This window comes from Rhipicephalus microplus, chromosome X (assembly GCF_043290135.1).
Source record: "Rhipicephalus microplus isolate Deutch F79 chromosome X, USDA_Rmic, whole genome shotgun sequence".
Classification (NCBI taxonomy): Eukaryota; Metazoa; Arthropoda; class Arachnida; order Ixodida; family Ixodidae; genus Rhipicephalus; species Rhipicephalus microplus.
The window spans coordinates 179,917,467-179,989,555 of NC_134710.1; the positions used below are offsets into that span (position 1 = coordinate 179,917,467).

Consider the following 72,089-nt stretch of genomic DNA (forward strand, 5'->3'; position numbering starts at 1 on the left):
GCTCGGGTGCAGAAGCGTTTATATTGTCACGGGGTCGTGACGTGGCCGAAGACAGGAGACTTCGTGTTGGGATTTAACTGTTTATTTGGGCGAACTTGTGCCCGGTAAACGGAAAGCCCAATTACAGCACCAGTCTCGCACAGATAGCAGTCTCGGACTGATAGCGGCGAACGGAGCGTCGGCCTTCGATCAACAACTGACAAGCGGCGAAGCGCGTCGGCATTTATACTCCCGCCGTCGAATGTTCTAGCGCTACCGCTGGCGGCGGCGTACGTTCCAGAACAATCTGTACCATTCGCACAGTGGGCGTGATCTTATCGAAATGATCTACTACAGTCTGGAACCCTCTCGAAAACTGCTGGCGCGGTTTGCCCTGAGAATCGTGTGGTGTTTTGGGACGATAAAAAAAGCTTGGGAAATGGAACGTGGCATTGCCCCCCTTTGAAAAAGGCATCGTCTCGATGCTTTAACTAAAGATGAAGGTACAATAATAATGCAAGAAAGTACAATGAATAAATTACAATACAACAATAATACAAAAAAACACTGTTTCAGTTTGTTAACGCGCATGAAACGGCTTTAGGCGTGCGACATGGACGACTTCAGGTCGCGATCGGCGTCGTTGAGAGTTCGTGATGCCGTCGGGGACAACCTCGTAATCAAGATGGCCGAGACGTCAAACCACCCTGTACGGTCCGAAGTACCGTCGCAGAAGCTTTTCACTTAGTCCACGTCGGCCTATCGGCGTCCACACCCAAATGCGTTCACCGGGCTGGTACTCCACGAAGCGTCGTTGAAGGTTGTAACGGTGGCTGTCGGTCGTCTGTTGATTCTTGATACGGAGCCGCGCAAGTTGTCGGGCTTCTTCGGCGCGATGAAGGTACTCGCGCACATCGATGTTTTCTTCGTCGGTGACGTTGGGTAACATGGCATCGAGCGTCGTTGTCGGGCTCCTTCCGTAGACCAATTTGTATGGAGATATCTGCGTCGTCTCCTGCACCGCCGTGTTGTATGCGAAGGTCACATACGAAAGAATGGCGTCCCACGTCTTGTGTTGGACATCGACGTACATTGACAGCATATCGGCGATCCTCTTGTTAAGCCGCTCGGTGAGGCCGTTGGTCTGTGTGTGGTACGCTGTCGTCCGGTGGTGGTTTGTTTGGCTGTATGCCAAGATCGCTTGAGTTAAGTCGGCAGTGAATGCCGTTCCTCTGTCGGTGATAAGGACCTCCCGGGCGCCGTGACGTAGGACGATATTTTCGACGAAGAATTTAGCTACCTCAGATGCACTGCCTTTTGGCAGGGCTTTTGTCTCGGCGTAGCGGGTGAGGTAGTCGGTAGCTACCACGATCCACTTGTTTCCGAAAGCCGACGTCGGGAACGGCCCCAGTAGGTCCATACCAATCTGCTGGAAAGGTCGGCAAGGTGGATCTATTGGCTGCAGAAGTCCCGCTGGCCTTGTCGGCGGTGTCTTGCGTCGCTGACCGTCCCGGCATGTCCTCACATAACGAGTGACGTCGGTGGTAAGACGCGGCCAGTAGTACCTTTCTTGTATCCTCGCGAGCGTGCGAGAAACACCGAGGTGCCCTGCCGTCGGATCGTCGTGCAGGGCCTGCAGGAGTTCTGGTCGCAGAGCTGAAGACACCACAAGGAGGTACTTAGCCCGAAGCGGTGAAAAGTTTTTCTTTTGTAGAAGACCGTTTCGTAGAAAAAACGACGCAAGTGCGCGCTTGAATACCTTCGGGACTTCGGCGGTCCTGCCTTCGAGGTATTCTATTAGGGCCTTAAGTTCCGGGTCGGCCCGCTGTCGTTCAGCGAAGTCGTCGGTAGTGATCGTTCCCAAGAAGAAGTCGTCATCCGGGTCGTCGGGTAGCGGTTGGTCGACAGGCGCACGAGAGAGACAGTCGGCGTCGGAGTGTTTTTTTGCCGGACTTGTAAATGACAGTAATGTCATATTCTTGAAGTCTCAGGCTCCATCGTGCAAGGCGACCTGAAGGGTCCTTCAAAGTGGCTAGCCAACACAAGGCGTGGTGGTCGCTCACAACTTTGAAAGGCCTGCCGTAGAGGTATGGGTGAAATTTCGACGTAGCCCAGATGATGGCGAGGCACTCCTTTTCTGTTGTGGAATAATTTGTTTCTGCTTTGGATAGCGATCGGCTGGCGTAACTAATAACCCTTTCAAGTCCGTCAGCCCTCTGCACAAGAACGGCGCAAAGACCTACGCTGCTTGCGTCAGTATGTATTTCTGTCTCGGCGAATTCGTCGAAATGGGCAAGTAACGGAGGCGTCTGGAGGCGATGTTTGAGCTCCTGCAAAGCGTGTTCCTGTGGCGTTTCCCACTTGAACTCCACGTCGGCCTTGGTAAGGTCAGTGAGAGGATCGGCGATGCGGGCGAAGTTTTTCACGAACCGCCTATAATAGGCGCACAGGCCCAGAAATCGGCGCACGGCTTTCTTGTCAGTGGGTGGCGGGAAGTCGGCGATGGCGGCTGTTTTCCGTGGATCAGGACGAACTCCAGACTTGCTGATAACGTGCCCCAGAAACAAGAGCTCTTCATACGAAAATCTGCACTTTTCTGGCTTCAGTGTGAGTCCGGAAGTCTTGATGGCTTGAAGTACAGCTTCAAGGCGCCGAAGATGCTCGTCGAAACTCGAGGAAAACACGACGACGTCGTCCAAGTACACAAGGCAAGTCTGCCACTTCAATCCTGCCAGTACTGTGTCCATAACGCGTTGAAAAGTTGCAGGCGCTGAGCAAAGGCCGAAGGGCATCACCTTAAACTCGAAGAGGCCGTCCGGTGTTATAAACGCCGTCTTCTCTCGGTCTCTTTCGTCGACTTCGATTTGCCAATCGCCAGTCTTGAGGTCCATTGACGAAAAGTACTTGGCGTTATGGAGCCGATCAAGTGCGTCGTCTATTCGTGGGAGAGGATACACGTCCTTTCTTGCGATTTTGTTCAGGCGGCGATGATCGACGCAGAAACGTAGGGTCCCATCCTTTTTCTTCACTAACACCACGGGGGATGCCCATGGGCTCTTGGACGGCTGGATAATGTCATCCCGCAGCATTTCATCAACTTGTCTCTTCATGGCCTCACGTTCTCGCGTCGAAACCCTGTACGGACTCTGACGGAGTGGTCTGGCATTTTCTTCGGTTATGATGCGATGTTTCGTGATTGGGGTCTGCCGAATTTTCAATGACGACGAAAAGCAATCTTCGTATTGCAGGAGCAGGGCCTTGAGCTGTTCTTGCTTATCGTTCGGAAGTCTGGGATTGACGTCGAAAGCTATGGGAGGGGCTTGGTTCCTCTGAGCAGGTTCCGCAAAATTGGCGAGGGCGAAAGCACTGGTGGCTTCGACAATTTCTTCGATGTATGCGACCGTTGTTCCTTTGTTCACATGTTTGTACTCATTGCTGAAATTCGTGAGCATAACCGTTGCTTTGCCTCCCCGCAGCTCTGCAATTCCTCTTGCGACGCAAATATTTCGGGTGACCAACAGATGCTGACTGCCTTCAACGACGCCTTTGAAGTCAGGTTATTCAGGAGCGCCGACTGAAATAATGACGCTTGAGCGAGGCGGAATGGTGACTTGTTCTTCCAGCACATTCAAGGCATGGTGTCCAGACGGCGTGCGCGGCGGTAGTGCTTCTTCTCTGGATAACGTTATCGACTTTGTTTTTAGGTTGATGACAGCACCATGAAGGCATAAGAAGTCCATGCCAAGGATGACATCTCTCGAGCAACGCTGTAGGACTATGAAGTCTGTAGGATAAATACGGCCGCTAATGGTGACTCTTGCTGTGTAGATTCCTGCAGGCGTTACGAGATGACCTCCGGCTGTGCGGATTTCAGGGCCTTTCCAAGCTGTCCTAACTTTCTTTAACTTCGCGGCGAACGACCCACTGATGACAGAATAGTCGGCTCCAGTATCGACGAGAGCGGTCACACTGTGGCCGTCGATAAGAACGTCGAGGTCGCTAGTTCGCCGTCTCGCATTACATAGGGCGTGGCGTCGGGTCACGGCTGCGTTGGCTTGTTCCGCTGCTTCCATGTTGCGTCGTCAGGCCACCTTCAGTAAGTGAGCTTTCACCGTCAGGGCTTTGCCTGGTTGGCGTTGTGTTCGGAAAGCTCCGTCGCGTCGTCGTCGTCGTCGGAGGATCTTCGGTAGTTCGTCGCACAGCAACCGCACCTCCACCGGTTGCTGCCCTTAGTTTCCTGTATACGGGCTAGGAGACCGGCCCCGCGTTGGGCCAGAGTACTGTCGGTGGTGCGGTGACGTGCGGCGGCTGGGCGACGGCAAACGCGAAGGGCTTCGTGGTGTCCACCGAGTTCCTGTCAGGTAGTCGGCGATGTCACGTGGCCGTTCCCCTGGCTGCGGACGTGGTGCATCGACGGCGAAGCAACGCAGTCCCATCTGTCGGTACTGGCAACGGCGGTAAGTGTGCCCGGCCTCGCCGCAGTGATAGCACAGTGGGCGGTGGTCAGGGGTGCGCCGAACGTCGGTTTTCCTCGGCGCACTGCGCTGGCCCGCTGGTGAACGGTAGGTCGTCGGTGGGGGTGGTGGCGGCGGTGGTGTCCGGCGACGGAAGTGCGACGGGGTGGCGTTTTGGCGTGGACGGGGAGGAGCGTTATGGCGCACTGCAGCGGCGTAGCTCATAGTTTCTGGCTCGGGCAGCGGTGTTTGGGGAATTCGAAGTGATTGCCGAACTTCTTCTCGCACAATGTCGGTGATCGAATCCACTTGAGGGTGCGCCGAAGGCAACAGTTTGCGCAGCTCTTCCCGCACGATCGCTCGGATCGTTTCACGCAGGTTGTCGGAGTCACTGGTTTGAGCAGCAGCGCATTCTGGAGTCAGGCGACGATTATACTGTCTGGTGCGCATGTCAAGGGTTTTTTCGATGGTGGTCGCCTCGGATACAAATTCTTGGACGGTGTTCGGTGGATTCCTCAATAGTCCGGCGAAGAGCTCCTGTTTGACCCCTCGCATGAGCAAACGAACTTTCTTCTCCTCAGGCATGTCTGGGTCAGCGTGACGAAATAGGCGGGTCATCTCCTCTGTGAAAATTCCAACCTTCTCATTTGGTAGCTGAAGCCGGGTCTCTAGTTGAGCAGCGGCCCTTTCTTTGCGAGCGACGCTCGCGAACGTTTGCAGAAATGCGCCGCAGAAGACATCCCACGTTCGGAGCGTGGACTCACGATTCTCTAGCCAGGTTCTTGCGGTGTCTTCCAGGTAGAAGTACACACGCCGGAGCTTTTCTTCGTTGTCCCAGTGGTTGAGGGCGGCCACACGGTCGTATGTTTCTAACGAGGACTCCGGGTCTTCGAACGATGACCCATGAAAAATTGGTGGTTCCCTGGGTTGATGCATGACCGTCGTGGGCAGGGATGCGGCGGTTGTCATTGTCGCTGCAGTCGCGGTCATGGCCTTGGTCTTCCGCGCCTTGTATTCTAGAATCCCGTACTCCGGTGGTAGCCCTTGCTGTCGGCGGCTTGTTCGCTGCTCCTGGTTGGCGTCGGTGTCTTCTCCGCGACGTGGGCTGGGTTCACGGCTTGACGGGGGCGTGCGGTACATGAACGAAGCAGCACCTCCACCAGATGTCACGGGGTCGTGACGTGGCCGAAGACAGGAGACTTCGTGTTGGGATTTAACTGTTTATTTGGGCGAACCTGTGCCCGGTAAACGGAAAGTCCAATTACAGCACCAGTCTCGCACAGATAGCAGTCTCGGACTGATAGCGGCGAACGGAGCGTCGGCCTTCGATCAACAACTGACAAGCGGCGAAGCGCGTCGGCATTTATACTCCCGCCGTCGAATGTTCTAGCGCTACCGCTGGCGGCGGCGTACGTTCCAGAACAATCTGTACCATTCGCACAGTGGGCGTGATCTTATCGAAATGATCTACTACAGTCCGGAACCCTCTCGAAAACTGCTGGCGCGGTTTGCGCTGAGAATCGTGTGGTGTTTTGGGACGATAACAAAAGCTTGGGAAATGGAACGTGGCAATATTGGTCATACGGGGTAGTATCTAAACTCGAGATTGAGGGAGCACTGAAATTCCCTCCAGGATACAGTGCCCTTGACACACTTGGCCATGCAATGCCGGGACTGCTGGTGCACTGCATATTTTCGTGAACGAGGATTCTTCTCCGCCACCATGACCAACTCGTGAGGGAAATACTCGAAGCCCACGGAATTCAAAAGGCAGGGCAAACGGCTCCAGTAAACCATCAGTTGCTCTCCACGATAATGAAATATCCTTTTTAGATTATTCCCCCTAACGTTGGTAGGATAGATTATGTCTAAGCAAGAGGGTTTTCAGTTTTCTTACCTTGTGAAGTCAAGGGCAAAAATGTTTATGTTTGGTGTTTCTTCATTAAATTTCTCAGTTGAAAGTCAGTGCTCGCCTTAGTCCTTGCTTTACTCTGTCTTCGGTTTTGGCGCTGTTTTTTTTTGACCAGCAATGAATCGCTACCAACTTGCCCAGTTTTCAATGCTAATCAGCAGCCCCCAGCAAACATCGTTGCTCCCGGCAAGCGATGAAGATTACAGTCTATAACCACAGGTACAACTCTGAAGAGTTAAAAAAATTGGGCACTGCTTTCATCGCCTTCAGCCACTATGACCTCTCAGGGCGACATAATAGCATGGTTTCTGTCATCATCGGTGCATAATCTATGCGAGCCAGAGTGACCGTGATTGATTTTGTCTGGGTTTTGTGGCGAGGACATTCACAAAATATGTGCTGTGATGTCTTCTTGCTACTAAATTTGTTATAAAAAGCACTGTCATTCATTTAAATTTGAAAGGGAGTGACTCAAAAGCCACTCAGTCATAAACGGTAAAAAAGAGTGGCATCTCGTCAGCGCAGCCCAGTAGATGTCTAAAGACATAAAGTGTTCGAGCAGTGGTGGTGCTCATTATGTATTCTGGTTGCTATATTCTATGTTAAGAAAGCGATTTTTTCGAAGAGCTACTCGAAGTTGGGTAGCAGCATTAGCCTTTAAAATTAGTATAGTCTCGAGCCTATCACCTCAAATAATCGATCGAGCAGCCCTGCAGGCGTGTTCATTGCCTGTGATACCATGGTGACTTGGCCGCCACAGAAGTGTCACTTGGTGTTCTTCTTTGAATGAAGTATAGTGGAGATACCTAATCTTGAAGACCAAATGTTGGTGTGGTCCGTGCCACATGGCTTATAGTAAAGATGGCAGGGCTGCCTTGAATCGCTAACGAATTACCATCGTAGAGGCTGTTCGAAATCGACCATCCGAACTGCCACTAGAATAGTGGCAAGTGCTGCAGCCATCGATGTCATTGGGTGGTCAGTGTTGAAACTGAGGCTGATAGCTTTTTCGCTGTGACAACCACTTCTCTGGACCAACAGTGATCTTTGAAAATCTCAAAGTGACAACGTGCTTTTCGCAGAAGGGGATCTAATATTTTAATATCGCCCGACCGCTTCTTCCCAATTATTCATGTGATTTATTAATAGCTGCAGGAAGTTATATCTCTAGCCATCTTCAGATTTTTACCACTTCAGAAAAAGTGCTTACGAAAGCAATGAGTAAATAGTTCATTTTACTTATTGTTGGCAGTTTTAGCACGTCATTTTTGAGACACCTTATATACCTTAAAATGCCGAGCAAGTGCCCCCACTCAAACAAGCACACCCTTCCTTTTTCGGGAGATCTGATATAAGCGCCAAATAAGCACCGATGACCGGTACGAAACCAAGCAAGCGCTCTCCCCCATGATCTGGTGAGATTATCATTCACCTTAGGAGGGGTGGTCTTTGCTTGAATCTTCACGGTATGTGGAACCTCGTGGTGATGAACAGAATACATTTGGAAGGACAATATTATCACCAGCTCAATAATAACTGCCTGAGACTTTGTCGTTACGTTGGTTATATCCAGGTAAAGAGCTCCTGCTGGCACAGACACGCACATACGGTAAAGATAATTCACTTAAACTGAAGGGTAAAAAATAACAAAGTGCTGTACATGTCATGAGTTTTTCTGAAGTCAACAGCTAAAAAATCAAGTTCACTCAAATGTGTGAAAGCGATTGAACGTTTTAATTGCATTGCGGGGAAGAAACTGCTCTCATCGAAAATGTTTCATGTGAATACTTTCGCTTATTCGTGCGTCAACTATTCATTTGTATCTCAAGTACAACTTTCTGTCTTCCCTTTCCAAATTGCGTAACTTATAGGCAATTGGCCCTGAATCCACGCTTGCCACCGGAGCAATGCTTGAATCAAAGGGGCACTACTGTTTTTAATTTGTTTTTGTGGAGATGCCACATCCGCTTCCTGCCCTTCAAAACCTGCTCTTATTTGGTGAAATCACACTCCTTCATAATACCGGTGATCCATATGATGCCGTACGTCACCAAAAATATAGGATGCTACAATTATCCTGCTGCCTATGATAATTTCTACAAGGATAATTAGTATGATTTTTGTAGTAATAATATATAAGCAACGTAATTGGGAGTAATTCCAAAAATGTGTGCCGTTTAGTAATATTGCTATCATGTTTCTGAAACTGATGACACAACAATCATTATTCTGAAGTTTTTATGCGGTACACTGTGACTTCTGCTTTCACGACCTCCGCACTAATTTCACCTTGTTTTAGTCCCCTCACTGTTTTTTTCTGAGAAAAACAATAGAAAAGAATTTTTTGGGTTGTCAAAATGCAAGGTAAGCTAAAGCTCACAAGGTCCCTTGTGGATCTACCTCGGTCGATTCAACGGTTTGATTCGATTTGTGGAGTTTATTGTCCCAAAACCATCATATGATTATAAGAGACGCCGAAGTGGAGGGCTCCGGAAATTTTGGACCCCCTTGAGGTTCTTTAACGTGCACCCAAATCTGAGTACACGGGCTTACAACATTACCGCCTTCATCAGAAATGCAGCCGCCACAGCCGGGATTTGATCCCGCGACCTGCGGGTCAGCAGCCGAGTACCTTAGCCACTAGACCACCGTGGTGGGGCGTATTCAACGGTGAAAGCCATCTTCAGAGGAGTCATTGCATTGAACCTCCCGAGCCCCATTCGTGGTTTTGCAATGTCTCCAGGAGCCTCGCCGCAGTGGTTTATTGGCTAAAGTAATCGGCTGCTGATCCGCAGGTCACGGAATGGAATCCCGGCTATGGCGGCTGGATTTTAAATGGAGGCGAAGATTCTGTAGGCCCGTGTGCTCAGATTTGGATGCACTTTAAAGAACTCCAGGTGGTTTAAAACTCCTGAGGCCTCCACTACAGCGTCTCTAATAGTCATATGGTGGTTTTGGAACATTAAACCCCACGTAATCGTCAATCAAATCAATGCATCCAGGAAAATGAGGAGGCATTGTAAGCTCTTTGTACCTCACCTTGTTTCACACTGCCTCCGGTATCGGCCCCTCTTCCACCATGCAAAGATTCATGCTATGCGATTTCACAGTGACGTCATGAAGACGTCACGAACTTTTGCGATTTGTGAGGCCATGGTTACATCATGATGACGTCATCGCATGATTATAATTTTTTGCATCACTCGTGGTAATGTTGGCATTGGGGAATTAAGACGCGGGAGGCAGTTCATTTTTTTTTTTTTGTTTGGTGAGACATCACCTTACAAAACGGAAAGCCTTACGTGATGCCTAAGGCTTTCGCTTTGAAAAGGTAAGGAAAGGTAAAAGTGGCGCCTTCAGGAAACGAGTGATTTAAGTATTCGCTGTTCTTGAGTGATTTTTTTAGACAAAATAAAATTGAGTGATTGACTGATTGTTCGATTGATTGATTGACTGACCGAAATGATGAGTGCGCTATGCGCTTTGTTTGTTTTTACTCCCTGTAAATGAGATGGGCTGCCGACCTGCGCGGGGTGGTGTTTTCTGAAACAAAAATGATGGATGCAGTGTTCAGTGGAATTCCATATGAACAACACTTTCCCTTGCAAGACGTTCGATGCGTGTTGTCAGAAAATGTTCAAGATCATAACGCGTGAAACGGCGTAACTGCTGCTTTTGTTCCTGGAAAGAGTACTCTGTTGCAATAATGGTGTTATTGAGGTAGAGCCATACTTGCAGGAGTCTTTTCGCCACTGTTTCTTGCCGACACTACCAGCTGGGGAATTCCTGGCTATGTAGAGATAGATAGTACGCCGAGGCTTAGAAAAAACGCGTGTGTTGTCGAACACGCACTAGTGAAACTATTGGAAGAGCGCCGTGAGCCTAGCCGTGCCACTGCTGTATCTCCAGAGGACAGAGCGAGGCTTTTTAAATGACTCGAATCCGCTGGGAGAGGATCGACTGAGTGGTTGGCGCAGCTCCACCTCTGCTTGCCAAGCTCGTTCTGTTCCGGTGGGACACGCGGGGAAATGAGCGTTCTTGCCTTTTTCGTGGGACCAAAGTGGTGCTGTGGGATGACGACGCGCGCGTTCTCTGTAGCGCTTCCACAGTGTGCCGTTGCAACGACATTTGTCTAAGAGAACGGGACAAGGGGAAAAACCAGCCTCGACTGATTGTTCCCCTCTAAGCCAAGCTCTGTTTCGTGGGCACTGAGGCCTTACTTGGAACTACTTCACGCAACACTGACGCTGACAGTGTTTGCTGGCACGTGCGAGCAGAACGTCATTCACATGAGACACTCTGGCTTGGATAGAATTATTGAAAAGAGGGATAAATAAAAGTTGCTAAAGAGAAATTTCTGGAAACCTACCCCTTGAGTGGCATTGGTTTTAAACTAGGTCATCCGATTTAATGAAGTGCCCCACATAATAAAAGAAAAGGCCAGGTATTGCGAATCGCTTCCCCATTCATGTTTGTAAGTGAGCACGTCATCACCAAGCGGACGAAGGAGAACTTAGCCTTTGTAACTGTAGAAATGTACCCTCAAAATGTAGGAGCTTTGCAACAAGTATGATGATGGGTCCTGCTAGTTATACGCTTGTGTGTTGTTTTTTGCGCGATCTAATGAATTGCTGATGATTGAGTATCCCACAGTGTGTTTCTTACGGTGTCCCTAAATACGATCAGTTACTATAAGCAGTGCACGTTAAATACACAAGCAAACACCGCAAATTCACTATATTTACACTTGGTACCACCCGATTAGTGGCCAATCTGCCAGAGTGAGTTCTTAGCACTGCATATCATCAGTATACGCATCGTTTTCTGCGTAAGAAAACCTCAGTGCTATATAGCCAAGTGGCTGAATCGTGAAATCCTGTATTTATCTCGGTTGGTAGTAACTTCAAACCAAATTGGATTGTTCATTTCCTTGTAACTATATCAGAAATTACTGACATTGATGCTATGGACTGCGCCACACACTGGCTTAACCAAAGGCTATCAAAACAACGGAGGGTTGTTTTATTATAAGGATGCGCTAGTAAAAACTGCACGTTTGTTCGTTTTTTAGAGATGCGAAACCCGCATTCTTCATTTATTGACAATCGGCATTCGCTGTATTTGTGGCTAAACTACCACGTACCATCACCTTCACTTCACATTAGAATTGCATGTTAACTCTTTCTTTACCGCGCAAAAATGGTTATTTTTCAGATGTCTCGAGTAGATTCTTTTTGCAAGTTCGTACAGTACTCTATCACGCATTGCAGCATACCAAATTTTGCGCAATGAAATGCTCTTTCCAAAAAATAGTGTTGTAGAGCAACAAACATACTTTCTAATGAATAAAAATGTGAAAAGTGTGTAATGTTTTGTCAGCTGGTAAACAGTGCAATAAAAACACTATATGTGAAAAAATTTTCAAAACAAAGAAAAATTAGAATATAAGTTTTGAACAAAACTGACCCAGGAACTATGCACAAAATTAAAAATGTACAGAAATTTTATATTAACATAGACAAGAAAAATCTAAACCGAGGTGCTTCATTGATTCTCGAGCCATGCGGTGAAGCATTGCTGGTTTTTCGTGAGACACAAGATTTGATTGATTGATATGTGGAGTTTAACGTCCCAAAACCACCGTATCATTATGAGAGACGCCGTAGTGGAGGGCTTCGACAATTTAGACCACCTGGGGTTCTTTAACGTGCCCCCAAATTTGAGCACACGGGCCTACAACATTTCCGCCTCCATCGGAAATGCAGCCACCACAGCCGGAATTCGATCCCGTGGCCTGCGGTTCAGCATCAGAGTACCTTAGCCACTAGACCACCACGGCGGGGCCGTGACACACAAGTGAACTTGTACACATTTTTCAGCAACTTTTTGTTTCTTTGGTATAAAAGCGTCCGCGTGTTTTAATATAGATTGATAACCGTAATGTGAATAATCTAAATCAAATGTCTAATAAACTTCGTTATTTGTCGAGCGTTACCTCTTTCTATGAGCCGCCTCACTCCGCTGACGTGGCGATTCTTACATATGCATTCAAACATATTTCTTAGCACTTTTCACATTGCTTTAAAAAAAGAACGATATAGCGTCAAGTTCTAAAAGGTTTTGCGCTGTTCTGTAGTGAGGGCCAAGATGTGATTTGGAATCTTTCTCGTCGTTAGGAGAAGCTCTGCAGCCGGTGCCAGCACACCGCGCTCCAGTGAAGTGTGGACTTCGCACGTAACCAGAGTAGCTATAAGATTGTGCACAAAGGTTAGCAGGTACCCACTTGCAGTGAAGCAGACAACTTGAGGCCGTAAAGAAAAACCCATGAAAGGCTGACGGCTAATGTGCCAGGCTGACGCAAAACATTGTCTCCTTAAAATAAAGAAAGCGAGCCCTTAAATATTTGTACTTTCGTTCATTCATAGCTAGAGTCTTGTCCTGGTAGACTTCCTGCCTTGAGGTGGTATCTGAGGGATTATTGATCAGATCCTATCTCGCATAATAAGATCACATCCTACGTGACGCCACAACAGGCAAAAAAAAAAATGGCCCCGTATCTGCATTTTACACTGCAAAAGTCGTCGAAAGACGATAGCCTTTCATCTAAAGAGAGTGAACGAAACGTTTATTAGATGTTGTGTGCCTGAAAATCGGTGAATGGTATTCTGAAGGCGCTGCGTCAGAGTGCCTCGAGCGTGCAGCAGAGGCGAACGCGTGCATCGAGTAACGTCACACGTGAGACACGAGCGCTATCTGGCAGTTATCTTGGAAAACGAAGCGCGCGGTGTGCGCACCCGTTTTGAAGGTGATAAGGTGTACAACGCAAGGCAACAAATTGGTGCTACCACCAGTATCTTAGCAAAGCGTTAGAAATTCTTGCCTTGTCGTACAAGTGTTGAATTATCCGCGTAGCGTGATAAACGCTATGGTCCTTAGAATTACTTGTGTATGTATTTTCTAGTATAGAGGCACACATACAGAATATTGACGTGTTGTTATGGTGCCTCATACATGTGCAATAATTGCATTTTATTAACAATCGCACAAGTAAGAACGCTAAAACTTGAGCAATATTGGTGGGCGCTGCGGATCAGGTCCACCGTTTGACGTATTGTTTGGTGTCGTTTGAGGTACCGTTAAGGGTGGACAGTTAAATGTACATACATACAGATAGACAGACAGACATACACAAATTTTCGTGTTGTAGGTCCCCAAGAAAGATTATTGTATTTAAAAAAGTGTGCCACACTCACCGCCATGGCAACAGGTGGCGCTGACTGAAGCTCCCACGTTTTAATGCTCATCCCATAAAGTGGACAGAGGAATGGCCGCCGCCATAGCTCAGTGGTAGAGCATCGGATGCGTTATGCGAAGGTCGCAGGTTTGGATCCTGCCGGTGGCAAGTAATCTTTTGACCCACTTTTCTTTCTTCACATTTACATTACAATTACTTCTAATAGCAGCCCTAATACTTTATCTGATATTATTCTCTGTTACTTCTCTATAAATCTAAAGCAAGTTGTTCCACCACTTGAAAACATATCGGCCAAACAGCCCATCTAAAATTATAAATGCCCGCATACAAAGGATATATTTTCTCGAACTTGCTGTGTCAGTGGTTTGGGACTATTTCTACAAAAAAGGCATTAGAAAACTTAAGATGACCCAAACACGCGCTGTACGTTTTACTTTTTCTAAGTTTAAATTGAATGGGGTGATTCTCCTACAAACATCAGAGGAGAAAATGACATACGTGTGCTCAATGATCGTCCCAGAATCACATGCATAAATTTTTGCACTAAATTTACATTTTTAGGTGGAATACTCTTGCAAATAAATACATACACTCATTTTCTTTTCGTGCTTTCCGACATCGCCATATGCATAACGTGCTTCCATACACCCCTCGAACTAATACTTTTTAATTATTTTTTTTCATGGACAGTAATCTCTCTATCTATCTATCTATCTATCTATCTATCTATCTATCTATCTATCTATCTATCTATCTATCTATCTATCTATCTATCTATCTATCTATCTATCTATCTATCTATCTATCTATCTATCTATCTATCTATCTATCTATCTATCTATCTATCTATCTATCTATCTATCTATCTATCTATCTATCTATCTATCTATCTATCTGCGTGGCAGCTTCTTATAGCGCGTCGGCAACGAAATGACCTGGTGGTCATCCCATGGATAATGTAACATTTGTCTAACTCTTTCCTCCATGCGTGTGGCACACACCCACGGAGAGGGGGGGGTGAGTAGGTGCCACAGTTATGTGAGTATGGGCCACAGGTGACTGGATGTGCTCCTCCAAGTGTGCTTGTGATTCTGTCGATCCCTCTTCTATTCCTATGTGTCTCTTTTCGCCCATTGATCTCTTCTTGCAGTGAAGGGTAGCAAACCGTTTGTGTGTCTCCTTAACGTCCTTGTCTCTCCTTGCTTCTTTTTTCTCTATCTGTTTGTGCGCGTAATACTTCGTGAAAACGCATCAAGCCCATAGCCAGATACTTGTCCTGTTTATTCTCGCACATTCCCTTTCTCGCATTGTTTCACCATATGTATGTATGAGTGTGTACGCGTTTGCCTTTATGAGCAACTAACTTGACAAAAGATTCATTTGTTAGGCACAAGTGCTGTGCAAAATCTGAAGGTTGCCATCACTTACAAGCTCCACTAAATTACGAAACAACTAGTTGTTGGGCTTGATAGTCGGGCAAAACTGGCGGCGATATATTGAAAAATAGCCCGTGTAAGCGCTCATTTAAAACGGTTTCTTTTTCATCGATGAGTTTCATCACACTAAGCTCATATTTAGTCCCATTAAATTTGCATTGACAAAGCATACAGAATAGTTTAAAGTACGAGTACAAAAGCTATGCGTTATAGTTATTTTTTTACAAGCTGGTGTTATCATTTGATGCGTCGACAGAGCAGGCGATTGTTTGCTGGTTGACTCGATGCTCTTAAGAAATACTACATCACGTGGAATAATGGAAATGGGATTTGATTTATTGATATGTGGGGTTTAACGTTCCCAAACCACCATATAAATATGGGAGACGCCGTAGTGGAGGGCTTCGGAAATTTTGACCACCTGAGGTTCTTCAACATGCAGCTAAATTTGAGCACACGGGCCTACATCATTTTTGCCCCCATCGAAAATGCAACCGTCGCAGCCGGAATTCGATCGCGTAACCTGCGCGCCAGCAACCGAGTACCTTAGTCACTAGCCCACCGCGGCGGGGTTTATGGAAATCGGGATATTATGGTGAAACAGTAGGAACTATGCGACGTGTGAAAGAACGGACGGGGCATAACCCTGACACAGACATGCGGGCGCTCTTGGGCGAGTACACAGCTACAGCGAAAAATATTAGCACGGATGATTGCTTACGCGAACAGTGTAAACATTAGCCGTGAGCAATGATCGCGGCCGCAAGCTTTCGAAATATGGCACTTTAAAAGACGCTACACTTTTCTGGCAACTCTTGTAAACATCGCGCTTGCCACGCTTGTTGCGCATTGCTAGACAACCACTAGCGTGTCAAGATTGGCCCTTAGAGTTCCTCGGCACTTGTGCTATCATTTTTTGTTCTGTTGCTGCTTACCTGTATATGAGCTCGTGTGGTGGAAAGATCAGATGCGTGTGTCTATGCAAAATTAGTATACAAACAAAAAAGGTAAACGTCTTCGTAATTGAAAAAAAAATTGCAGTGTGCAACTCACGCATGTCGGCATAGTATGCCAATCACTGCTACATCAAGAGACCATCGCGTCAGCCGCCCCTTCAGTAGGTTCTGCGCACGACGCGAAGACCGAACGACCGACTGCGCAGCGCGGTACAACGAAGCGGAGGCGCTGCCGTTCCCCCAGGCCGCCGAGCACCGCCTTCCGGCTGCCCGAGCGGGACGTGCGAAGTTTTGTGCGCCAAAGCGAGGTGCGCTCCCCGCGTCGATGAAGCGGCCACCGCGAAGGGCCTTCGGAGCACGTGCTGCCGCCGCCTCGACGAGCGGCGCCTGTCCGCTGTTCATCGCATTGTAGCGCCGTGTGTGTACCGCACAAAGAGTGTCGTTTGGTGCGCGCGCACTGGATAGAGCCATTGTTTTGATTCCAGAGACATTTCCGGCTTTTCTTTTTTTCGTGGCTTTTTTCGGAGTTCTACAAAAAGGTGCTCTGACTACTAGGCCTGCGGGCCTGTTTTTTTCGTTTGATACGAGCGGCGTTCTACCTGCAACGTGCCAAGCTGCGACAAGACAAGTGGTGGCTCTGCTGTGCGACGCAAAGGTGTCATTGTCTAGAGTGGTCTTCAAGTAATTGTGCTGACGTTGACTTGACAAATGTCACTGTGAAACTTGTCGCGCAGCGCAGATTTTTAGTGGCGAAAAACTGCGTTGACGGCATCGTGGGACCTAAAATCGTAGCCCGTTAGAAAATAGGATTTTCTTTGTGCTCGAAATTTCTACACATTGCACCTGCGCATCTTAGAGGCACTTTAATATCTCTTCCCCACTGAAATGTCGTGAGTGAGATGCCGACCCACCTGATTAATATTTTCGCTTTGCCTCATAGTTATTAACCGACTACGCTGTTCCTTTGACGAAAGGAGCTTTACCGACGTGCTTGACATGGTGTGGCAGACACACGCTCCTGCTGCCAGGGCAAATAAAATATAAGTGGCCTGACGATCCCTTTGAACTTTTGCGTCGAAGGAGCAGCAATAAGTAGTTTAAAGTACCACGTCTATGGAACAGTAGTCTACAACTTCGAACTCTAGTGGCCTGAGATTTTGTGACGCAGCAACAGCGTTGATTTGACATGGAACAAGAGAGCAACATTGTGATCCTCGAGGGAGAAGTGAAGCACCGAGACATGCGCAAGGTAAGGGAGTAGAAGAGCTGCGTGCCATAATATTTCACGTGGTTTTATATTGTTTTATTCACGAAGCCTCGTTTATAACAGCAAGTCAATTCGTGTTAGTGTAAAAGAAAGTGAACACGTTTTTCTTCTGTGGGAATACCAAAGTTCGTTAAGAGAACTTATCCTGCGACAAGTGTCAAAGTCGCGCGTCGTTTTGCGAAAAAATTGTCGGGGCTTGAGAGGATTCTTTCACCTGTAGTGTCGAGTCATTCATGGCTGTGAATGAATTAAAATACCTACACTTAAGGAGTTTTCTAATATGGGTTGTCAGTGGTAAGCGCGCTTTCGGTGTAGAAATAGATAAAAAAATATACATGCAACTGACTCATCGTTGAGTTACAAAGATAAAAAGACTTAATGATCTGCAATTGATAAGGACAATTCGAATTGTTCTTGTTATTGTGCTTATAGATTCATTTCGGCAAATTAGATTTGTAAAAAAAAAAGCCACCTTCAGCTTCATTTCGGAACAACGCTATCAATTTAACCCCATAAAATTCGTATGCAGGGTGGAGAACAGGGCTAGAGAAGAGGCAATACCGTGGAAAGCATTTCATTAATGGGAGAGTAAAAGAGCCACTACATCGTGCAAAAAAAAAAAAACAATCGTAAACTACACTGCATGCCCAGAGCTAATAAATACCGCAAAAGCCTTCACTTTTTCTTCCTCTCTCTGTGCTCGCATAATCTTTAGTAATCTGCGCCGAAAAAAGAAAATCTGTTTCACTAGGGAAGGACGCGACACTCTTTCAGATTACGACCGTTTAGAGGTAATCGGCAAGACATCAAGCGGCCCCGCGCTATGCCGCTAATTAAGATAAAGCATTCAGCTAATGTGAGACCTTCTGCTGTTAATGGCATTGCTGCAATGAATTTAGCATATACTTGGGCTATGTGGCAGCGTGAACGTCCGGTGGTTCAATTCTATAGTACTCAATATGGCATTTATTTTCGCATAATACTTTATGCAGTGACACTTGTTTTACATTTGCGGATTTTGTTATTCCGATGCTATACCTTTAAAGTTTTCCATTCAATATACCATGATTACCATGATCTTTTCTAAAACACCTGGTTCACTTGATTTCGCAACTGCGAAGAAAAATATACACCTAAACTGTCATAAGGATTCGTTCCGCTTACTTCTACTCATTTAGAAATAAACTACACAGATTCCACCCCATATTTCAAGTGAGGTCTGCATGGTGTTTATCGAAGGCGGGAGCTTTTTCCTAATTACGTATAAGAATGGAAACCTATATATACCTAAACCAACGGAATTCAGAGGTGCTATTGCGCAGTGAAAAGTGATTTGCCAAAAAACTCAGGTGGTGTCACTTGGAAAGTTGTATGGGTGGAAAACAGAAGTGGAACTCACGTATTGGTAAAATAAGTACCGCTATGTATTCATCATCTGGCACTTCAAGGCGCAGCGCAACTTCGTAATAGATATTGTGCGATTGGGCTACGCGCAGACGAGAGCCTATACAAGAAAAAAAAACGTAAGGGGCCTTCCTCATCAGTTCAGATACCATGTGCTTTCTGAACACTCCCTAATAATTTACACTGAAATTGTACGTTAAATATTATTTACGGAAGGAATGCGTACAAAGACACAAGAAAGAGGAAGTAGAAGACAACAGATCTGAAACGTGAGCATTTGAAGTTTCTCGCCAGATTTATTGCTTCCTACTCCCTCCTTCTTCGACATTAGTTTCTTTTTGTCTCTCTATCAAAAATAACATCGACCGGCAGCAACCTTAGCTGAACACTCATGTGCTGGATCTCTGTTTACTTGCCTCTCCGAGATTAATTACAAGAGACGATATTGCATAGTGATGATCCTGCCACACAAGCACGTTAACCCTACCATCGTAAAGCTGCGCCAAACATCAGCTCCATGCACTACCAAATGAAGCATGTGTTTTTATATATTTACAAAAAATAACAAAATGAATAGTGTTTCACAACCTTCCCTCATCCTTTCTTCTTTCTGTTTACTATAGTGGCGGACACGATGGGCCGTGTTGACCAAACAGTCACCAGTGTCAGGTAAGCTTTGGCATGCTATCGGCGCTGCGGCACTTTTCATGTAGCGTTGGTTTAAGAACGGGTTGCATGATGTTCCTGAAACCTGCAGAAAAAATGAAGGCCTCCGTTTCCGCAGGTTTCAAGCCAAGTGACAAGCAAACATAAACTGTGCTTAAGAGCTGGCATCGGAATAAATGAGGCTACTGAGGGGCAACTTCACGAATCTGTCGATACTGGTGTTAAAAAGTTAGCTTTTTTTTGTCCGCGCTTGCATAAGACAAAATTATGCTAAGGCAAGATGATTAGTGTAGTCGTTAATTATGGTGTAATGGAACGTGTCACAGTAGATTCAAGCTTTCGTAATATATTAGTCATTTATTCACCTTCGAAACGCCACGTTTGTCGACACAAAAAGTAGACAAACGTACTCCAAAACTCATAAAAAATCAGATTGCATGATTCTCCAGATGTCGCCCTCATTTCCGAAAGAAATAGGAGTCGGCGCTAAAACAAGCAGCCGGCGCCAGTACAGCGTTTATTGACATTGCAAGCATGTTATATTTGTGCCAAAGTGTTTTGTTCGTTTCATGACTTGCGAAATGTTTTCAAGACATTTAAAGGGAGAATATACAAACAGTGTAGCCTTTTTATGCTATGAATATGTGAATGATTCTGCTGAAGCAAAAAAAAAGTATCAGTGTGTTCTGTTCGGAAACATGTTTCAGTGTCGCCACCCGCCAGCGTAATAAAATTAGCACTCTTTCGCTCCGGGTGATATGAAACCATCACCATACAACGGGGGCACGTGCAGGTATGTAGTACATTACAACCTGATAGTACTCTAAAGCTTTGTAGTAAACAATGAAAACTAAAGCTGCTCAAGCGAAGGCGCTATTGCCTGCCCATTGTAGATGAGTGGTCAGTCGGACGGTGTTTTCGCGAAAAAGAGCGGCACACGGTGCGTCATTGATCGACCACGTGAAGCGCACGGGCTACAACAAGGCGCCGACCCACAGCCTTTGGCCCCCCGAGAATGACGCCTTCACCTGGGCGCCGACACGTCGCGCTGACTCACGGCTGGCGATTGCGACAGCGCGGCGCCGACATCGGGCGGGGGGCTGCCACACTTTTTTTTTCCCCGCGCCGAACACCTGGTATTGCAGCCCCTCGCTATACTGACACGCAACCACCTCTTCCCCTGCTTTTCGTGAGGTCTGAATAACGCGAGCGCGGGGAAATGGAAAATGCTGGGAAATTGCGAAGGCGCGGCGTTGCTGCGTGCGGCCGTAAAATAGATGATACGCGCGTGGTCACGAGACAAACGAGAGTCTTCGTGCGTGTGACCGCAAATAACGCTGGTGCATGGTTGTGCCGGGAGCTGCAACGCTGATCGAACGACTTGTCAAAGCACGCGTGCACTCAAGCTAGCGTTTGGACGGAATATTCATTGTGTTTCACAAACCCTGCCTATTAACTGTTTTATTTTTGCTGCTGGGTTTGGTAATCTCTTCCGTTCTTAGCCGTGAAAGTAATTTTCACTGGTCACTTATCGAAGCTTATCGAAGAGTCGCTTTCATCGCACTGTGTGTGTGTATAAAACTGCTGAACGATTTCACGTTGTAGCGGAGTGCCCGATATGCAAAGCACGCGGCGGCACTCATGTCACTGTTTATTTTTAGGCAAGAAGGGTAGTCCGGCTAACTTATCGGTGATTCGAAAAGTAGGTACGTCCACAGCAGCTCTTTTTCCAACCGCTATGTTGCTCAATTGAGGCATCTTTTACGTATATATATATATATATATATATATATATATATATATATATATATATATATATATATATATATATATATATATATATATATATATATATATATATATATATATATATATATATATATATATATATATATATATATATAATGAGATCTAACAGACAATAATACCAAGGAAAGTATACGGAAAGATATTAAACCAAAATGTAATGTAAATATGAAGAAAAGTGGGTGAAAAGATAACTTACCGTGGGCAGGATCTGAACCTGCGACCTTCGAATGACGCGTTCGATGCTCTACCACTGAGCTACCACTGAGCTACCACGACAGCTATCCCCCCAGCCACTTTATTGGGTTTATATGTGAATTAAACGTGGGAGTGTCAGTCAGCGCCACCAGTAGCCATGGCGGCGAGTGTAGCACACTCTTATGAGCCTATTTGGCGTGACGTAGCCCGTGAACTTATTACGAGTGAGCAGCTGACCAATAGTCCCTCGTATACAACCTAAAGGCACTAAGTCTGCCAGTACGAGATCCTCGTTAATGAATTAAGGAAAGAAGTGTATACTTAAGGGCTCGTTTTTCTGTGTTTTACACAATTATTGTGCAATATATAAATGAATAAATATATAAATATTATATATATATATATATATATATATATATATATATATATAAATCTCATAGCTTCGCATTCTGAAGCAGCGCACTAACAAATAATAAAAAGAAAGGAAGCGAAAGGGACGCAATGATCAGTCCGCGCGTGAGATGGCAGGGGGGTCCACAGTTGTCTATTATGAACGATAGGTGAGGCCGTGTTTGCCGTACATGGGGCGCTCACTTGGTGTATACGCGCATGCGTGCGTGTTTCACCCCAGGGCAGGGCGGCCGATGACATCCGTGCCCTCTTGGCGCTGCAGGGCGTGTTGTGATCTGCAGATTGGGCCTGTCTCTCGGGGCTCCAGTGATCATCAGTGAGCTGGGGCAAAAGAGCGAGAAAAAAAAGAGAACCTGTCCCCGAAAGACGCTTGTGTATGATCAGTGCCTCATGCTTCGGATTTGTACATTCAGGCTCGTAATGAGCCGCTGCCCTTTTTGCTTTGGTATTGCCACCGCTGGCAGACTTGTGTTTCAGTCATTGCGCGCTTATTTGAACAATCCTCATATCTTTTTTTTTATTCGTAGAGTTGGTGATTTTAGCTTTGGGACACGATCAAGCTTTCCTGGTCTGCATTGTTGCGTAAAAATATCATTAAACGGGGTATCGCTGTTGCGACATGATGGCCGTCATTAACAAAATGAAGAACAATTCCCTTTTCGCCCTTCTGTAGCTGATGTGCTACTTTTATACGAGTGTAATGAGCGGCAGAATCTGCCATGAGTGCTTCAATTACATTGGGCTTTTTTTACTAGGGCAATTATTGTGTGCATAACTAAATGACTCAAAAAAGAGGTGAATGAAACTCGCACGCATAGCTCGGCAAGAATCATACAATGACAAGTTTGCATTCCGAAAAACATTGCAGAGTGCAAGAGTGGTGTTATAAGTAGGAGTGGTCTGCCTTTAATCCGTTTGACCTCCAGAAAAAAAAAAAGCGGGACGAGATGGGGACGGGGGGTGTACAGAGAAGCTTCCAGGCATTTTGAACGATCAAGTGGCGGCCACATTATGATAGCCATTGCATAAAATACTTGCGAATAGGACAGGCCCAGGGGTAGTGTTCGCAAGAAGTAATCTTAATTCTTGCCTTTTTTCACAACACTTCTGAAAGCAAGTCTTCAAAGGGTTTGTTTTGCATAGGAAAGTAATAACTTGACAGCAGTGTACTACCTTGTCTCTTTAACATCTTATCGGACATACTCGCACATGAGTTTTTCTGAACAAGTGTGTGAACATCTTTATACATAGTTAGTGCTACTGGCATTGTGTGCGCACGTAAAAATGCGTGGTTGTAAAGATATATATTAAAAAGTCCTCCCTATTAGGCTTTTTAAAAGCCAGAAATAACTTATACAATACATTGCAACTACTATTCACTGGTTACTCCGATCTGTATGATGTTCCGCCGCAATGGTCTAGTGGCTAAGGTACTCGGCTGCTGACCCGCAGGTCACGGGATTAAATTCCGGCTGTGGTGGCTGCATTTTCCATGAAGGTGAAGATGCTGTAGGCCCGTTTGCTCAGATTTGGGTGCACAATAAAGATTTCCAAGTGGTCGAAATTTCCGGAGTCCTCTACTACGCCGTCTCTCATATATATATATGATAATTTTAGGGCGGTAAACCCCACATATCATCATCACCATTTTGTATGATATACTTACAGCCACAAATGTAGCCGCCATACAGGAGGAAGCGCAATAATCTTATATCATGAACAATACAACCAACTGCAAGGATGCTATGAATAAAGAACTCTCCTGCCCTGTCTGTTCTAAACAACTGTAAAATGCTAGTGAACGAGGGCCTGATAGAGGTCTTTACAATTTTTATTTCATCCTACTTGTATGTCTAGCCTAAGGACCACACATTAGAAGGAAAGTGAAACTAATCATAATAAAACAGTTATGGCCCCAATTTAGCCCCAGATGCGGCCGGTGGTGCGTGGTTGTGCCAGGAGTTTCACCACTGATCGAACGACTTGTCAAATAACGCGTACACTCAAGCTAGCGTTCGATAGAATACTTATTGTGTCTCAATAACGCTGCCTTTTAACTGCTTTATTAAGAAGCGTGGTGACGAGAAAATCCAAGTTTTTTGTAACCCTTGAAAATTGGTAATCCCGGAATATTGAAGTGAGAAACAGCAATGAAAAATGATGTACAAAAATGGTTAAATAGTTCGTTAAGTCATCGTGATATGATTGTAGTGTCAATTTCTTCTGGAGTACGGCATTGATTTACCGCAACGACTGATATGAAGTAAGCATATCGAACGCTTAGTTTCGCGGAAGTGGCAAGTCTTGTGCTTCGCACTTCGGGGGACTTCGCCTTCTTCCTTGATGACCAGGGTGTGATTAACCTGGCTAAAGGCGAGAGGAAAACAAATTGAAAGAAACCGCTAGACAATTCCCCGTCTAAATGAATCTTAGCGTTAAGCTTTATAAATACTGCGAGTAGGATACTCGTCCCTTACTTGAAGATTTCCTTCTCGTGCCTGTTGAATACAAGCTTACCACCACACGTCATTGCAATCATCATTTAGCTGCGAAAGTGAATCACTATGTAATTCACACCGGGAATTTCATGACAGAGCTTTCACTCATAATACATAAGCAATTTAAAGGAGTGAACAACACTGGACATGCGAAATCTCACTGATTCTCCCGTAAATGGCTGTTATATCGACGGGTTGTCGCGGATAACACAATTGTCTTTGCTCTCAAGTCAGCACAAGTCAATTAGGGACATAAGTGAATTTATAATTGTCAATTATTTTGTATTGTTGGTTATCATAAGCAAGATAATGAGTTTCCAAGTCAAGGAGGCCAAAAGATTGTTAAACAGCTGTATTCACAAAACTTCTCTTTCGTAAGTGCGTTTTTGCACTGGTCAGCCGGCTTGGTTAATAATACGTCCCGCACCGTCCTTGGCTGAAATATTCTTCCACTGAGATTTCGCCGTGAGATGTATTTGAGGATACGGGCCCAGAAACGTAAACAGCGTGAATGCATCAACAAATAAGCAACAACAGCACAGAGCCCGATATTCGGCGGCTTCTTTCTTCGTCGTGTGTCTGCGCTGTTTATTATTCTGCGGTTAGACATGTGCCAACTAGTACAAACTGAAATCTTCCTGCAGGTACTTACTAAAACTTTTTTTTTGCTGATCATATGAGGTGATCTGCAGCAATTTAAAAGATCGTAGTCATAATACGCCGTGCTATTTTCCAGTTCGAAAATCTTGTAATCAGTGCGCTGCGATTTTTCAGGTTATAATATATCTACCTGACACGAAAGCTGCAGGGCATTTTTTTAAGTATAAAGGAGCAATGCACCGAAGATGAGTCACGTTTTAGTGCCCAGAACACAAGTTTTGTTCGGGAAATTAGCCACACCTCTGCGAACGATTACATCAGCTAAACCGTTGTGTGTATTTGTGTGTGTGTGTGTGTGTGCGCGTGTGTGTGTGTGTGTGTTTGTGTGTGCGCGCGTGTGTGCGTGTGTGCGTGCGTGTGTGTGTGTGTGTTTCTGTGTGTTTGTGTGTGTGTGTGCGCGCGTCTTTGTGTGTGTGTGCGTGTGCGTGTGTGTGTGTTTGTGTGTGTGTGTGTTTGTGTGTGTCTGTGTGTGTGTGTGTGTGTGTGTGGGCGTGTGTGTGTGTTTGTGTGTGTGTGCGCGTGTTTGTGTGTGTGTGCGTGTGCGCGTGTGCGTGTGTGTGTTTGTGTGTGTGTTTGTGTGTGTGTGTGTGTGTGTGTGTGCGTGCGTGTGTGTGAGAGAGATACTTTTTCTTCACGTATACGCGTTCTGCCTATCTTTACGATGTTGTACCCTCCCGTAAACTCTCCTGTTTTCCCCTTTACCAAATCAGATATTTTGATTCTAGTTAGCATTTGTACTATACTTGCAACTCATCCCTCAGTACGCACATACAATGACGAATATATGTCCGCGGCGCGGTTCCCCTAATCAAATCGCATCATAATTACGCTCTTTCTGGTCGTTGACGTTGCTGAGACTTCACTGCGCTTCTCCACCAGAGTCCGACAGAAAGCACTGGAACGCGGAAGCAAACACTGTAAATCACATCATCTGTTCTGCTCCATTCCAACCACAGAAGCAGCTGTGTGCGTTTGCCAAAGTGCTCTAGCTTTATTTATAGTTTCTTTCATAAATGTTCGTTTTATTATTATGAGCAGTTCTTTCCTTGAACTCAGCACACTCGTTTCAGTCTGCGCAGAACTCCTTTACTTCACCTCAGTCACGCGCACTCAACAGTTCTCGCGCGTCGTGCTCGCCAGACCATATCACGCGAGCGCCATGGTCGTGGCCACCGCTGTCGCACGCATTACGTGGCGTCGAAATAAACTGAGCCAGCGGCTCCCCTTTCTTTCTTTTTCTACCCCATCTGGAGCGCCTTGTGATTCGGCCTCGCTTTGTCTCTGAAAACGGCGACGACGACGACAACAACGAGCCGAATCGGCGTCTCTTCCCTGCGCTTGTCTTGCACGTCTTTCTCTCTTTAGGCTTTTGTTTCGCTCGCGCGCTATTCAGACAACTGCGCACGCCGGCTTCCAGAAGCAGCAGCAGCAGCAGGCGGCTGCGCGGTGACGGCTCGGCCGCGTCGCTTGAGTTAATTGCGCCAGTGCGAATGTTGGGGTTTGTTCTTCGCCGTCCCGTTCTCCCTTCCAGTTCCGGCGCCCTGCACGCGCTCGGCTCGGTTGATTCGAGCTTAATTAGCGGCCGCGAGGAGCGCCACCACGTGGATTCGCGGCTGTCTAACGGAGCGCGAAATGGAGCAGCTTGTGTTTGCCACGTGACGCTGCCGGATACGTCCCACTCCGGTGTGCGGCGCATTTTGGGCCCAATGAACCCGTCTATGCGGGGACGGGAAGGGGCGTGTGGACTTCACTGCATGCCTCGCGTTGCTGTGGCCTTTCGAATTCGCGCCACACAAAACATTTCACGCAACATCACTGGCGTTACACAGCTGACTGCACTGCTGGAATATATGCTGCTAAACGGCGCGTAAAGGCGCCTATTCATTTCTTGGCATTGTCTGCAAAACCTCGATAGAATATCCTCTTCTAACTAATGCCTAGACTTTACTCTAGTGGCTTTGTGAAAATAATTAATGCAGATTTAAAAATATATGTCGTGTTAACTAAAAAGAACACGTAGTGGAGGTACTTTGTGTAACTTCACAGTTTATTATTTCGGCTACACGTATTTCAAGTAAGTTTAGAAGCCAACAACGAGCCAAACGAAAACCCAAAAAGACCAGAGCAAATCTGAGTGATAATGGCGATTCAGATTTGCTACGCAATAATCTGCCATTCTCTGCTTTTATATCATGCTAATAAACAAACGATTACCAAAGATATCATACGTGAAGATGTGTGGTTCACTGTCGTAGCGTGCTAATCCAGTTTATATGCGACAGGCCACCACTCTACACAACACTACATCGACTCAGTAGCAAGCATGAGCGTGCTCCACATATGCACCATACCACGTAAATATCAGACGATAAGCACGGAGCTACGGTATGAAAATTGCTTCGAACGGCTGTTGTCCTTCAGCGCGAAAGCAATTGCCACGTGAAGCGAGAGACCGTGATTGAGCCGTGGTTATGGGGCTCGCCTGCTGACTCGAGGGTATCGGGTTGAATACCGGTCGTGGTGGTCACATTTAGATGGAAGCCAAGTCCTAGATGCCAATGTACTGTGCGACGTCACTGCATGTTGAAAAACACCAGGTGGTCGACATTTGCAGTGTCTTCCACTAGGGCGCCTTTCATAATCATATAGTGGTTTTGGAGCCTTAACACCACAGATATTATAATTGAAGGGCAAAATCCGACGAGTACGTGGCGTACATCCAGTGCCAACAAACAACCGTGAAAAAGCCCACGCGACAAAGTGATGACATCATCCTTAAATGTTGACTAAATATGATTTGGCCTCCTCTTTAAAAATGTTTTACTTTGCCCAACACGGAAATCGAGTTGATACATGTTAGAAACCAGCCTGGCCCACCAACTCAATTCAGTTTCGCCATCCTATAGTGCACTGGGCCCACCAAAAAAAATGGTGTGGCGCAACCTCAAAGTTTCCTTTCCCAGTTCGAGCGCAAGGCGAAGTAATCACATCGAGTTAAATTGTCACACACAAGTAGAAACCTGAAGTTGCGAAGTTACATCACTGAATGAGGGCCTCTTGTGGCAACGTCACATGACACAGACGTCGACATAGTCGACACTCTATGAAACCATGCTTATACACGCCGCGGCCACATCGGCCGTGCCATTCTCCTCTGTGTATGTGTGTGTTCAGCCCTGCGTTCGCATTCACTGCGCGTGAGTCTAATTAAATTCCGCGTACGTTTTGCACTAAGCGATACAATGTTCGTATTAAACACGTGGTATTCTGAGATTACTGCATATTGTCTTTGTTTTAGCTATAATCATCCTGACTAAGCGTTTTCTTATAAGTAGTACCTTACGAAGTGTAAGAAAGGAATTGAATATTGTTGAATATATTGAACACACACACACACACAATATATATATATATATATATATATATATATATATATATATATATATATATATATATATATATATATATATATATATATATATATATATATATATATATATATATATATATACATACATATATTCTCTAAGGGTGTGCTACCCTCAACCCTCCCCAGACGCCGAAATCAACTCTCCAGTTCTGAGCCGCCAAAACTTGAGTGAGGAAAGTGCACAGACTGCTCCGTCCTTGGGCCGCCGCTACCCTTCCCGAAAGAACCCCGCTCGCGACAACGCTACCGAACGACTGCCAGTTCATGCTAAATCTGTTATGCATGTGCTTTCTAGAACATTTCTGAAATCTTGGAAGATTGCCGAGAAATGCATTCGTTCAGAGCTGCATGTCACTACATTGTCGACATACTTGAGTGCTTCTAAAGTTCTTAAAGGTTTACAGCTAAGATTGCAACCGGCCACTTGGGATCTATCTTCTTTGCACAAAGCCAAGTGGCAACAAGTATTGAGTGACGCCTCACTAGAACTACTACGTATAGTTATTGATCACTACAAATCTTGTGCGCTTAGCCTCCATAGCGAAGAAGCCTGCCTTACTGCTCAATTAGGTTCTCGAGAGTCGGAATCCTTAGAAGCCTATAAACATAAGAAAAAGAATAAATTAAGTACGCTTAAATGCAATAAATTGATTCGCGACGGCATAGACCCGTCTGTATATAACGCTAATACGAATAATACTCCTGTTAAATCATTGGTCAGAAGCATGCCCACTGAACCCAGCGATAATGTCGTAAACCTATCGGCTATCACTCTCTCTTGTGCTCAAATAGCTGCATTGTCGAAAGGCCTTACTTTTTGCCAACCATCAGGTGGATTTAGTGAATCCCAGCTTTTAAATGATTTGGATAACTTAGCACGTAACATGCGCCTTAGAGAATACTTTTATGGCCGTAAAAATTGTAATAACAATGCAATACCAGTGACGTCACACAAGAGGTCGACACCACCATCACAACGTAATTAATTCCTCGATATGTACATCAGGCATGCACAGCATGGCGTCCTTGAGGCGTACAAGAACCGTGTTCATTACCGACAAAATTTAACAAAGAAGGAAAAAATCAGCGCTCGAAGAACTATCCAATAACCCTGACATTGTCATCAAACCTGCCGATAAGGGAAGATCAATCGTCATTCTTGATAGGAAGGATTACATAGCGGAAGCTACCCCACAACTCTCCGACGACACTTTTATAGAGCCCTCCCAACCGACCCAACATATAGTTTTAAGTCCATCTTGCAAGATAAACTAATGACTCTATCAAGAGAACTAGAGGAAATAATTGTTTGGTCACTTATTCCGCTCAGCCCTGTAGCCGGCAGATTTTACATGCTCCCGAAGATTCATAAACAAGGTAATCCGGACCGCCCAATCATCTCCTTTATAAACACTACAACCGAGAACTTGTCGCGCTATGTTAATTCCGTTATTAAACATATTTCCGAGACGTTTCCATCATTCGTCAAGGACACCAATAATTTTCTTCAAGACATATTAAGTCTTAACTTTCCCCAAGATGCAATACTTGTAACAATGGATGTCACTTTACTCTATACTAACACACCGCATGCCGATGGAATTGCTGCAGTGCTTAATGCATACGATGATTCTTGCCTCGATAAACCAATCGATAAAGAAGCCCTACAATTGCTATTGAAGCTTATCCATGAACTCAATAACTTTGAATTTCATAATTGTCATTACGTTCAGATTAGTGGCACATCAATGGGAACCCGAATAGGCCCTACTTATGCTAACATTTTCATGGGCATTTTAGAGAATAATTATCTGTCCAGCACTGACCTACAGCCTTTGTTTTATAGACGGTTTATAGATGATATATTCTTAATTTGGACACATGGGGAGGACACGCTCTTAAAATTTATAGATGGATTCAATAATTTCCATCCGTCAATCAAGCTTTCGCACAGCTATTCGACAAATTCTGTTAACTTTCTGGATGTCACCGTCGCGCTTTCGGAAGGAAAATTGTTCACAAAATCATACCGCAAACCTACTGATAGAAACCAGCTTCTCCATTTTCAGAGCAGTCATGTGCGACATTGCAAGACAGGTATACCTTATAGTCAGACTCACCGTTTTAAGCGATCGTGTTCCGATCGCGAAGACTTCCTATCTAACTGCGAGCAACTTAAAAGCGCTCTCATTAAACGACGGTATCCAGCGGACTTGGTCGATTATGCTATAGACCGAGCAGACCAATTGAATAGAGCGGACATTCCTAGCGCAAACAGTTTGCCTGAACAACGTGCTGGCACTAATCTCGTATTAACTTACTCGGCATCAGTGCCAAAAGTTTTTTCTATACTCAAACGCCACCACAACATCCTTACCCAAAGTGAGCATCTGAAAAATATCTTGCCTGAACCACCTCGCGTAGTTTACCGGCGCTCTAAGAATCTCCGCGATATGCTAACATCGTCAAAATTAAACGAACCCACAAAATCTGGCTGTGCACCTTGCAACAAACTACGCGGCAAAGTTTGCCTACATATGCAAACCACCCAGGAAGCCGTTAGTACGTCGTCTAATTTCACCCTTAAAATTCGCGGCCTCTTAATTGCGATAGCTCTAACGTCATATACATGCTCGAGTGTGCCGTCTGCCAAGAACAGTATATTGGCCATACAGAAACATCGTTCCGAATACGCTTCAACAACCATAAATCCCATACCAATATGCAACCTAACCTCCCGCTCTCAAAACATATTCGCTTACTAGGGCACTCGTTCGAAAAAATTAGGTCACGATACTTGAATCGGGCTTTCATTCTCACCACGATCGGGAAATCCGCGAATCGTACCTCATCTACAAATTCAACACCATGTCATAAGGCATAAACGAAAGTACAGGCACGCTTTCTAGAGTGCCCATCAAGCATTATTAGCCTTAACCCATGGCCCGTAGCGTGATCGGTTAAGCTTGTTGGATACCGTCTCTAATGCTTCTGTTATAGTGTATATTTGTGTATCCAATGTTTACAGTCACTTGAGTTCATTGTTCGCCGCCGCTATCACGAATGTGGATGCAAGACTAGTTGAACGCGCACGCGCAATAAAAGCATCAACTATACTCATATTATTCATATCACAATGTCTGCGCTGTGTATATGACCCGCAATCTGACTGTAATATCACGCGGTTTTTTGATATTTTGATATCCATGCTTTCATTGTTGCTTTATCGTTATCTATCTCAGAGTTATGCTGTGTGCACGAAGAAGTGATTTCTGCTCTTTGGTGTTCTACACACACACACACACACACACACACACACACACACACACACACACACACACACACACACACACACACACACACACACACACACACACACACACACACACACACACACACACACACACACACACACACACACACACACACACACACACACACACACACACACACACACACACACACACACACACACACACACACACACACACACACACACACACACACACACACACACACACACACACACACACACACACACACACACACACACACACACACACACACACACACACACACACACACACACACACACACACACACACACACACACACACACACACACACACACACACACACACACACACACACACACACACACACACACACACACACACACACACACACACACACACACACACACACATACACACATATATATATATATATATATTTATGTTTTTGCATGATAAATAACTGTACCTACATGAACACTTCACGCTATGAATTGTCTAATCGCTGATATACGTCGCCGATCTTTACTATCCCATGTGAGTCACATGCAAGCGCGTTGACATGTACTTGTTACTTTGACAAAGGCTGGTCCACCAGCCGAAACGTCAGTCAGAATATACCGTGCAAAACCAACGTGCGTCGTACTCTATTTTCCCTATATATATATATATATATATATATATATATATATATATATATATATATATATATATATATATATATATATATATATATATATATATACAATCTAATTACTCCGCTACTTTTAACCAAGACATAGGAAAAAAGAAAAAAGGGAATGCAGGGAGGTTAACAGGTTAACTATATAAGTCCCTATTTGGTATGCTACCCTGCACTTCATTTGGGTAATAGAAGGCTGAAAAAGGGAGATATGAAAATAAGCAGTTATTGAAGAAAAAAACAACCATACGCACACGATAATGCTCCATCGAGTTCTCACGGAATTTATACTTTCAACAAGGTGACAAAAGTAGTAAAATAGGCGAGTAGTTGAGTAAAATATATGCAATTACGTAGACATCATCTTCGTGGGGCTTTTCAAAGGATTAATTCTCAATCATTTATCGTGTGTATTCCCGATAATCTAGACGTGTTTTGGTCAAATAACATAAACATACTTCTCAACATAATGTGGTGAAGGTACTAAAATAATATTTCTACTCCCTGGTCTTTCATTTTCAGAACGTAGCACTACATCACGTCATAATCAGTATATCCCATAGTTTTTACTTATATCAACGGAGCTGCCGCATATCCGAATGCTGACCCCAGAGGCTCTCAGAGAGCAGGCGTCGAAAGGCTGTCAACGCAGAAACGGCATCGCTACTCGCTCTCGACCTTCGTCCGTTGTAATGAACGATCTTAACGGGAGCAAGTGCTGACAGACCCCGCGATGCAAGTGGAGCCAACGTGAGCCGATCGGCGGAACGCTGGCCTCCTCACGGCTAGTGTGTCGCGGTCTGTAACCGAATAGTGCGGCCTCTGTCCGTCGAGATGTTATTGATGGCATTTGGTCGCGAGGTCTCTGTCGTCTAGGATACATTTGGAACGCTTTATTAAGATTGGTATCGGCCGGTGATTCATCGTACTTTGTCGGCCGTTTGTTACGGCAACGCACCGGGGAAACTCTTTCGCACTTCTTCCAAAAACGGATAAATAAAAGAAGCTTTGAGCGCCGAGAAGCTTCCTTCCGGTTTCCGGACACATCATTTAGTCCAAGGGCTTCCTGCGTCATTCGCATCTCTAGGCGTCGACGTTGAAGGCGCGCAAACACCTTCGATTTCTAGCTCGAAGAGAGTGTGGCGGAAACGTGTGATATTTGTCGCACCCATAAAAGAGCAAAAAAAAAAAAAACCTATGTAGAACAGTTGAATCCTAAATATATGTCAACGCATGCTATCACTCATTTTGCCGTGCTTGGGACTTATCTGAGGTGGACGGTGTTTATTGGTTTTTATTTCCAGTTAGTCATCCATGAAAAAAAAAAAGCCACATCTCCCACAATTGTGGTGATCGATTTTACGCGAAGCAATGAGCGAGTGGCAGCCAATGCCGCAATATTTGGCTTTACGAGTCTTACATGTCGGGTGGACGGCTGTCTGTAAGTGAACTAGGTGTGTGTATATCGGGGGCTTACTATGTGCCACTGGCGTAGCCATGGGTGGGGAAGAGGGATGAAGAGTTAAACCACTCCAGGCCCCTCCCTCATTTAAATTGTGCATGCGTATAGTACATACAGCAGCACTCAACAAACACATACACAAACATACATAAAAGCAAGGTTGAACCCCCTCTTCCCCACCCCGGCTGAAAAAATTTCTGGCTACGCTCCTGCTATTCGTCCTCCTGCTACGCTCCTTCTAAACGGCAGCTATTCGTCGGATGTCACCTTCATTGATGCGAAGCCTAGCTCATTCCTGCGGTACGAGTGCTAACACAGGAACGCATATGCAAAGTTTACTGCATTGATATGTAGCTGATAGCCAGTAACGGAACTACAATTGACTTTGCACGAACACCACCATCACAACTGATCGCTCATGTAAACCATTTTTTTAAATATCTGAATTTTGTTGTTGCTGTGGATAAGGTGTTGCAGTGTGGTATTTAGCGTTTTTCTGTTGCATTAAAATTGCTAACAAGTAAGCTATTCTCGCGTTCAACACCCACAATGTGTCTAATAAAGTTTGATAGTTTTACTGGTGCTGTTCCTGGGTTAATGCAGTCTTAATAACGCGTGGCGCTTGCCGTATAACATGGTATATGCGACACGTATTGAGAGTAAATTGTTGATTAGCACACGCAACAGGCCTGTCATGTTTATTATGAAATAGAGTGTCACTCATGTGGTCCAACATTCCGGTCCTCTTGGACTTCAATGTCAATTTTAGGACATACCAAATTAAGGTGGTGACCACGAAAGCACATAGATAGATAGATAGATAGATAGATAGATAGATAGATAGATAGATAGATAGATAGATAGATAGATAGATAGATAGATAGAACAAATTATCAATTTATTCAAAACACCACTAAATTATGATTTTACTACAAACTTCTTGCTAAGATTAAATGACATGACTATGTTGGCTACGTTTCGTTTCAGCTCTGGTTCCTTTTGAGTTCGGTTCAGCGACCACCCTGCGTCCATTTAACGAAAGCGTAAGGTGCCGCAGCCTCGTGTGACGATAAACAGCTAATCTCGACAGGCTCAGCGGCCAGTGGAGCGCTATGCAAGACGTCCGCGGACGTCGTAGCTGGGAGGAGGACCACTTGGTGATGTTCTTGTGGGATGTGCTGAATTAATGGAGCCGTCAAGTTTTGTCTGGTGCCACCACGCCTCCGAGCGAGAAAATGCGCATAAGTCCTCATTAGGCTCCGCTTATTAATTACGTGGTGGCTGCTGCTGCTGCTGCTCTGCGGGTGCCTGTTTTGCGCGCCGCAGGAAGAGCTGCGGTGTCTCCACGACTCCCAGTGTTGAGGCTTCTGCGATGACTCAGGGATAATGACAGCTTTCTTTTCCGAAAGGAGCTTGGGCTCTCTCCCGGAACCCGAGAAAGCAGTCCGACTCGAGTTGTGCGCGCCTGTTCCGGCCCATGGTTCCCCCGCCGCCGCTGCTCCACTCGGGCGCGCGTCTGGGCTTGATAATCACAGTAATAACGCCGACATGCCGGCATCCGAACCGCTTTGTGGAGGAACCCCGCGCACGGTGACTTGCGCTCTTTGTGCATCTGACGGCCGCCTGCAAATGGCGCTCCCTGCGCGATCATCGAGGGCGACTGATCGGTGGGGGATAAAGGGGCGCCGTTTTGCTCCCCGCGCCTTGCTGCCTCTTCGCCGGAGGAGTCGCACGGAAATGACACGTCTGCAGCCGCCCCTGCTCGCCCTGGCCTCGAGCGCTGATTCATGGCCCGGCCTCATCCGCCGCTGACCCAGGCTCGACTTGCGCGTGCTCTTCCGCCTAATTGTTCGCCCGGGGCCGCGTGCCGGACGTAGCGCTTCCTCACCGGGCCGGAAACAGCGCGAGTCGTCAGTGCGCGCATGGCAGCCACTGGGACGCCATCAAATCGCAAATTAAGACCTTCACATAATTAAAGTGCCGGCACTACTGAACTGCGCGCCAACAGCGCGGCTCCCTCCGCCATCGATCGTTGTCTTGTTTTCCTAATTTAATCTCGGCTCATGTGTATTTCTGACAGCGATTATTCCGGGTCAGCTGACGAATGGCGGTGCAGTGCGAGAATATTGCCGCTTCTCTCCAAAATGACGCTGTATTGCTTGAATAAAAGCCTGCTTCCTCCAGCTTGAAGTTCCGGTTGGTTTGCCGAAATGTAATTAGGTACAGAGATTCAACTTGTAATTTATCTCACGAGGAAGTTCAGGGAAGCGAGAACAACCGCAGTGTGAATATTTTTTTCTGCTATAGACCCCAATGTCGTGCAAGAGTTTCAGTCACCACTACTGAAGAATATTGTGTGAAGCACTGTGGTGTCTCTATGTATATGTGAATGAAAAAATGTGCATATCTAAGCACGCGAGCGTTTTTGTATTCCACTATTTTTACTGGGCCCCTGAATCACAGCGAGCTCAACGGCGAGAGAGTGGTTTTTTCCTCGCCATCAATTGCTACCTCCTCCTGGGTGCCTATTCCATCAGGAAACACGTAAAATGTCAGCTCTAAGCGTTTAGCCAGTCCGGATACCGTGCTTCCATCCAGGCTTCCTCTGCCTTGTGTCTTGGCACGTTAGAGTATACAAGCTTTATTTAAACTTTAGTAAGAAAATAAAAGAAACAATGATTCATTTTATAAGAAATAAAGAAAGCCCCCTGCGTTGTTATTAGGTTTCTCATTTTAGAGGCGAAACTTCATATAACGGCACTTGTTTGTCCCTCGTAGCCGTTGTAGTATGTAACAAGTATAACATTTTGATCTCCAAGGTGGTGCCAGTGAGATATTTCTTTTGTATGTTGTTGAACAATTAAAAATAATGCTCATTGTACATGCCAATGGTTGCTAATGGGGAATGAGAGACAGGAGCATTCGGCTTTTAGTTAACGCACACACTGTGATCCCCCTTAGCAGCCATTGGCATGTACATTGAGCACTATCTCACATGAAAGGGTTGCTACGTTATACTCGCTGGGTGTAACCTCCTTAGTTTTAGAAAGGTTTAGCGAGCGTTGGCGGGCCGCAGTGCCATGAATATAATGAACTAGTATATACCATGAATGAACTCGAGGTGGTTAAAGGTGGGAAGTAGATACGAAGCGCAAGCCGTAAAAAGTAAAAGTCGAATTCTCCTGTCTCTCATTTCCCTTTAGCAGCCATTGGCATGCACATTGAGCACTATCTGACAGGAAAATGTTGCTACGTTATACTCGATGGGCGTAACCTCCTTGGTTTTAGAAAGGTTTACCGAGCGTTGGGCCGCAGTGCTACGAATACAGTGAACCAGTATATACCATGAACTCGAGGTGGTTAAAGGTGGGAAGTAGACCCGAAGCGCAAGCCGTAAGAAAGTGTACGTGTGCCACCTCTCGTTAAGTCCTTGGAATGTCCGCTGGATGGCGGTGCTTCTATATGGGGAATATATGATGAAAAGATGCGAGACGGTGGTACTTGGAGTGTTGAATAGATGGACGAACGGACACACGGACAGACACACGCATGAAATGGCGGATGGACGCATGGACGGTCACACAGACGGACGCATGGACGGACGGACGATTGCTTCGCCTTACTCTCCATCATTCACTCCGTGGATATGCTGCCATTTTTTTTTAAGTCGAAAGACTTCGACGTCTCATCAAATGCGAAACTTGATCTTCAGTGTGCCGCGGCATCGAGGACGAGTGGAGAAAACATCATCATCGCTTGACAACGTCGCAGATCGCCAAAACTTGTTACGTACGTCATTATGACGTCATTGTAACGTCATGGCATGACATCGTCGCTTTCTCAAAGGTGGTCTGATCACGGAGGCTATGAAAAACCAGGTGAAATTCCTCCGATCTTGTGTGGCATCAAAAATACGTTAGGCGCTGAAAGGTTTCGAAAGAGGGCGGGGCAGAGTCAGTGTGTTGAACGAGAAGAAAAAAAAATGGCCCTGAATCTGCATGGAACACTGAATATGTCGAAAGACGATAGTCTTGCGTCTGGAGAGAGTGAAGAAAACGTTTATTTGATATTCTGCGCAAGAAAATTAGTGAATGGTATTCTGGAGGCACTTCGTTAGAGAGTCTCGATCCGTGCAGCGAAGGCGAACGAGCGCATCGAGGCACGTTGGACACGTGTGCCATCTGGCAGTTCGAAACGCAGGAAGGCGTTCGCGCCCGCGGAGAAAGATGCGCGCCTGTATCGCAGGCAATAAGATGTAGAACGCAAAGCGACGGGCAGGTGCCACCACCGTGTCGTCTTAGCAAAGCGTTGGAAGCACTTACGTTTTTGAGCATCGCGTTACACTGTCAGCGCAGCGTGATAAACGCTACGGTTTTTAGAATTACTTGTGTGTGATTTCTCTAGCAAAAGGGCACACTTACAAAACATCGACGTGTTGTTATGGTGCCTCAAATATGCGCAACAATTGCTTTTTAAATGACAATAACACAAGTACGAACGCTGAGTCTTGAGTAATCTTGGTGGGCACTGCGGATGAGGTTGGCCGTTTGGTGCCGTTTGAAGTATCGGTAAGGGTGGACAAACAGACAAATGTACAGACAGACAGACAGACAGACAGACAGACAGACAGACAGACAGACAGACAGATCAAAATTTTATTTGTTGAAGGTTCCAAAGAAAGACTATCGTCTTTAAAAAAAGGTGACTTGTGTCTTTCACGTCCTCTTAAGCGAATGCATAAGAGACGCTATGAGTTTGCTTACTTGTTTATCAGAGACCATCGCGTATTAGATGAAATATTTGACAATAATTTTTAATGTGATACGTTAAAATGCATTATAGGAACACACTCTCTCACACAAAACATTATCTGTACTGCGCTGTCCCAGAACAGTAATTTTACTTAAAGAAAACTCATTTTAATTAAACGAGGGGTTAAATTCTGTCTGCCGACGAAGAGCCACGTGGCATAAGTTGAGCAAAATGTGATGAACTGAGCATCCGCGGTATATTTAAAGCGAAGCGTTGCTCGGCGAGCTTCAGCGACTTTGAGGGTATCTATCTATCTATCTATCTATCTATCTATCTATCTATCTATCTATCTATCTATCTATCTATCTATCTATCTATCTATCTATCTATCTATCTATCTATCTATCTATCTATCTATCTATCTATCTATCTATCTATCTTCATTTTTCCGCGTAACATTAGTAAGGCTGCAGCTTAGAGACACTGCCCGGATATTACATCATGGCCGCCGCCCAGTGGGTCTCAAAACGATGCTGACGTCTCGGCGTGTTACAGGGGTGCGCGGTGGCCATCTCCCCAGCAGCCGCGGACAGCAGCACAGGACAAGCCCGCCCCTTTCAGATCGCGCACGTCCCCAGGAGAGGGGGCCCTCCGACCGGCACGCGCGGCACCAAATCCACGCACACACGCACGGCTGCAACCACGTACACGCCACACTGGGCGCTCATTCCCGCTGCCGAGCTGTATGCAAATGACGGCCGCCTCCGGAGCGAGGACACCTACGTAGTTACCACAGTGCATCTTGCCTCAGCCAACGTGCCGCGAAGTCCCCGAACAAAGAACTCTGCCCACCGTGGCTTTACGGGTTTGGCGAACCCGGGGAGCGGTGAGGCTACGTCCCTTTCACCGATGTATGCAGCCGTAGGAGAGAAATGTCACTGACACGTTCGCGCCAAACAACTTCGCGGGCTGTTCACCCTTTACATTTGCGGCATTCAAACACGGAGTTTCAAATACGGGCGGATAATCGCTCGCCACTTCATATTTTATTCATTTTTTACGTTTGGTTTCGCCTCTTATCAAGCAAAACAGCTCTCTAAAATCACATATAGTGTATGCACGTGGATGGTGTTCTTCACAACAATAAAAATGCTGCCATATATATTTTTCTTTTTTTCTTTTTTGAACATTGGGATTATTTGACTTTTCCGCTTCTAATTTTATGAGACTTCTACGAAGGCAGGTGGATAAAATAAAATAAGAGCATTAATGAAGTAAAAAAAAACGTCTGCATCTACGTGAAGGAAATGTGTGAGACTGGGCTAAGAGTAAACACTATATTGACGAGTTTGCCTATGCATTTTAGAAAAATGATTCTAGGTTGCCTATTACACTTGCATGGTGCTTCCTTCAATAAACAGGTCATAGCACAAAATTTATGCGGTTTTTACCTCGCTGAAAAAGCCGAAAAATTTGAGAGAGTTATCTTTTTTAGTCTATGTCAAACACGATGCAGGTATAAGGTGTGACTGCCGCATTCTACCTTCCTGCTTCTTGTGCAGCACCAACCTTCGTGCCACATTTAGTCATTTGGCGCTATTCCTCGGCACAGATATAACAAAGTTTGTCAGGTAATCTACTTCTTCCAGGCGGGGTATACGCCTTAAAATTTTCATGAATGGCGTCAAGACGACACGCGCTTAGGGCATTACGTAGGCCGGTGTGCACAATAGTCCTCTTAAATGACTACTGGCATGGTTTTGAGGCATTGTAAAAGGGACATTTTTTATTTACTTAGCTTTCAGCATAGCCATGAAACACGTAAAAAGTGCTTTAGTTTGACTCTAGATTTTATCGCCCGTAATCTGCAAACCTGCCTCAGTGTGATGGGCAATGTCGCGGTAATGTAACACAGTTCACTGAGGGTCGGACTCGGCATCCTGCATGCACCCGTAATTGCCGATATTATTCTAGTAGTCGCCAGACGACAAATTACTGATTGCTGTTTACGTGCACAACATGAAACTTTCAGCATACGACACGTTCTGCTGCAAGGACTTCATGAGATGCTGTCCCCGCGTGGCTTAGAACTTCATTAGACTTGACACGTCACTATAAAAGTGACGTCTTTGATATCGAAACAAAAATTTGGTTTTCTAAGGTAAAGAAATAAATATGTATTCAATAGGTTTCGAGGCACCGTGCAGGACACGTTTTGTGGGGTGTTCACGACCCAAGCGTTTTTATTTAGAGTCACTGTAAGAAAGTTTCTTAAATTCGTGTCAGTTCTCCTTTGGCGAGCTTGCTGTCGGCTTACACAAAAGGAGGTTTTTTTTTTTTTCGTTCGTGGTTTGTGTCTTCTTCCCACACAGCGCTTGCCGTTGTTTCCTTTTCAATCCGTTGTCCGCTGTTGCGCTGTTTCTTGAAGAAAATCTGCATTGAGAACACAGAAGCATTATGCATTATATTACCACTGGCTGATGTGCTGGTGATTTTATAATCAATTGCTATAAAAAATAGTAGCACACTTGCGCGTAGTATAGGTCTATGTCACTGTGCTGAATTTTACTGCAAATTGTACGGCACAAGTTGTTTCTGTATCGTCCTAAATGAGCGGTAGAGAACTCGTTATAGATAACAGCGGCCGAAACTTATATAATTTTATGCGCATATTTTGAACACATTTATTTTTTGAATCTCACCCAAATCATGATTTACACATGAAGTGGGGACATTTCACGTATCTAAATATATACAGCAGTGCAATATTATTTTTTTAATTTGTTGAATAGACAAAGCCTAAAACGGTAGGACACATCCCTCAACCCGTTTCATCTTTTACCAAGGATGGCGTACAGTGCAGACGCGTCTTCGGGCATGGAAGGGCACGATAACCTTGTAGACCCCTTCGGATGAAGTGATAGCCATTTATGCACCGCAGTGGTATTCGTCATCTCGGGAAGCATGTCAGAGAAGCTATCGCGTGTCAACTACGAACGAAGTCAAGTATAGCGACAGCATTACGCCTTCAGCATACGCGTTGGTCGTTGCGGAAGCTTGCTTTTGAGGATGGACTCGCCAAGCTACTCGTAGAAATCAATGACCATTAAGCCGCCTGATGCTGGTCGTCTCTTCAGTCGGACGACAACAAGCCGACGTCGTTAGCTAAGGTAAAATAGAAGCATTGAGAAAAGCTCTTACGTGAAAGAGCTTACATCGTGAATTCGTGCTACGATTATAGCTGCTGCCCGGTCTCGATTCCCAACAGTGCGCGATTTAATTAGAACGGAGGGTGGCAGTTTTGTCGGTGTAATGAACGGTTCAGAATTTAGTCCGACTGTTTCGTTCAGCCAAACAAACAGTACAAAGCCTTCAAAGTGAGCTCTGGCTCGGAATTGACACGCGGGGTTGGCGCTTGGGTCTCGCCGCCTCGCGCAGTTCGAAGAAGGCTGTCTCCTCGAGCGGGGCCCCGGTGCCGTCCGAGGGGAGGAGGGCTCCCCACAGCGCCACCATCGTCGGCCCATCATCGCGCGGGGATCGAGCGCTGCTGGGGCGGCCGCGTCCCGGGCGCCGATAAGAGTGCGTTCTGCGGCCGGGGACGACTGCTGCGTCGGAACGCTTTTGTCTAGTCGCCTGCCTTTGTCTTGGTGCTCTTTGTGCGCGCGATGGATGTCGTCCTGGCGAGGCGGCGCGCCAAGCGGCCCGGAAGCGACGCGATAACGATAATGGCTCAGAGATGCCCCCCTCCCCCCGACGTTTTCACACCGACCGTCTCGGAAAACGTGCCCCCGACATAGAAATGTCGCCTTCACGCCGCTCCTGTCTTTCCTTTTTGCGCTTCTCCGCAGCCTTGTTTTCAACGGTCTCCGAAGAGCGAAATTTTGTTCTCCGCCAAAACGCGCAATGAAGCACAAAAACGATGTCTTTCGAGTGCGGGGAAAAGCATACTAAGGAGCCGACGGAGAACAAGGAAATGCAAACGAGCGGTGCCCTCCTTGTATGCTCCTAACAAGGAAATACAAGAAAGCGCGTATCTGCGTGTAGGTTGCAGAATAATATCACCTTGTAGTGGACGCTTTATTAATGCCATTGGTATCGTGGAAAGTGGCGTGATCGGACCTTTGGCCCTCAGCCTGATACCTTTCCTCAATAAGAGCACCATCAATTCTCAAAATATGAGCGAATTGGTGTTCTTTTTTGGGTGGGGGGGGGGGGCAAAACAATGACATTTTTTATAGGCAATGGGAGGCCTACATTTATGTGTCACAATATTGAGTCAAATTATACCTGTAGACGTGCTCATCGATATGCATGGTGACGTGCGTGCATAATACATTCACGACACTTCATTATATCGTAAAAATCCTCGTCGAGGAACACAAACCATACTTATCTACCAACGTCGTGTACGAGTGTCGTTATTCGGCACATAGTGTCATTCATATTGGAAACAAGCTAACCAGCGGGCTTTGGCGCTTTGCGATGTTGCTATACGGCCTGGTTGTAGATAATTCGTGGAGTGCAAACGGTACATATAATAATGTTCTTCCACTTTAGATTTGATTTCTTTGTTAGCTGATATTTATGCTCTAATCAGTGTAATCACAACTATGAGAAACCGTCGAAGAAAGGCCCAGAATTCCTTCAGTACCAGATGCTTTTTTTCACCTTGCTTATTTTAAGTATACTGTCTATACTAAACGCAATTGGCTAATAAAACACGCAAACAGTGCAATAACATGCAGGAGTAAGGAATATTTAATTGTGAGAAGGAGAGAAAGAAGGATAGACAGATTAAGAACGCATAAAACTATAGGCGAGAGAACAAACAACTGATACATCGACAGCAACGCAATTTGCCGCGTCCCTGATTGAAATCTACCAGTGTTCCTGAAACCTGACCCGCGTACTCTGGCAGCGAGGTTTCCCATCAGGGGGACCGTGTTTGCATAACGGAGGCGGATCGCCTGGCTTCGTTTATCGCACCGCGGGACTCACGCGCGCTCGTGATAGTTTTCTGCTTGAACTTCTACAAGAAGCGCATCCACGGACCTTCCGTCCAGAAGCCCTGCTGTTTGTAGACTTCTCAAAAGGTCACTGGCACCAATATTTCAGTGATTGCCGCGTGCCAGGCCCGCTTAAGCCCCTCGTCTTAGATGTGGCGCGAGGCTTGAAGTGATAGGCTGTACGACAAGCTTGTGCAGCGTGGTCGCGGAATCACCCGGAAAATATTGTCCGATCAGAATTGGATTCTGTCGCTTGCCTTTTTTTATTTCGTATTTTAATTCAGGCTGGCGTGGACGTTCTATATGCTTAGCAAAGCGAGACGAATGTTATCATAGCAAAGTGAGATTTACAGGGGGGCCTTTCAATCATGTGGAGTTCATTCACACCTACGTATATACTGTGTAGAGATCAGGGCTGTTCTTAGTTTACTTTTGGGCGAGAGTGTCGGCTTGCTTCGGCTTGATGACCATGACAGCGTCTGAAAGAGCGGCGAGTGCCACAGCGAATGAAGAATGTTTTGAAAAGAAAACACTGATACGACAACAGCTTCCAGCAGCTTTTCTTTGAAAAAGTTTGCTTTCACGCGTATGAACATTCCAACATGACACAAGCAGCGAATAAGTTGTAACTCTGTTGTCAATCATTTTTTTTATTTTACGTGCACATATTAAGCCAGAATAAAATTACTTGATAAGATTTTCCAAAGATTATAAAACAAGGACATTGTTGCGAAGTAATTAGAAATGAGTGATCTCATGTTTTAGATAGAGAAGTTTAGTTTTTAAATTATCGCCCTAACATGTGGTCGGATTTCACAGACAGCGATGAGCTGAAAGACAGGAAACGAAATCCTTGGAAAAGTATATAGAAATCCTTAGAAATCCGTATATCTACATATAGCAGTAATCTACAGCGATTCTTGAAAACTGCTGCGTCATTATCCGTCGAAAGACAGCGCTGTTCGCCACTCAGTCGAGTGAAGGACGAACTTCGAGTTCGTGGAGGACGAGCCTCATGTGAGTCGACACGTGTTTTTTTTTTTTTTTTTTGAATACGGGTATTAATGTCTGCTGAACTCTCTTATCAATGAAATCGTTATTTCAGTGTAAGGTTTCTTTTCTTTTTTTTTGTTTGACATTTCGTTCTTATATAGTTGTGCTTTGCAGATCAGGGCAGTTTTGAATGACGTGGTTTAGCGACACCTATTGTTGGAGTGTGTGGTAACTTCTCTCTTATGCCCGTAATTGTGTCGATTAAGTGGCGATCTACAGCTGGAATGTTTGTATATGCCTTTATCCAGTTTGTATGGCCTCATTCAGTGTCGCCATTATCTTTTGATGCGAGTATAGGTCAGCGCATAAAACTCATCAAAGTACTCATTTAATAATTATTTAGTTTAATCGAAAGCAGGCGAACAATCAAGATAACAGCTGTGGGAATACTATTGAAGGGGTACTGACAAAAAAGTCTTTACTTGTCGTTTCGTTGCGTCAAACGAAAAAAACATGCCTTCAAGAGCCTACAAAATGTACAGCTAAGTGACAGTGCGCCCTTAAAAAGTAATTAATGTACGTTTTTAAACGCTTGTTTTGGTTTCTCGTGCATCCTCACATCACAACGAGCTAAGAGCTTCTTAACACGGGCACACGTAACATATCGGGACGCTATCATGGTCGCTCCGCAGCCTGATTCCATTGGTGACACACAAGTGGCCATTTTTTAAAATTTCGGTACCTGGCGTCATCACAACTAGTAAGAATGCTGCACGAAGTCACCAGAATCAGCGCTGTAGATTCACGTAAAGTTAGTGCAAATGTCGGTAGGTGTGTCATGACTATGATATCAAAATTAAATATCAGCATTTGCTTAGTTTCACACTTGGCTCAGATAGGTATGTAGGAAGTTTGTATGGCAGAGATAATTCACCTTGCAGGAATGTTGTCAACATGTCTTCTGACATTACTATCTCTCTCTCTCTGTCTCGTTCATTTCGTAAGGTTTGTCGTAGAGACACTTGCTTTACAAGCTTGCCTAGCTTGATATCGACGGTAAGCTTTCACATGAAATGAACATTTCCTTTCTAGCAGATTGCCATTTGTATTTGTTGCTGCAAAAAACTGTAATTCTTTTTTGTAAGAGACATTTCAGCGTTCAGGCTTCTGTCTTATGCCAACTTTTGTGTCTTATTTATAATATTGAGCGCCCATTCGTCATCCGACATTAGTCTCTTTGCTGATGAGGCGTAATAATTGGAAAAGAACTAACAGAGATGACTTTAGCAAATTGCAATTTGGCACGTGTAACCTCTCTTGACCTCATCCAGTATAGCTTCATTTGTTTGAGATTGTCCTATTCCAAAACAACTGCAATTATTGCGATTATGAAAGCATTCCTCAAACTTATTTCTTCAACGTTTTGCAAACAAGCTTCTTTTTAGCACTGCATAACAAGGTGCATGAACCTGGTTTTCTGCATAACCACTAATTTCTTCATCCACAGCACATCTCACTGAATCGATCATCATAGCAACGTATATATTCCTCTATGCAACACAAATACTTTCTCCAACTGATTTTTGCATTCTGCGTTACAGGAGGGATGCCGAGTTCTCGTTGCGTTTTTAGTACTATAGACAACGACAACTTTCACCTAACACTGTGATTTATAAACATTGTACTTTATGACTTTGTTATTTTTAAAAAGATGATTACAGCAAGCAACACCAGACACAAAGTTACTCGCCTACAACGCACGTATCTGCCCTATCCTGGAGTACGCAAACACTGCCTGGTTCCCATTCACAAAAAAAAAAAAAAACTTACCAGGAAGTTCGAAGGTGTTCAAAGGAAAGCGCTTAGGGTCATTTTCAACAAATTTAACCGGACTGATTGGCCTACAGAATTTCTCAAGAAGGTTGGGTTACCAACCATAAAAAGCTGGGCGAAATTGGCCGGCTTAAAGCTAAAGCATCAACTATTACGCAGTCGTCTAAACATAAAGTAAAGCTGCATAATGCTAGAGCCGCCCGCCACAAACATTGTCATACCCTTTGCCCCTTACAAATTGCTCACAGATGCTTTCAAGTTCTCGTTCTTCCCGCTGGTGATCAGAGAATGGAATAACCTGCCCCCTTCCAGTACGAGTAGAACAATTTTAGCCACTTTCTCAAAGCTTGTAAAAGGCGTCCTGGTAGTTTCACAAATTTAATACAGTATTACGTTATTTATTTTTTGTTTCTATCGAAGTAAAGTGCCACTATGTTTGTAATTTGAAAAATGTGCTTGCATGTTATTTGGTATTTTTTATTTGTTGTAGATTTTTCGTGATTTTTTTCCTTTGACTTTATTAAAACACTGGCTTAGGTTGTTTACTTGTTATTATCACTCTGAGATTGACAGTATATATAAATATAACGCCTTATTTATAAGAATTTGCCGCACTGAGTGTATCTTATTCCATTGAGTTGTACAGCAACTGACTTCCCAAGAATGAACAAAGGAACGTCTTCATTGTTGGGAGCTGGGCTCGAGAAGTTACAAAAATACGCTTTAAATGGGCGGTGAAGCCTTAGTAAACTTGCTGCATCATCCTGTTATCGCATCTGTTCTGACAGCTTTCTTTAAAGGGTTCTCAAACCACCCAGAGGTGAAAGTTAAGCTTTGGTGTTGCAGTTCTCACGAGACTCGAACGAACAAGTCACCACTAGAATTTTGCGAATGGTGCTGTATAAAGGAGTTACACGTACACTTTTGATGACCGAAGCACAGCCACTTCTCAATTTGCTCTTCACTTTCCTAAGCTCTTTTTGTTATGTGGTATCCTTCTCAACAAACGCTGGTCCTAGTTGTGCACGAAGCAACAAAAGGCACTGAGCAAGGGCCGAACAAATAGCTTCCTTTTATTTAGTGTGACGTGCCATCATAATGCAGAAAATTATTTCTACTACGTGACGCTGTAAACAATATTTCACGTTCCCTGGTGTGGCATATAGCGTGACACTGGTTTCGAGTAAGTCTCAGTCTTAATATACGCGCAAAAACCCAAGAAAAAAATCATTGTCCAAGCACTCCTTACAAATGGTAAAGCTGAACCGTGTGGCCCCGGTGTTCTGCAGTAGGTGCAACTCGACACTGTACTGAAGTCTTTCAAAATTATTGGTTACATGTTCGTGCTTCTAAATGAGGTTAGACACACGTTTGGCTTGGATTTACCACAGCGTTTATTTTACATGCCACACATTGTGCTTCACATGATCACGGTCATGGAAGAGTGTAATCAGCAGTTAAAGACGTTTCGCAATGCCTAATTCACAGCGGTTGCTCTCGAACCACAGGCGGTCACTGACGTCACAGCCGAAGTCAAAGTGCCGCTGGAGAAACTCTCCAGAAAGCGGCGTTCGTCCTGCCGAACGCGCTCCTGGGGTGCTGTGCAGGGAGGACCGAGCTTCTCGGGCAGACGAGTAGGCTCCGAACCTCGCTCTGCGGCGGCCTTGGCGTGAAGAAAGCGCGGAGCGCGTGATAGGAGCGTTCATAAAAATAGCTATAAGAACGCCCATGGTGTTGGAAACGCATGTGGGACATTTGCGGCGGTTATCAAAAAACACCGCATGTGAACACGTCAGTGCCGCCACTCAGTCAACAATTTAATAGAGCAGCGACGTCAGCGTGATTGTAACGCTTTTTTTCGAAGTCAATATGCGCCTCCCACAGGCGTTTTCCTGGGAGTTTGTCCTCTGTCGGGCAGCTTCTTTCGTTCCACTAGCATTATGAAAAGTTACACTCTTGAAGGCAGCAAGGATACAGATGCAGCACTCTCGTGCTGCTCATTGCGCTTCTATCAAATATTGCAGATAAATATAAGGTCAAGTGCTCACCAGGGGCGGTCGCAACATGACGGCATTGTGGCTGTGATTGGATGAGTCGTGAGCGTGGTAAAAATTCAATGCGAGGCATCGTAGCCGCGTGGTCTTATAACGTTTACTTCTGCGTGCGTGTGTACATATTCTGTGCGATAAAGCTGATATGCTGATCATGCCAATGGACGTGAGCAGTTGCTCCTCGGCAAGAGCAAACGTGGTGGACATATCTGATCTTCAGCGCGGGCGTCTGTCAATTGAACTGATTGACACGTGAACTCGGGTACAAACTTGTTGATTCTGAGAAGCCCCAGTTCAACTCGTGACTGTCATGGTGCTATTGTGACTGTCAAGCGTTTGATGTGGTGAACGTTAAGCTGCAGCTTCTTTGCATATAAAATAGTTTGGTCAGCTTGCTCTACTTGTGCAACGCTGAAGCCATAAAGAACTTGTAATAAACTAGCTTCTTGCAGCTTCTGAAGTTGGTCGTCTACTGATCTGCTAGGTCTGCTTCGAAGTGAAGACCGCGTCAGCACTGTGGTAATTTCCATAATACTAGTTGACTAAAGCTTAATGACCGTTACACTGGACTGTTTTGTCTTCATTGATGATGTTTCAATTCAAAGGCAGTTATCTTGGGTGCAATTGGCAAGCTCATGATAATTACAGAGCTATAAAACGTAATCATAATAAGCACGATCTTAATTATTATCGTATTAGTAAGGGCTAACTAACACCATTTTACTTTTCGTGCATAAAATTATTGTTTCTTAGTTAGCGTGGTTTATTTATCTTATATATCAACCAGCATGCTTTAGTTTACACGGTTCTAGCTTTACATGGCTACATAAGCATAGTCCTATTTAGCCTTGGTGTATTTTACCTCGACCTTACCATGACTTGGCATTATTAGCTTAGTCATAGTGTGCCCTGGCTTAACTAGCATAGTATACTGCCCAGCCAAATAGCTAATAAGCTGGACGCATTGGCTTGTGTGCTAGCAGACGATGAAGACGACGAAGTGGGCTTGCACTGGCCGAGCAGCACGTTAGATTGTGCAGGCCGACTACAATGATTAACATATGGTTTCGGGTTTAGCTGCGATCGATGTTGTAAAACACTCGGCCAAAACTAATATCAGAAGCCATTGTGCTGATTGTTTTAAAACAGACTCAGTGCAGACATTGAACCTTCAAAATAATTTGAACACCCCATGCCATCAAAAAATATCACGAAAACTTTCTGACACCTGCCCCGCCATGGTGGTATAGTGGCTAAGTACTCGGCTGCTGACCCGCAGGTCACGGGATCAAATCCCGGCCACGGAAGCTGAATTTTTGACGGAGGGGAAAATGGTGTAGGCCCGTGTGCTCAAATTTGGATGCACATTAAAGAACCCCAGGGGGTCAACATTTTCGGAGCCTTCCGCTATGGCATCTCTCATACACATATGGGCGTTTTGGGACGTTAAACCTCACACATGATCTTCAAGTTTCTGACACCTTTATTGTATGGGTGTACTTCTGCATTCAATGGAATGACAAACAAATGAAAGAAGATGCCTTTGGTTTGAAAACATCGTCCAACTTTGTCGACCGTCCTTGACGCAATGGCTGGTTCCATCGTAACTAATTAAAAGCAGTGCGCAGAGGGGTGGATTTGAATGTTTCGAACTTTTGGCTCTTCAAAAAGGGGGTGTTGCCAGAGCTCGGAAAGATCTATAGCTTTTGCTAAACTCGGGCGAAACTCGGCCGATATTGCATAGCATCCCTGCAGTGGTCGTGCTGACACTGTCGTGCCAACAACAATGTTTGTTTGGCTTGTCGTTGCTGCAAGTGTTAGACATCGCGAGTAAACTCGGCGGCTAGGTTTGCAGGATCAGCCCGCCACCTGCGCTTGCATTCCCGTTGGTGAAATAGCCCGGCTTGTGAGGCTGACGGATCATCGGTACAAAGTTGCTGCCGGCACTCGGCCTTCCGGGCCTGTTTTTGTGCCCAGATTGTGCCATCGGCCCGACGAATCCAAGCTCGCTTACGTTTCTACTGTTAGCAATCTTCTAGAGTTGTCCATCGCTTACCCATGTGAAAGGTTTCAGTAGAAACCGATGTGCGTGTGCTCGGCGCCCCGACGGCAACTGGATGGACGTCGTTACTCACAACACAGCCAATGACGTGCGTACTATAGGTTACGACACTAAGAAGGGCATAACAGAAGATGCAGTCAGTGGAGACTGCTCGTGACACTGATACCAAACATTTTTTAGTTTCTGCTAGCCATATACAGTTTTCGCTGTAAAAAATGTGGAGTGAAACAAAAATGCCTTATTTCGGATACCTTTTTTGTGCATTAAGAGTTCAGTCTCGGCAGGCGGCAATTTATCTTTTCTTCTATTATTATCCACATACCTAAAAAGTACTAATATTATCACGAAATAAATATTCTGCCCTAATTGAATAAACATTATCAAAAAGTAAAAAAAGGAAAGAAACCCAAAGAAGTTTTTTGTTGTGGTTTTCTGAGATTTGTTGTCTGTTTGCATGACATGGTGTACTATCGAGCACACTTTCCACTAGAAAACTGAAACAGGAAACCAGTGCGCACATTTAATTCATTTGCTCTATTGCCCAAACCATTCTCTCTTGGTATATACTATAAGTAACCGTAATGTTGCACCCAGGTATAGAACTTATTTTTGAATAAACCTTGTTTTTATTATTTTTTTAATTGATAATTTTTAGCACACGCAAAACAAGCAGGAAGCTACATTAATAAAAAGAAATTTAGCAGGGTAAACTTGTTGAACGGCTTCGTTTTCAGAGTTTCTCCTGCTTTGAACCAGTACTGCCGCTCCTTCGTGGGTCAAATGGAAATCCGAAGTCTAGAGTGATATTTTTGCAAAGGTACTCTGCTGTGTTCGCGCAAATGGTCACTCGTCAAGCATGGCAGTGAACGCGAGCCTCCGAAAGTGGCCGCCAGAACATTGAAGAAAGGCACAGTCAGCGGGAATTATTGATTCAGCTAAATAGATCGCTTTGCATGAAACGCCACAACAAAAAAGTGCACGCAATCCTCGACTGCGAATAAAAGCGAGAACACCTTTTGGAGGTGGGAAGCCTCTCTTTGAACACATCGTGCCCCGGAGCCAATGGGGCGAACGGAAAGAGCAAGATGCCTCAGCTACCTAAGTCCACTCGCCGTATTTGCGAAAATTTTGAGCATGAATAGCTCAAGAAAACAAAAAACAAAAAGAAGCTATTGGTACAAACCAGCCCTATCCCAGAGCCGCCATAGGGGATCTGTCTAACAGGCGCTACGCATTGAGCCTTGTCGGAACGTCACATACCCGACGTGGCAACACCTCCCCTCACTTACCCGAACTCAGCGTTGTAATGTTTGTCCTCCAGCCTCCCTCGCACCAATCTGAATCAAGAGCAAACTCTAGCCCGGTAGCTCCGGGTACAAGGTGTTTGCATTATTCATCGCTCATTTCGAAGCGGGGTTCACTCGGAGCTGCAGTTGGGCAATTGCTGGACCATTTCCGATAACTTCTCGGGCGCTGCTTGGCGAAGGTGCGGGATGCCAGCGCTCCGGGTTTTGCGGGGTCTCGAGAGTAGGCCCGAGGGCAGAACGCGGATTACGCATTAGCAGCGGGTGACCCCTTAGGATTAAAGAGCTATAATCCGTGGAACAGCTCCAGAGACACCAACGGGGATCGCGAACCCCCTCAGTATCGGGTCTATCAGGCTGCCAGCAGATGACACCAATTTCAAGAAGGAGGCTGAGGGTCACCGATAATACGGGAGCCAGGGCGTCCTTTGCTTTGGCTAGCATTGCTTTTCTGTTCACCCGAAGCTTCTAGCTTGTAGCATAGCATTTATTCGTGTTCAGAAGTGCTTTTTTGGAAAGCCGGCAATTCTCTGTAAACTACTTGTGTTTCAGAGCTTGAAACGTAAAGCGGATTGGCAGCTTATATATATATATATATATATATATATATATATATATATATATATATATATATATATATATATATATATATATATATATATATATATATATATATATATATATATATATATATATATATATATATATATAGGTGTGTTCTGTGTTACTATACTTTGCCCCGCCGCGGTGGTCTAGTGGCTAAGGTACTCGGCTGCTGACCCGCAGGTCGCGGGTTCAAATCTCGGCTGCGGCGGCTGCATTTCCGATGGAGGCGGAAATGTTGTAGGCCTGTGTGCTCAGATTTGGGTGCACGTTAAAGAACCCCAGGTGGTCGAAATTTCCGGAGTCCTCCACTACGGCGTCTCTCATAATCAAATGGTGGTTTTGGGACGTAAAACCCCACATATCAATCAATCAATCATGTGTTACTAGACTTAGGAAGGCTATAGGCAACGCGGAAGGAGGAGAAACTTGTCGCTCTATTGGAAGTGTGCATGCGTAACGAAGAAGGGAAACAGAAATCACTTATAAGGTGATGAAATTTCTGTAAGAACATAGTTCCATGCTGACTAGCCCTACAGCGGAAATGATCAAATCACTGAAGTAGCCGGACAGAAAGCAGATTCCTGGCGAACGCGGGTAGTGAATCCGGCAGTAAAAAAAAAGGCTCGCTGAAGCAATATAGCAGTTCGCCTGCAGGGCAGCCAATAGCAGGTTCTTCCGGTTAGCTTAAGAGACCATTATCTTAGTTGACTATCAGTAGTATAGGGTAGCACCAGCCGGATGCACAATCAATCATCAAATGATGACGTTCCTACAGGTCATCTGCATGATATTACATCTCGCGAAAATTTGTGATGTCATTATGATACTGCTAGGTCGTCATATAGCATAACCTCAAATGATGGCGCCATCTCATTGTTTTGGCGAATAGATATCTGTTGCGGCGTGTCAAGCCCATGAAAAGAATTTCAGCGGGATCGACAGCGCGTTTTTGTGGCTTTTTTAGGGGTATTTAGCCTAAAAGTTAAAAATACGAGGACACCACCAAGATGAAGTGTTCACTAAAAGCGCACCTCTTCCTCGAACGGTTACAGCGGCGTGCTCGTGGCTACTCCCATACGAAAGCTATTTAGGTCGTTTATGTTCTACATCTAAGACTAATTTTTTTCCTGCAGTCGACAATCTGTATATTCGAAATGTTAAGAGCACAATGCCGAGAACAATAATCTGTAAGGACGAAACGTTAAGAACGTGCATCACGCCTCAAACGCATCAATGGATGTATACATTCCCCCGACGTTGCAATTTGGCGCGAGCGTCTGCCGCAAGCTATATCAGCGCCTTCTAACGCCTGACAACAGCGAACACCGATAATACATGCGAACAAAGAGAGCACGCTGTTAGCTATGGTAGTGCAAGAACCGTAGGAACGGCTCCTCTATTTATTTCAATGCCAGTGCAAACGCGCGCTTCTCCAAGGGAGCCGTCGGTCCGCCTTAGTTCAGGAAGTGGGCGTGATGCGACGCTACATGACGGGTAGCGCTGCTTGCGTCATGCGTACTTCGGAGCCCTTTCCCCCGGAGATGCGATAGACGTGTTTCCCACTCCAATATCATACGTCTGTCAGATTTGTTCATTCGTGCTCCTTCTTTGTGGCTTGAAGTAATGCCGCCGCCGCATCACCATGTGGCGATTGCAGTAGCGCTTTCCCATTGGTTGTCCGCATAGCGCCACGAACAGTGATAACCCTATCTCAAAACACCGTATCTGTCACAAAGCCAGCGTGACCGCTAATGTTGTGAACACGAGGAATGAAAGGCGCCGCCCCACGGACCTATACACAAGTGAACAAAAAATTACTTCGTATGATTTCTGTCGTCAGACTCTCCACAAGGGCTTCTCTCGCCCATGTCCTCAAAGCAAACGCGAAGGCTAGGCGATGGGCGAAAGCCCGAAAGGGCTACAGGAGATCGTGGTCAACGGGTGGATCGGGTGCATCTGGCTGGCGTTTACAAAATAGAAGAGACGTCAACCCTACCATTGTTATCAGAGGTGACCCATCGTGCAATGCCCCAAATAACTAGACCACTCAGCTGCAGGCATATATAATTGCGGCTTACCATTCTTTCGAGGAGAAAAAAAAAGTCTCGACTGCTTATAAACTCCTGTTCCTATGTTCTCTTTTTATTTCTTTTTGCCCACACCACAGGCGCACGTATTATATATATATATATATATATATATATATATATATATATATATATATATATATATATATATATATATATATATATATATATATATATATATATCAGAAAAGATCAGATAAGGAAGACCACAACGTTGGATACCAAGCAAAGAGTCAGGTAACAAAAGATAGCGAATGGTTCTACGCAGAAAGTTCCAATATTGAGCAGTCAAAGTAAAAGACACTTTGAACGCACCTGTAGCCACCATGAGTGAGCTTTCGATATTAGAATCGTGAAACCTTCTACAGGAAGGTGCTGCAATGAAGTCGAAGATGGTGTTTAATAACAATATTGGAAGAAAGGTTGGCCTGGCAAACGTTCCTCTTAAAATTTTATGTGTGCTGAAGGATGGAGAGTAACTGAAATTTATTAAAGTGTGTAACACAAAATCTATGCGGCGAGGTTGTTCAGATGTAACATGGAAAGTCTATATGAAAGCATTTTAAAGTCAAGGTACAGCGAAGAAAGCGAAGAAACAATGTTTCTTCGTGAACAATCTCTAACTTTGCATCGACAGATCTCCACGCCATACAAGCACACGCCAAAATTGAGCATAGCTTTGTAATTTGTAAGTTTGTCTTGCTGGACTTCAGAAATTTCTGCTTAACCTCCTGCCTTTCCGCATCACATCTCTTTCTCTCTCTGCTTAACCAAAACAATGCTATCTTCGTTGTATATAAAATAATGTTGATTGTCACATAAAATCCTACGTATTTATACGCAGACACGTTTTACAAAAAAAAATAAAAAAACACTCGAATGTGAGCATAACGGAACGTGTACAAAGCAAATGCTGCATACACGGTTTTTCTGACATGCAAATTTGCTTAACCCATTTTACTCCTCCGGGCAGAGAGAGCTTGATGTGGAAAATAAAATATAATTTTTCTCAAGCACATCACTCGCAATGTTCATTGACAGAACCATCAGGAAGAGCCTTTTTCAAGCAATGCGAGAACGGCCAGCGAGTGCGCGGAGCGCTGTGAAAAAGGTGTGCTCACCGATAGAGACGGCTGTTAGGTCATCTGCTGCTCGTTGGTGCCGTGGGATCGGTGGGAGGACGACGAAACGAAAAGAACTCGCCACCGCTCCTTGAATATACAACGCAAATACTGCACACATCTCTGCACATTATTTGCGAAAGGAATGACGCAGTGCAGTGTAGGCACTACCGAATGGATACGCGTTGGACGTAGCTGTTAAGCAGTATAAGTGTGGTCATGGGTGAATCGACCAAATTTTGATAAAAAATATGAGCTGGAACCACACATTCATATTGATTACAAAAATTATTTGTAATTTATTGATATGAAAGAGACGCATCAAATTAACAGACATATCTTTGCGCTTGACAATTCACTGACATGAGCGGTGTTGCACTTGCCAACTGCATTTAGCCGCTGACCTTTATTAGCCGATGACCTTTACTAGGTAACCTCGTGTATGTGCCGTGTACGGCTGTACATATCAACCGGGTGGTCACAGGTGAGGCCACATGTAAGAACCCGACCAGCGTTTGTAAAATATAAAATTGGCAGATGCGACGTATAGTGGGAATCGATTATATGCGAAGCACAAATGAGGAAGCTTTATATGTCGCTTTAAAATCAATACAACGTTATGAGGTGGACGTAAATTATGCCGTACATGACTTTCATGTCATGATTATTATGTTTTGATGTATCATTTACCTTAAACGTTTATTCGCTACACGTGATACCAAATTTGGTATAAGTGGAGCTGGCGAAACGGCCACGAGCACGCTGTGAGCGCAGCATGTAGTCATGTTTTATATGACACGCTTGTCATGATTATCATGTTTGGACGTGTCATTTACCTTCGTTGTCTGTTCACGCCACGTGATACCGAATTTGGTATATGTAGAGCGAGCGAAAGAACCGCAAGCACATCGTGAGCGTGGTAGGTAGTCATGATTTACATGAAACGCATGTCATCATTGTAATGTTTGGTCCGGTCAGTTACCTTCGTCGTCCACTAACGTCACGTAATACCAAATTTGGTATATGCAGAGCGAGCAAAACAGCCGTGCGCACTGTATGAGCGTAGCATGTAGTCATGTTTTACATGACAAGCATTTCATGATTATCATGTTTGGATGTGTTACTTATCTTCGTCTTCTGTTCAAGACAAGTGATACGAAATTTGGTATATGTGAAGCTAGCGAAACGACTGCAAGCGCATCGTGAGCGTGGTAGGTAGTCATATTACTTACATGACATGCATATTATGATTATCGTGTTTGCACCAGTCACATACCTCCGTCATTGATTCACATCCAATAATACTATATTTTATTATTTTTATTTATTTACAGAATGCTGCCGGCCCATTTAAGGACCCCAGCAGGAGGGGCAAGATTGTAGCATTGCACACAGGTGTAAAACAGCAAGAATAATAAAAAGATACATCATATACAAAAGATACAAAAAGATATATCATAGGTCATGCTTAAATACGCTCAAGTGCCTCTGCAGAGCCGGTTAACGATTGAGATAGGCAGTTCCAGTCATTTATGGTTCGAGGAAAGAACGAGTATTTGAAAATGTTTGTTCTGGCGAAATACGGTGGTAATGAATGAGTTTGTCGATGCTGGGTTTGTTTTGTCGTAAATGGTTTCAGATACAAATCACGGTTTACTGACAACTTGTTGTTATTCAAAAGAAAAATAAATTTGAGCCAATATTTGGCTTATGTGAAGCTAGCGAAGTGACCGTGAGCGCACCATGGGTGATGACCTGTAATCACGACTTACATGACATGCATTTCGTGATTTTCACGTTAGTGTCTGTCACTTATATTCCCCATGCAGTCATGTCATACCATGCCATTTTTGCAGCATGTCATGTGAACGGAACCACCGCAAGATCATCAAGACCAAGATATGTAAATCATGACATTCATGACCTCCATGTCATGATTTCATGTTATTACTAGTCACTGATGCTCATCATACAGTCAAATTATGCCACACAAATTTTGGCATCGATACCAATATTGAAACGGCCAGAAGAGCTAAAAGTCGTAGGCGGCTAGACAGACAGACAGACAGACAGACAGACAGACAGACAGACAGACAGACAGACAGACAGACAGACAGACAGACAGATAGACAGATAGATAGATAGATAGATAGATAGATAGATAGATAGATAGATAGATAGATAGATAGATAGATAGATAGATAGATAGATATAATCAAAGTCGTCGACGTTCGTTACGAAATGATTCTTATTTATTATCTGCAGTTAGTGCCAACAAATGGTTATGAAGCTTTTATTTCGTTACCCGCACTATGAATGGCTGCCAAGTTGTCTAATCAATGTCTCTTGATTTGCTGAATGCCGAATGTACTAGGTCGTGCAATCTTTAAGTATCAGAACCTCACATTGAGCTTGTCAACAGCGTCGGTGAGAGTTGATTCCGGATGAATCAACGATTCCCGAATTGTATACTGACCGTCCATGGCATTCATTTAGGAAACCAAGTTGTATAAGTTCTACACGAAAGTACTTTATGCCGGTGTCCCCGAAGAACGCAAGACAACATACTCCTACATGAAGCGTGTTATACCGACTGAGATACCGTGGCATATGCAAGGTACTCTATACAAACCAGGTTAACAAACCAGTTCGAGTTGGGTAGCAGCAACTAATATAGTAAGCGATGCAGAAAAGCAACAATGTGGACGGTCGGTTGTCGAGCCTTGGTGGAGCAACAAGAGGCCAGCTGGGCGGGTAACACTTGTGCGCGTTCGGCTCAAGCTACGAACTTGTGCCTCCTGTGCTTGCTGAAGCGAAAAAGTTGAAGCGTGATGCCCACGCGCTCAGCGCGGCGACTCCTGCAGCGTACACTTTTCCCGTGAGTGCTGGCACAGCCATTTGTGGCACTTGTGTGCTTTCACTTCAGTTTATTGTTCATAATCTGGTTACAAATGGGAATTATTTAGAATTCTGAATGGTGTTGAGTAAACGACCAGTAATTGGTATGCCTCAAGAAGAGTACAAAGACCCAAAGAGGAAGCCTTGAGGTGCACCGCATGCTGCATCAGCAGGAGGCAGAAGTTCGTAGGCGAGTTCCTACCTTGACCATAACTTGTTTTCATGTGAAGGTGACGATTCTGTTAAAAATGTTTCGTTCAGCGACAAGACGTCTTTAGTGTCACAATACAGGTCCCCTAAGTAAGGGGTTTCTACTGTGAAGGCGGACTCGGCTCTTGACCTGGATGTCGTGGGTCCGATCCCTACCGCCGAGGTCGCTTTTCGGTGGAAGCGAAATGGTAGAGGCCCGTGTACGGTCCGACGTCAGTGCACGTTAACGAGATGGTCGAAATTTTCCGACCCCTCCACTACGGCATCTCTCGTAATCATATGGTGTTTTGTGAGATAAAGCCCTACATATTAATACTGTGAAGACGTATTGAAAGCGTTCAATTCTATGGCCATTTGTTTTGGATACCTAGTGAGTACCGGTTCATGGTGGTGACTCGATAATAACGGGGATCGCCTGCTGACCCGAAGGTCACGTGTATGAACCAGGCAGTCGCAACTTTGAGGGAGGCAACAATGCCGGTGAACTTCAGATGCACCATAAAGAACCCCAGGGCTGGTGCTCACGCGGTACTTTTAAAAATCTGGTAAGTCTTATACCTTTCTTTGCGTATTTTGTAGTGAATCGTGCCGAAAGTGGCAACAGATTTTCCACTTGTGGGCTTTTTCATCAATATGGTGTCGAACAATGTGCACCCCGTTTTCAGTTGGAAAGGGTTGGCGAGAGAGCGGGAAATCTTTGAAAGACCAGGACTGCGTTGTTTCGCTATCGGTCAAACTTCTTAATTTTTTACTGAAACTGTCACCGCTCTGCATCGTTAAATAAGGTAAGGCGAACACCCACTGGCACGGGACTAGAAAACCCGAAAACGGAAAACGCAAACACTGACTATAAAGGGAATGGTCCCACTGTTGCAGGCAGACCCAAAATTTATCATTACACACACACACACACACACACACACACACACACACACACACACACACACACACACACACACACACACACGCACACACACGCACGCACGCGCACGCGCGCACGCAAACACACACGCATGCACGCACGCACGCACGCACGCAAACACACACGCATGCACGCGCACACACACGCACATGCACGCACACACACACACACATATAAATACACGCACACACACACTCACACACACACACACACACACACACACACACACACACACACACACACACACACACACACACACACACACACACACACACACATATATATATATATATATATATATATATATATATATATATATATATATATATATATATATATATATATATATATATGTGTGTGTGTGTGTGTGTGTAGTAATAGTAATAGTAGGTGTAGTAGTAGTAGTAGTAGTAGTTGTAGTAGTAGTAGTACAGTGCAGCAGTACAGTGTACTAGAATATGGGGTAGTGTGTTCAGGCACCCTCTCTCGCCATGCATCGCGTGAAGCGGCGCATGTGAACAAAAAACAAAAACGAGCTCTCAAAGCGGCGCTAACATAGCATGGGCTGGCAGGATTGTCAGCTCCGCGCCACTCTGCCTTCTGGGATGCTGTTCGTGACCTGTTGCTTGTGTTCGCGCTTGCTTAGCGAAAGTGTTTCGCTACGCGCGACAGTGAGGCAATGCCGAGTCATCGGCGGCAACGACACTGCATTGTGCCTAGGTGTGAAACAAGATATATCATTGGAAAAAAGGTGAGCAGCCGTCACTTTTCGCTGCACCCAACGACGAAGCGCGGAGGAAGGTTTGGGAATAGAATTTGCGTCGATAGGATGAAACCTTGAACGAAAGCTACACTGCATGTGAACTGCACTTTGAGCCTTCATGTGTTTCGGAGACTACGTGCACGTTATGAACGGCGAAAAAGTTCGCGTACCACGTAGGAGACCAGAGCTAACGCTGGACGCCGTGCCGACGTTACTGCCCAATGCTCCAAGCTACTTATCGAAGAAAGCGCCGCATCCAAGACCTCCGAGAAAGCGGAAGAACTCGGCGGTCGAATCTACCATCTCCAAGAAAACTGCAGCACCTTGTGTTGACGGTAAGGTTCAGGTTCATCGATGGACCTTCCTGCTGGCGAACACTACTGCAGGGACGGAAGCTTCACTGGAACGCTTACTCGAGCTTTGTTTACCTTCAAGTTATATGAGCTTGATCGCACTGCATCTCGTGTCAAAGAGAGTGGTAATTTACGTGCTGCCACGACTTATCAACCAGTCTTGAGAGGCAAAACAGAAAAAAACTGCACGCAAAAATCAGCCAGTGTTCGTAAAGGTGCCACCGTGATGAAGTGATCGTGAACTGATAATTCCCCGGAATGGTGACGAATTTATCGGTGCTACTGCTCACTGCAGTATGCGTGCTAGTAAATAAAGGGTTTCTCCTTACAGTCTGACAGTGGTGTCAAGTGATGTTTCCTTTTGACTGTACAGTGCAATATCCTGGCCACCGCAGCAGTATTTCGGCGGGCGCGTAGTCGTTTAAGGACCCAAGATTGTCAAAATTATTCCTTGAGTCTTCAGCTACGGCATGCATCTCAATCAAATGGCAGTTTTGTCACTTTAGCCACCTATATAATCACAATTGCATGATGCTACTATCGACAAGAATTGTGCCGCGCACGTAACGAAGTCGAAGCTGTCGCAGTGTCCAGACAACGACTCGATAATGCAGTAATATAACAAGAAACTTTCGGGTTTATAGATGCTCCTTCGATACCTCAATCTTCTTCATTTTTTATTCGCTCACCAACGTAGCTTTAAAAACTGCAGGCAGTTTTCCCAGGGATGACTGCTTCGCCGTCGTTTGTTAATACCTGCATGCGGACCGTGCGTTGCAGCTTTGACATTTCGTTTTGTTTTGAATGCAGTACGAACACACCCATTCAGAAAGCTTTTCGCGGACGTGTCAGCAATTAAACACAAGAGTATTAAGCACGACGTATGCAAGCACAGGTCGCGGGATTTAATCCCGGCAGCAGCGACTGCATTTTAGATGGAGGCGAAAATACTGTAGCCCGTACTCATATTTTGGGTGCATGTTAAAGAACCCCGGATGATCGAATTTCCGAAGCATTCCTCTACGGCGTCTCTCATAATCATATGGTGGTTTTCGGACGTGAAGCCGTAGCTAATACTAATATCAAAGCACAGAAGTGCATGAGAAGCAATGCGTAAGGTGACAGCCCATGCTAATGTGGCGCCATCTCGTGGCTGTCGATACCAACTGCGGCAGCCATGGCTCCTCCCTGAACACACTACCCCATATTCTACTACACTATAGCAGCAGTTAGGTCCTAGCTAAGAGTAAATCCCGCGTGTATTTTACGATTGTTTTCGATTTGGAGCTCCTTGCTTACGTGAGGAGCTTAAATCAGTTCGCGGACCACGTGCAATGGACGGTTATCACTGGGAAAATACAGAAGCTGGTAAGGATGCCTTTCAACGCCCGGAGTGTCCACAGTCGCATGGAGCTGCTCGTGAAATCTAGGCTTGTCTCATGTCTTGACTCGTGTCAACTATAGTTGGCTATTGTAGTTTATTGCTTAGTCGCTAGGTGGCGCCAAGGAGCACTTCAAGACGAAGGTGTTGATGTTTAGGCACCGTTGTGTCCGTTGTCGCGTACGCTAAACTAATACTGTAGGAAGCAGCCTCAACTGTATTGTTCGTATAGCGCGCTAGCCGTTGCGCACGTACCGCCTTGCGCGCGCTAAACTAAAGCTCTGTATCAATGGCACACGTGGAGCTATCAGGCGTTCTTAAACGTGGTTGAGAGCAGGTAGGTGAGGGGGCTCGGAAGAATATCGGTACCCGTACGTACCACTCATGGTAGGAACTTGTAACGTGCTGCAGTGCCTAAGAAGCGACGAAAAGGAAGTGGACGTAGTCGGAAAGAGACGAGAGCTTGGGCCATCGAAAACCGACGCCTTGAGTGGCGGCGCGTAAGCAGACAGGTGAGGGGGCTTGGGAGGATATCGGTGCACGTGCGCACGTGACATTCGTCGAATGAACTTGACACGTGCTGCCGGGCCTACGAAACTACGCGAATGAAGTAGACGTAGTCGCGAGGAGGTGAGAGCGTGGGCCATGGAAAACTTACGCCTTGGGCGGCGGCGCGCTATCTAGTGAGCATCGTTGCATTCATCAGAGAGGTGACCGGAACAGCGACCCGAGAACACTGGCAACGCTGGTGTACACACCAGCAGCCGCCGGACAAGGTGCAAATTTTAGGAGCAAGTTCCTAAAAGTTGGAAGCCGATGTTGCTTTTTCAGTCTTTCCAGTCAAAGCTGGTGAAAGGGAGCGTCATAAATTTCTTTCACTAATAGCCTCAACCAAATCCTGTGTTCAGACCACGTGGCGCAGTTTTTAGGCGAATCCTAGCCGTCTTTCGTGTGCTGCTTGTCCTGCAAGCTTCTGCCTGCTACGGCGTAAAAGCTTAACATAAAAAGTCATAGTTTCGCCGAAAATGCGAAGGAATGAATGTGATATCAACATATTATCCGAATGTTTTCGAAGCAAGGCTGGCATTTTCGCAGCAATAATATTTGTAGCAAACGTGCGCTTGTTAAGTAACCAAGTTTCTTTCGATGTGGTCACAGCAGATGACCACAACAAAGCTCGTGCGTAGTGACGGCGTTGATGAGAAGCACCAAAGAGCATAAAATGTGAATGAAGATGTGTCAACAACAACAACTCCCCGGGAGCAGCGCATACTGGTGCTAAGGGCTATACGTTGTTTGTCACCGCTGGGGGCAGTTTATGTGTAGAGCGCATCTATATGTGGACGGCCGCTCCAGGTACACCGTTTTTTCGTGTTGAGAGCGGAGCCAGTAGAAGCTCCTGCCTGCAGTGGAGGCAAGATCCGTGCGCTGATTGTTGCTAACTTAGTGCGGCAGCCACAACCGTCCCCCCTTGATCGCTCGCGAGATACGCACGTGTGCAGAAGACCCCGGCCTGAAAGACGGTGTTCACTCTGCAGAAAGAGGAGGCTAGCTATCCTTCCCCGTATATATATATATATATATATATATATAAGGAAAGAAGTGTATACTTAAGGGCTCGTTTTTCTGTGTTTTTACACAATAATAATGAGATCTAACAGACAATAATACCAAAGAAAGTGTAGGGGAAGATGTTAGACCGAATTGTAATGAAAATATTAAGAAAAGTGGGTGGAAAGATAACTTGCCGTGGGCAGGATCCGAACCTGCGACCTTCGAATGACGCGCTCGATGCTCTACCACTGAGCTACCACGACAGCTATCCCCCCAGCCACTTTATGGGGTTTATATGTGAATTTAACATGGGAGTGTCAGTCTGCGCCACCAGTAGCCATGGCGGCGAGTGTAGCACACTCTCATGAGCCTATTTGGCGTCACGTAGCACGTGAACCTATTACGAGTGGCCTCGAATATATATATATATATATATATATATATATATATATATATATATATATATATATATATATATATATATATATATATATATATATATATATATATATATATATATATATATATATATATATATATATATATACGTGAATTGTGGCGGCGACGGCAATAACAAGATGAGACTGTTAATATAATTTATATCGCAATAATAGAAGCAAGGCCGTAACCTAAACACGTGAAGACATGCCACGATTACCTACAATAACGATGTTTCTGGACACCTCACTTTCTAAGATACCTGTGTAATGCGATCAACTGCATAACATACCAGCGGTAATCTATGCTATAAACCACAAACCCCCAATTCACCGTGGATTCCGGGTCATTGTATTCTGCTGTTGTGTGACAAAATGCATTGCTGGCAAACACGCCCGTGCCTCGGTGAGACTGAAAGATCTCGAAAATGTGTACAGGGTGATTCAGAGGCACATACAAATCTACAGTCGAGATTTTCGATACGAATGAGACTTTGATAGGCTCAAAGTACAAACCAAACATTGATGGTGGTTATCTGCTCGTGATATTATTAAAGAGAGGGAAACAAAGTGCAAAGGCAGCGAGGCTACCAAGCTTAGCTTGGTTAGATACCCTATACGAGTGGGGGGGGGGGGGGGAGGCATAACGATAGATGTGAAACTATTGAAGTGCATGCAATAGCTAAGGTGGGCACCACATGTGTATTGCCTCATATTTGGGCCTATCAAGACAAGAGATGGAAAGTATATTGATGTGCGTAATGCTTTTTGAAAGACGTACCTGTGCCGACAGCATGATGTATTTTCTGCCGACAACTCTGTCTTTTTTTATTTTTGTCGAGTTATACATTCTTCATGCATTTCTCAAATAAGAACCATTCGGAAGTCAGCCCTGTTTTCGCTGCTTCTTTTTTGCTAAAAACGCGAAGCATGCCTTTGATAACTTCAGTGACTTTGAGCATATCTATCTATCTATCTATCTATCTATCTATCTATCTATCTATCTATCTATCTATCTATCTATCTATCTATCTATCTATCTATCTATCTATCTATCTATCTATCTATCTATCTATCTACTGCCTACGACTTCGTGCTCTCGAGACCATATTGTTAATGGGATGTATACCATAATTGGTATGCCATAACATGACTGCATAACGACATGCAAGACTAGCCATATCATGAAAATAATGGCCACAATGTGTCTTGAATGGTGTGGTTTACATGCCATGGCTGTGGTGCTCCTGCGCGTGTATCCTTAACTTGATACATCATGAACGATTATGGACCAAAATTATAGACCATTTGCCCGAAGGGAACCCTGATGGGATGCGAAGCAGCAGCAGAGCACACGGCGTTAACCCAGTTGAAACGGGTGTCGACTCGGGGGCTGGAAGAATGGTTTGAAGCGAAACTTCGAGTAAACGTTTGTTTGAAAAGCAAAGACACGAGAGGTGGATTGGGTTTCTTGTGAGTTTTATGGCAGATAAACGAGCTGAAAGAGTTTTTACTTGTAGTGATGTCGAGCGTTGAGGGTGGTGGAAAGGGGGAAGCAAGAGAGAAGTGTGATGTGAGTGGGTCGAGGAGCCGGCAGCTGCAGAAGCTGCGGCAAGCGTGCTGCGGGTAAGAGAGAGTGACGTCAGAGCGCAACTGCGATGAAAGCGTGCGAGGGGAGCGTGACGTCAACGCGCATCTACGGCGTGGCCTACTTGGCACTGCTCCAACACCTTCGGCGAGGGGAACGCATTGTGGCGCGTTTGTACAAACGCACGTACGTACGGCGTTACACGGGTTAGTGAAAGAGCTGCTTCGCATCTAAAATATCTTTATTGAGACATTCTGCGTGACCAGCATAAATAGCATGTGGTAGGATTGAAATCATCACGTGCATGACCCGTATATCATGATTTACATGCCACTCTCAGAGTGTGGGGACGGCCTTTTCACTAGCTTGGTATACACCAAATTCTGTATTGCGTGATATGAGTGTATGATAAACAAAATTACTAGTGGTAATATCGAAATCATGATGTCATGTGCAACATGAGTGGCATGCCATGCTCATGGCACGCTCGCGGCCACTTCGCTTGCTTGATATACACTAGCTTTCGCACTGCGTGCCGCTACTGTAGGACGAACATAAATCACAAGTGGGGATACTGACATCATGAAAGTCATGGGCAACATGACTGGCATACCGCGCTTATGGCCTTCTCGTGGCCAGTTCAGAAGCTTGTTATACTATAAAATTCGGTATTACGTGACCTGCCTATATGACAAACATAAATGACACATCATAAAACGAAAATTACGAAATCCATGTTATATACAACATGATTTTCATGCCACGCTTATGGAGCGTTCATAGCCGTTTGGCTGACTTAGTATACAAGTTTGGCATTGCCTTACGTGACTGTATGACAAGTATAAAAGAGAAGTGGTAATATAATTATTATGACAGTGTCGTGCACAGCATGATTTACATGCCATGCTTAATGCGCTCTCGCAGCCGTTTAGCTAGCTTGATATACACCAAAACTCGTTTTGCGAGGCGTGACTGAATGACGAACATAAGTGGCAGGTGGTAACCTGAAAATCATGACATAGCTATCATGTACAACGTGATTTACATGCCGCGTTCATAGTGCACTTGCGTCTACGTTTCGTAGCTTGATATACATCGAAACTGGTTTTGCATAACGTGACTGTATGAATAATTTATATAGCAGGAGCTAACATGTAAATTATCACATGTTATGCAAAGCATGATTGGTTTTTTGTTGGCTGCTTCGCATTACATCAATTTTTGGGATGCGTGGGATCTGCTGTTTTTTATGGTTATACACTTATTGTTATATTTGTTGTGATTTAACAATTCTCTAAACGGGGATCGGAATGAGAGATAATTGTAATAAACCAATTTTTATTCCACTTTTTGCTTCTATTCATGTCCGCTTCCCGTTCTGGTGGAGATCAAGGAAAGTGCAAGCTGGTTAAGGTCCATCTTGGTAGGAAGCGCAGCAACTATTACACAGAGCACACAACACAAGCGCTTCTGTGTGTTCTGTGTAATAGTGTTCTGTGTAATAATTGCTGCGCTTCCTACCAAGATGTATTCATACCAACTGGCCCGATACAATTGTTTATTGGTCAAGGTCCTTGACATGCTTTTACTCTTTTGGTCTTTCTTCGCTATTCTTTCGTTTACTCCACTGTATTTAATTCCGTAACACCTTTCTCCCAACACTTTTGTCCCATTAGATAGCGGGTGTACGTCGACATTAAAATGCATGTCACTTAATTATGAGATTAACCTGCTCAAGCTGCAAAAAAAAAAAGAACGCCAGGCATGCGCGGAACGCTCAGTACAGTCACAGCAAAATGTGGAAGATCGACATTTCTAGAGCTTTTTAAACACTCTTTGGGCAACTACTACAAACATACTTGCTGGGTACCGACCACGCCACAAACTGACGACGATGAAGAATAGCGACTGAGGATTTTGTAATAATGGGCTATGGCATTCTATAACACACTCGTTTCGCAATTCACATTGTGTGACGCCTGGTTGTTCCGTTACTGTTCTGAAGCGCTTCATTACACATATTAACGCGATTTCGTATACCGAAAATGAAGCCTGCCTAAGGTCAGTTTCAAGCATCGGTGAAGCTGAGTGGTAGAATACTGGGCGGCCATGCACAGGACCCTGGTTCCATTATCATTCTATTCCCGTTATTTCTCAATTATAAAGTTTTTTTTTTATTATTCCACGTGATAGTGGTTACGGACGCCGGCGGCGGTGGACAACTTCGGCGCCAAAAACGACTCTTGTTGTTATCACATAGCAGCCTTCACTGAAAAAACAGATCGTTGTCTCCCTTCTCATAAGAATCATTTCACGAGAAATGACTCTATATAGAAGTATAGTTCCAGCTCTCTTCGACATTAAGAAATGGTTGGTTGGTCGATGCTGTTTAAGGTCCCAAAGCAACTCAGTTATGCGATGCGCTGTTTCGCAGGGTTACATGCTGTTTCGAGCACCTGTTTTTTTTTTTAACATGAACTGAAGTCGCATGGTGCTCTGGCTACGAGTAATAATTTCGCCATCATCAAAATTGGCTCGCTGCGACCAGTGTAGAAGCTGCGTAAGCCAAGCACCGTAACAACTGGGCCAACGCGGTCACCATTTCGACCAGTGTGTTTTGCTAATGGGCGGCCGTGGCAGCCTTGCACGTGTATGAAACCCTGTTGATACTTCCAGCCACATATACGCGAGAATTTTGGACCTTCTGCGTAATGTCCTCAGCAGCCCGGAACGTCGCAAAGCGCCCATCACGAATGTGAGAGGCACAATTCATAGAGTGCGCCTTGAACGCGCAAAACGTTTACAATGCAAAACAATTTGATGTACTACACGTTTTTCATCAAGGCTGCTCGACTTGAAGCCCTCGGTTTGCCATTATGCAAAACGTGTAGTATATGAAATCGGCCAAAAATATGACGTCGGAAATATTTGTTCGAGTCAGTGTCTTGCCCGTAAAAGCGAGGTAATTTACTGAAGTGTACGGCTGTCTATTAGTTCCACAAGCAATACGCAGCGAAGTACCTTGATACAGTGTACATAGCGCTTCTCAGGTATGAGACTTCGAGTAAGTATTCAGCTAAGTAGTGAATGAGTTTTTTGTAACTATTTCGAAGAACACGGGCAACAATACAGCGTTTTGAAAAAAAAAATTCACGTGAGCAACAGGCTCTGGAAAATACGCCTTGCAGCTCATTGCTTTCGTAATAAAACTAAAGTGGCCTGGTTTGCCATATGTATACCATGGTTTGCCATATGTATAGCAGTTTTTCCTAACCGCAAATAAACTACGTATATAATTTATTCGACTATGATGGTTTATTTATAACCATCACTCGCGTAATTATTGCTGTGAGGTAACTAAGAATAATTTATCCAACCACGAATTGAATTCGTTTGCAAACCATCGGAAGGCTAAAAACAAGCGGTATTACTAGCTTCAACAATAAGCGAAGCATACTACGTTGTGCACCGACAGTGTATACAAAATAGAACAGAGATTAGCCCAGACTGCCGACACAGCGATCACAAGAAACGCGGTTAATTAGCTCTGAATGAACCTTTTGCAGAGTGGCACATCTGTTAATACACAACCAACAGGAAAAGAAAACAAAAACCTTGTTTAGTACTCTGCGACGCTGGATTTTGTACTAGATTTTGCGGGGATTAGATGTCGCTTTCGGGTGCAAGGGTAAAAAGAGGGGAAAAAAGTGGGGCTTTGGTGCTTCCTTGCAACTAAATGAGGAGGGGTGAGCAGACCCTGCAGAGGCTAATCAACGAGACACGGGTGCAGCAAGTGACGAAACGCAGTGAAAGAAGCACTCATTCCATTTCCGTCGTGCAGTCCTTGTAATTCTCCCATCTGGCTTCGCTACTAGATTACCCGCGTTTTGTCTTTGGACATCTTAATGTAGCGTGGTGCACGCGCGGCTGTGCGTGCTATTGTATTACCTTTTTTCTCTTTCCTTCTCTTCTTATTTATTTCTTTTGTCCCATTTACCCTTCACCAGTGTAGAGTAGCAAACCGGATGCAATCGGGTTAACCTCTCTGTCCTAGCTTTTTTTTTTTTTTAATGTTGCCATGCAGGCTTAGGTCGGCATTGTTTTTTTACAATTAATAATTCCTTTCTAAAACTAATTCTCTCGCCTTTCTTTCCGTTGTTTTCAATTTGAGTAAAAAAAACACACGAAGGCACCGTATAGCAGTGCCCTTAGAATGTACGTACATACATATGGTATTGTTTATTCATCGCAGAGCGCGTCCCACGCCAACATGAACAGCGTAACTACTGAGATAACTGATATCGCTGTACAACATACTTCTCTACTGCAGGTTTCTTTATTGCTTAATAAAATGATGGTGGCACAACAGATGCTAGCAAGGAACAAAGAAGGAGACAGAATAGAGCGCCAGACTTTCAACTTGTTCATTTTCCTCGCAACACCCAAATATATATGCTTCCAGTATGCGCACAAGGAGGGGGCGTAGCACAAGTGACTATCATTTTGCACACACGAAAACCTAAACAGAAGAAAGCTATCTAGAAACAGGTATTCCTTCTTGTACAAAGTGATCGACAGGACACTGACGCATTCGTTTCCCTTCCTTTGTATGTGGTATGCTTCCAGTACTTCACGTGCTAACGTATCCCTGCTTCGTCCTAACACACGTGTCTCTCGGAATATGTGTGTGCAGCCGCACGAACCACAATGTGACGGCAGGTGTGAACCCACGCTATTCTTAATTGATAATATATGCTCCCTAAGGCGATCAATAAGACAGCATCCTGTTTGGCCTATATATACACCTTGCCACAAATCAACGGAATGAAATAAGTAACGCCCACTATGCAACGCAGAACTGGCCGGGCGTGCTTCTTTTCGCATGAAAGGTTAGCTTTCTGTGAACATGCCGGCTCAGAGCTTCGACAGCTTGTTGGGTGTCGAGAAGACCACTATAACGTTATGCCTGTTTGCAACTTTTTTTCAAATTTTGGGCAGTTTTGTAGCCCTCTGTGCATGTCTTATCATTTTATTAAGCTATGCAACAACTCGCCCAACTATTACTCTCAGGTTCCGCTTTCCAATACGGGCGCTATCAAATTCCTATGCTGTTACTTATTTGAAACTGGTCTTATAGTGGGACAAACCAATTCTGCACTTAAGAAGAAAAGCTGAAGTAACGATTACATTAGTTATTTTCGTTTGCCGGACAATGCGTACATATTTGGCGCATGCACGTAGCACCGTGTTATGAACTACCGCTAGCTGCGTTCTCTCTCTCACGAGCAGTCCGCACCGAATTCCCAAATCCGACAGGTCTCGCTTGAATTTCCCTTGAATCCCATCTGTCAAAAATATTAAAACAAAAGCAAATAAAGATAAACAAGGGAGAATGGAGCTCTGTGCAAGTAGAGCAACCGGCGCCAAATAGAGAGCGGAAGGGAGGGGAAGCGAAGGCGTCACTGTAGCGAGAGCACTAGCAGCGGGACTTCATGTATCAGTCAGCAAACCCTCTGTGCGTGTCTCCCCGGTTTTCGGGCTCAACTGTATGCGTGCCGCATGCACCGAGACGTTGTTATACATTTGAAGCGACAAGAGCAACCCGCGAGCGCGGGGTATACACGGTTGAGCCACCACACTGGCCGGCGGCCGCGTCGACGTTGCGAGCCGGTAATGGAGGCCGACAGGGCACCCGTGATCCGCTAATTGCAGAGTTTGCCGCGGTGGCGTGGCCCCCGCGCGAGATCGCTATCGCACGCACGCGCTCTCCCCGGGTGCGCGCGGCGCGAGTCCCCCCCCGGCATGAGTCCCCCTTCGACGCGACACGCTGGGGGCGAGAGACGTGTTCGCCGTGGGCGACACTGATGCGCGACTAATGCGCCGCCGGGCGCGATGAATGCGGCGGTGGCGCATTTGCGCCGCTGGCTCCTCTTTGCCATCGGTTTCTGCAAGGTCTCAGACGGACGCGCCGACTAATGTGATAACGAGGCTCATCCGAGCTACACCCCCGACTTCTATCTCGACGCATATAGTTGAATCGAACGATTCATAAGTTCCGTGCGAGTCTTTCGTGTTTGTTCTGCACCGAAAATCGGCCGGTACCGCTGCAGGCTACATGTGATCGCTTTTTCATCTCGGCTTTTGCATTTCACGATTGTCCCTAGGCGATGAAAGTCGGTGGAGGTTCGCATGTAAAGCAATTTCGACGTCGATGTTCTCACCTTATTTTCATTCATGCGAAGAGACTGGCAACAGAAGAGTCCCCTCTGATTGTACTATCACCAGAAACTCAGTTGCTTGATCTGAGAATTTACGCCGGTGGCAGGTATTCTTGCTAACCCGCTAAATAAACACCCTCCTGGCATTCCTCCACATATGCCCGCCCTCTTTCAGTTCTTT

General features: G+C 45.2%; 1 long non-coding RNA gene across 1 annotated transcript; it reads left to right on the top strand.

The window, feature by feature from the left end:
- The first annotated feature begins 16,303 nt into the window (after positions 1–16,303).
- LOC142775884 (uncharacterized) lies at positions 16,304–57,198 on the top strand. Its single transcript, XR_012887122.1, has 3 exons — positions 16,304–17,241; positions 19,287–19,332; positions 56,919–57,198. It is a non-coding gene; the product is annotated as an uncharacterized LOC142775884 (long non-coding RNA).
- Positions 57,199–72,089: the final 14,891 nt, after the last annotated feature.